The sequence below is a fragment of the Callorhinus ursinus genome, unplaced genomic scaffold (genome assembly GCF_003265705.2).
Source record: "Callorhinus ursinus isolate GAN/ISIS: 27379988/994484 unplaced genomic scaffold, GSC_fseal_2.0 scaffold16, whole genome shotgun sequence".
Taxonomy (NCBI): domain Eukaryota; kingdom Metazoa; phylum Chordata; class Mammalia; order Carnivora; family Otariidae; genus Callorhinus; species Callorhinus ursinus.
This window is the reverse complement of record NW_027397078.1, coordinates 15,156,271-15,228,359: the sequence shown is the minus strand read 5'-3', so window position 1 is coordinate 15,228,359 and position 72,089 is coordinate 15,156,271.

The window sequence follows — 72,089 nt, the reverse complement described above, 5'->3', positions numbered from 1 at the left end:
TAGGTCAAATGCCAAGTCAGACCAGTGCAAAGGACATAAACACTGGTGGGTCAGACAGGAATGTCTGTGTAAGCTTGAGTGTGTGTGTGTGTGTGTGTGTGCGCACATGTACCTTTTGCTAGTCAAAAAGCATTTGACTGACAATTATCATCACAATTAACTTAGCTAGGCACCTTTGGATATATAATTAAATTGAAAACTGTTTTCAGTGTCTCAAATTAATGTCTAAAGTCATGGAGTACTATTCCTACAGCTAAAGTTGGCACTGTCTAAGAAGGCTATTACAAGCCTCATCTCTTGGTCATAGAATGATCTGGTTTTTCAATTTAGAAAATAATCTCATTACGTTGGGAAACGAAAATGACATGGTTATTAAAGCACACACAAAGATGACAAGAATCTAGTTAGCAAGTGACATACAACATCACAAACTATTCATAAATTAAGTTTTCCATTATTTTAAAGAACAACTTGATCAAAGTTGAAAATTTCATCGTCTTAACTTTTACATTCATAGCATTTAGTTTATTTTTTAAAGATTTTATTTATTTATCTGACAGAGAGAGAGAGAGCACAAGCAGGGGAAGTGGCAGGCAGAGGGAGAGGGAGAAGCAGGCACGGAGCCTGATGTGGGGCTCGATCCCAGGACCCTGGGATCATGATCTGAGCTGAAGGCAGACACTTAACTGACTGAGCCATTCAGGTGCCCCCATTCATAGCATTTAGATCACCAAGTAACTTCGGTGGTCATCCCCAGTATCAGCCATATATCTTCTTGCATGAATTCATCCATTTTTTCAGAGGAACAGAGCAATTATTCTGTTATTTTCTAAAATTAATGGGAATAATTCAAGATTTAGTAACTTATGAAAATTTCTTGACACACTTTTCTTTTTCCCTAAAGTCTACTGAAATAAGAACAATGCTTTCTTCACACTGATGTTTAGAAATCTCAGTTCTTCAAGAACTATCTGATAATTCACACCTCATAGGGCTATGATGTATAAAACGATACAGTGGCTGGCATGCAATAAATAGCAAAAACTTGATGTTTATTCTTGTTCATTGTAGTTATTACTTAAAATCTCTTATTTTGCATATAAAAATAGAATATAGAGAAGTTCAATCACTTATTCATGGTAATGACATTAAATATGCAAAGTCAAAACCAGAAGCAAGATATTCTGGCTCTCCATCCAGTGCTCCTTCCAAAACCCAGTAATTCCTCTCTAAGATACCCTAAGGAATAAGAATATCTAACCCTAAAATACAAATCAAAACCACAGTGAGATACCACCTCATACCAGTCAGAAAGGCTAAAATTAACAACTCAGGAAACAACAGATGTTGGCGAGGATGTGGAGAAAGGGGAACCCTCTTACACTGCTGGTGGGAATGCAAGCTGGTGTAGCCACTCTAGAAAACAGTATGGAGATGCCTCAAAAAGTTGAAAATAGAGCTACCCTATGATCCAGCAATTGCACCACTAGGTATCTATCGAAAGGATACAAACATAGTGATTTGGAGGGACACATGCACCCCAATGTTTATAGCAGCAATGTCCACAATAGCCAAACTATGGAAAGAGCCCAGATGTCCATCGACACATGCATGGATAAAGAAGAGGTAGTATATATATACAATGGAATATTACTCAGACATCAAAAACAATGAAATCTTACCATTTGCAACAACACGGATGGAACTGGAGGATATTATGCCAAGGAAAATAAGTCAATCAGAGAAAGACAATTATCATATGATTACACTCATATGTGGGATTTAAGAAACAAAACAGAGGATCATAGGGGAAGGGAGGGAAAAATAAAATAAGATGAAATCAGAGAGGGAGACAAACCGTAAGAGACTCTTAAGTATAGGAGACAGATGGAGGGTCACTGGAGGGGAGGTATGTGGGGAGATGAGGTAATTAGGTGATGGGCATTAGAAGGGCACTTGATGTAATGAGCACTGGGTATCATATGCAAGTGATAAATCACTGAACTCTACCTCTGAAACTAATAATATACTATGTTAATTAATTGAATTTAAATAAAATTTAAAAATATAGATAATGGGCAAAAAAGAATATCTAACCCTAAATAAACAACAAAGACAGTTACTGAAGTTATGCCATTAAAGAACTAATTTATTTCAAATAATCTGAAGACATAAATTTAAGGCTCATCATTTTATCATAAACTATACATTAGGTGGTAACATCTATGAGTAATAATACATGTGACTTGTCATTAACAAACATCAGAATTTCAAAGTGACCTGCCCAAATGGATATAGAGAAAGCAGACAATCTGGTGGTTCCAGCAGGGGAGTGTACCTATCAGTGGTCTTCATTTTCCTCCAAAAGGAATGATGTTTTCCTCTCCTCAATTGGTTTAAGTCTGCTATCCACCCCCACCTGTGATCAGTGTCCAGTTCACATGGTTGTCTAATAATTAACTGACTGAAGGAAAAACATGGAAAAATAGGGAAGGAAGGAGAAATGGCCATGTCAGAATAATTAGGTCAGTGGTCCTAAACAGATCATAACAAGATCATCCCAACTACTAAAATAAAAATGCTTTACCTTTCGGGCGCCTGGGTGGCTCAGTTGGTTAAGCGACTGCCTTCGGCTCAGGTCATGATCCTGGAGTCCCGGGATTGAGTCCCACATCGGGCTCCCTGCTCAGTGGGGAGTCTGCTTCTCCCTCTGACCCTCTTCCCTCTCGTGCTATCTCCCATTCTCTCTCTCTCTCAAGTAAATAAATAAAATCTTTAAAAAAAAAATCTTTATAAAAAAAATGCTTTACCTTTCCTATTATCTCTGTCAGAAAGGGTTCTCTTATTTCCACAAAACTTTTAATAATCAATCAGCTAAGAGATATGAGAGATCTGTGCATTATATATAGACTAAGACAAAAGTTTGTGAAAATACAGAGGAAATCTGAGTAGATTATGTCCCCAAGAAGGTTTGGTGGTTCCCAAAGTATTCTTCCACAGTCTCCTCCAACCCTAATCCCCACAGTACCCAGATTATCTGGGAAGCAGATTAGTACTATCTGCACTAGACATCAGCTATATTGTGGCTACACAGCCTTTTGTGAGATGACCCAGGAACTTAACTCCCTTAAGTTTCAAACAACTGATTCAGACTTGGAAGCTCCATATGTTGGTTCAGGAAGGAATCCATTTTCATGGAAACATGGAAGAGATAACCATTACTGCCAGGCCTGCCGTGTCAACCAAACTGGCCTCAGCCATCGCTGGGGTGGCACAGGTTGCCTCTAGAATGTCTCCATAAATGTACTGTTTTCCTTCAAATAAGAGTATACCCAATTCAGGCACTGGGATCATGAGGCAGGGAGGAAAAGAAGAACCCATGAGTCATGTCTGCCGTAAGTTAGATTCACGTGCACTGAAATGTCACAAATAGAGGCAACACTATTACAAAGTCATGTAGCAACACAGCCAAATGGCACAAATTTATTTTAAGCACAGATCTTTTGGCAAGTACTCAAATATGGATACCATGTATGATACTGCCCTACACTAGGTGTAATGAAGTTCTTTAGCCAAGACAGTGAGAGCAATCAAGAATAAGCACACCCAAACATAAGGATTCTTCACAGAGATAAGCTCATATTTTAGCATCGATAGTTGGATCATTCATGACAGATCTTAAAATGGTTCCTGTCCAAAGATTCATGCATTTTGAGCCAATAATAATCGTTAAACTACCTCAGAAAAACATACAAGCTTTTATTATAACCCAAAATTTATAAGAAGTTATTATTTTTTAACATATTTATAACATTAGGTTAGGCCTCTGAATTTCAGGGTTTCTCTCACCATGTACAGAATAACAAGGCTGTAATGAGCTTTAGTTATAGACTGGGGAATCCTATTATTTTGTCCTGGGCAATTCCTGAAAAAAGTTGTGCCAAGATCGCAGTTGTTTTGGATGAAAACAATTACAATTGGAGAAAGATCAAAGTCAACACCTTAAATGGAGCCGAGAATCTGGTAACTGATCTGGATATAATTCACAGGTGTTACATGCTCCGTGCTTTTGGGCCTTCCATCTGTTCTACATCATCCTGATTTTGACTAGTTAGCCCTTCAGTCAGTTCTTGCTAATACAATATTCCAAACTGGACACTGGGATCATAGGACAAACTATCTGGCTTAAATAAACAAGACCAACGTATCTAGGAAATATGAGTAAGTGGTTATCAGTGTATAGCAATAAACAGAAAGTATCTTAGCCTTTTGTTGCTTTTCAGTGAAAAAGTTGGGTACTTGATATATGCAACATTGATTTTCAATCACAGTATACAGAACCTTGTACTGGGATATAATCTAGGTCTACCAAATGGTGATTTACACTGTGTTTGAACCCAGGCCTAATTCCAAAGCTTCAACAATATCATGTTTCAGGAAACAAAGGTAAAAAGAGATAATATAACTGTCCTTACATGTTTGGGGTCTAGTATAAGAATGTGGAAAAAGACAGCACATATATTCATACCTATCTGTACAAAATAAAGGTAACTGCTAACGTATACCATCAAAGAGAGATATGGTGGTTCAAAGGAAAGGAAAAGGCTTTAATATCAGCTCGGGCAAGGTGAGATGGAGATATATTTCATTTAAGAGGGTGTGTTTAACAGGATCTTAAATGAGAGATGATAATTTTAAGAGGAGATAATTTTTTTTTTAAAGAAAGAACTTTGAAAATGACAGTCTACTTACTCGGAGGGAAGAACACAAATACACCAACACTGAAGTATTAACCTATTATAGTGCATTGGAGGGGCATGGGTGTTGTTCATTCCAAGTAGAACAACAAGAGAGAATGTCAGAAGAGTTCAGAGGCATGAAGATGGAAGCTCATTAGGATGTCAAGGAACTAAACTCCAAAGCAAGAAAATCTTACTTAAATATTACAGGCAATGGGGAGTCATTGAAGGTTGCTGAGCAGAAGGTTGATACTATCAGACCTACTCTTTGGAAAGACAGCTTTAATTCCAGTGAATATAATTAATAGGAGTCAGAGATTATATAGGAAATTATCTATGTGACAATGTGCAAGGTTTTGAGGATGTAATACAGGTCGATGGCATTGATTATGACAAGAAGACAATATTGGGGCACCTGTCTGGCTCAGTCAAAAGAGCATGTGACTCTTGATCTTGGGGTTATGAGTTTGAGCCCCATGTGCAGAGATTACAAAAAAAAATAAATGAAATTTTAAGGAAAAAAAAGAAGACAATATTAAGGCAGATTCTATAGACTCTGGCAATTGAATTGGAGGCTGAAAGCAGAAATGCAGGGAAATTCGGACACAACAGGGCCCATGAGCCCCTATCTTGACTCCTGACACATCGATGAGTACTAAGAGTTACTTCTTCTGGCTACAGTAATGATTAATACTGTCATACATCTCCCAGGAATGCTGAACTATATGCAGTCCTTGTGAGAAACAAAGGAGGCCATCTCCTTCACAGTCCCCTGCCACCAAACACACCAAGTGCTGTCCAGGCTATTGGAGAGACACAGATACTGAGAAATTGCCAAGGAACAAAAAATGAAAAAATACGGATAGGATATAATTTTCAAGTAGTTATAATGTCTACAAAAGGAGAAGTCACAACCAAAAATGTCTGGAAATATAAAAAGAGATTATGTCATTTACATTTCCAGTAATATGATGTTGTGTCCATGTCAATATGAATAAAAATGTTGGGTGAAGATGGCTTAACTGAATTGTCACCATCATAAGTTATGCCAAAATGTTTAGTTGTTCTTTTTGATATTTATGAAAATTGCACATTAATGACGCTAGAGGAAATAAACATGTGTCAAAAGTTACATATCCTGCTCAAATATTCTTTAATGTGTCTTAACATTTACACCTACATGTGTCTCTGTATCTCCCTAATGCTATATTTATGGGTGAAAGAATAATTGTGCCCTTACCAGAAACACGGTCATGAGTATAAGCTTGTTTCAGTGAAAGATGAGAGAGTTTTGGCTAGAGTTTGATGAACTACTTGGGCATTCTAGGAGCAACAAACACTAGGAAATATGAGGCTTGAGTTGTGAAATGTCAAAGTCAGATATTTAAATTAATTTGTAGAGAAAAGTAGAGGTAATCGCTGTTGAAGATTGGAGAGTGAAGGAAAAAGAATTCACAGGCCAGAACATTGAGCTGAAATGATTGAACTCTCAACATTTGGTTGAGAGTAAAAGCTCTTGGAAATCAAAAGAAAATCATTTTTTGCCTTAATTCTGTAATTCTTGATCTTGATTCCGTAATGCTTGTTATCATATGTGCCTGGTTCTGCCTTATGAAATTTGGTTGCAAAAACAAAATTCCAAGGAGCTTCCAAAGGACATGCCACAATATGGTCCAGCTGTTTGGAAAACACTACTTGATATAAGCAGTGATTAACAGGAAATCATGCAAAAGAAACCATATTTTGACTGAAGAGCTACAGGAACCTAATTATTTTTTCCCACAAAAAGACCAAACCTCAGTCTGGCAATTAATGTTCTATGTATATCAGCAGTTCACAGCTAGCGGTCTAATGAGCAGAATATCAAGATGGAGTACTACAGTACTTCAAATGTGCAAGCCACAAAAAGACAGGGATACATAATTTAAGAATCAGAGGTCCTGAAATGAAAGCCAAAGATCCTCAACCGCGCATGTGTGGAGACTTGTTTTTTTAATCATCTAAAATTTAATATAACTAAGGGAATAGCATTGGAGATAAGGTACCCATCAGAAGACTGAGAGCACCTTTGCAAAAGCAAAGAATACCAGAGGACATGGTGGCAAAGGAAATAGGACAACTTGCAGACAAAAGAATTAATTTTCCTGATTACAAGGAAGGGGAGACAGTGAAAGGAACATTCCTCCACCCATTCATTTCTTTATCCATCTAATACATATTCATTCAGTATCTCTTAAGAGCCAGAGGCTGTGTTAGCACTCTGGTTACAAGAGAGAACAAAACAAATTTCATGCTCTCGGGAAGCTTCTACTTTGGGGCAGGAAGCCATATTACAAATAAAAATATAGGGGCCAATTAGAGAGTGCTATGTTAGATAGGGTGGTCAGGAAAGCCCCATATGGGGAGTGATCTAAGTGAAAGGAGAAAGGATGCCATATAAACATCTGTGGAGGGAAGAAGGGTGATAATCTTCTACAGAAGAAAACTCGATGCAAAAGCCCTCAGGTGGGAATATGTTTGGCATAGTTGGTCATGAAAAATCAAGGCCAGTGAACTTGGAGGACAGTGAGTCGGGGGGAAATGGTGGGACATGGGGCAGAACAAGGAGCCAAAGGCCAGACAAGGTAAGCTTCACAGGCATAGTTTAAGAACTTGAATTTTGTTGTAAGGCTGACAAGAAGCCATTAGGTAGACATAATCTGATACATGTTTCACAAGAATCTCTTTGGTTGCTGAGTTAACAGGCTGAAGAGGGATTCAAGTAGAAGCAGTAAAACAGGTTAAGAGGCTACTTCAGGTATCCAAGTGAGAGCAATGGAGGATCGAATTAGGATGAGACAATGGGTCAGACATCTTACAAGAATGGATCTCAAAGTGTGGTCTTGGCACCAACAGTAGCCAGAAACTGAAGTATTAACCTATTATAGTGCATTGGAGGGGCATGGGTGTTGTTCATTCCAGGTATCTGTAGATAGCAAAATCTGGAGTCCTGCTCCACCTACTGGCTCGGAGACCTGGGCATGGGACCCAGAAATCTGTGTGTTAACACCCAGCAGGTGAATCAAATGTATGCTCAGATTTGAGTATTACTGCCTCAGAAGTAGAGGTTCACCTAGTTCTGATAGGGGTTCTGAATAATTTTAGCATTTTGTGTCACTAAGTAAATTAAATTATACATATTTTTGAACTGTAAAAAATTCTACCTTAAGAAATGAGGGATTTGTTTATTCAATGAGAGTATTTAGAGCAACGTGAAATAGGAAAAATAATTCAAACATGGGGGTGTGTCAACCCAAGTACACATGGTCTTGGAACCTAAAGATTAAATTTCTGGCTCTAAATTCAGGCCATATTCTGATTTATTTCTAATACAGTATCAGGCCACTGAGTGCAAGCTCTAAATTGCCAACACTCTTTGATGCAAAAAAATAAAACTGAATTTAATGATCTCATTATCAGTGATAAACAATTACTTTGCAGATTTTCAGACAAGCCACGTCTCCAATTTTTAAAAGACACTTGTTTCACCAGTGATGGGCATCTATATTAACAAAAACTGAAAACCCCAAATCAACATTAGTTGTAGATAATGAATGGGTGCCATAGTCTACATTGTAAAATTGAGAAGTGCCTAAAAACCTGAATATTTTGAGTTGCTATTTTGGGCTGAAAGCATAATCAGTCACAACAGAGACTTGATAGGCAAGAAGATTCTAGAAAGCTAACTTCCAAAAATAAATCCACCAGGGAAAGCCTCTCAGATTTGATGGTCTGCATTTCTACTTGTGATTACACTTAAAACATATTTCAGAGAATCACTTTGCTGGAAGCAAAAAAAAACTTGAAGAGATAGAATTAAAAATGATTAATCTTAAAAAAATATTTTAAAACATATTCATTTGTGTGTGTATAAATTCATTTATACACATGAAAAATGACTACAGATATATGGGAGAAATGAACTCTCTTAACTTTCAAGCCTAATTCGCTAGGAATTTTTTTTTAATCCAGAAAAAGAAAACATCATTTGGTGACTAAAGACCTTTGTAAGATTCATCAGTCACGTGGAGGACTGAGTACAAGTATTTTAGATATTCACTGAAGATAGAATAAAAGGGACTGATGTCATGGGAGGCATGCATTGAAAACATGAGGAATCCAATATAACCAAATGGTGATTTCCAAAGAAACTGCAGTGAACATTCTAGGTAAGACTGTCCGAACATGTGGCATGTTCAGAGGTGAGGATACATGCCACAGGGCTTCAGCCATAGGGTGCTTTTGCTCCACAGTTACACCACACAAAACATAATGCTACAAGTTCTGGAGATCCCATGAACAGCAGAGTAAGTACAGTTAATAACACTGCATTGTATACTGGAAATTTGCTAAGATAGATCTTAAGTGCTCACGCTGTATACACAAACAACTGACTTTGTAAAGTGATAGATATGTGAATTAGCTTGTGTGTGGTCATCCTTTCACAATGTATCTCTATATCAAAACCATCAGTTTGAACACCTCTAATATACATAATTTTTATTGGTCAATTAAACCTCAATCAAGCTGGAAAAAATAAACATCTCTACCACCCCACCCCCAAATACAATTCTCCTCACTGGAGTTCAACACTGTGGGATTCAGTTACAACCCCAATGGCGAGGGGACATACTGCTGGGCACCCCACAATCTTTACACTGAAGGTATTGGGAACCCCTTGGGACAAGCAGCCCACAGGAACAGGAAGGATGGTTTGACATCAGAACCACCTGGCAGAACATAATGTTTAAAAGGTGGGATTGCCTCTCTTGTATGGTAATGCATATTGAGGTATACCTGGAAGACAAGGAAACACATTCAGTGGCATAGAAGTTTCTGTTCACAAATCTAATTTAATTTTCCCAAGGAAGAACTAAAAGCCAGACAAAACACAATTGTATATAAATTCCACAGCTCGATCTTCCCTTTTGGTCTTACTGTCTATTACTTCTTTTCACTGCTACCATCCACCACTTTCTTACTAGATTTTACGAGTCTTCTGTGTTATCAGATTGCAAACGCGGTACCAAGACAGGTTGCTAAAACACTAGCGGGTCCAGAGGAGGAGAGAAAGAGCTATCGCCAGAAGCTGTCTTTACCTTATCTGTGGCCAACAAGTGACCAACAAAATGGGGGATCACCCATGATGTATCCACTTCTGATATTGTTCCTCAGCAGAAAAAACACTGTTGGAGAACCTCAAGGGACCAAATGGTCTACCATTTTCAGCTTTTCAAAGACATTACCATGCTTTATCATGATTTTGTACTGTTTTTCTGAAAGACCTTTAAAATTTTTTCCATAATGTAACCAATTAAATACAAAGAGTCTCCTCTAGAATGTTACATTCTATATTTGTTTTAGCTTCTATGAAAATTTTAGACGTGAGAATATACTCATATTGATATCTTCATCTCTACTCAAACTTTGTTAATCACCACTCACTGAATACACTCAGAGCTCTGTACATCCTGTTTCTCCACTCAAGCTTCTCCTGCAATTAATAATTGACATTATGAATATATTTTGTGCAAAGCCTGTGTTCAATATTTAAAGGAATGTAAAGGGAAGGAAAGAACATTACCTGAATAACTGCTGTGTATCACATGGGAGCAGTATTATAAGAGCCCCATTCAAAAGGATTAAAATATTCATTTTAGAGATGACAAAACTGAGATTTAAACAGGTTGCCAATATGTCACCGGGTTACTTGTCAACATACAACTAAAAAGTATTAAAATCAAGTTGCGGTATGAGGTCTGAGACCGAAGCCTCGATATTCTTGCTCTTCTCCATACTACCTACTCTATTTATTTCAAACAGGAAATAGTCATAACAGCAAAGTCTCAAGAGCAGCCACCGTCCCTTGCTTCTGGTCTATGTATCTACCCAACACAATATATACTACATAATACAAACTCAAGTATTTAGTGTAATTTATTTATTTTTTAAGATTTTATTTATTTATTTGAGAGAGAGAATGAGAGAGAGAGAGCATGAGAGGGGGGAGGGTCAGAGGGAGAAGCAGACTCCCTGCTGAGCAGGGAGCCCGATGTGGGACTCGATCCCGGGACTCCAGGATCATGACCTGAGCCGAAGGCAGATGCTTAACCAACTGAGGCACCCAGGTGTCCCATGTATTTACTATAATTTAACTCAAGATGAAATCTGCTCAAGGAATTTAGTCTCTTGAACAGTACATTTAGTAGGTGAATAATAATATATAAAACAGCAGGTATTAAATACCAAGGGAAAGGCAATCTACATTAAAGGGACAGAGGAGAAGACTGAAATTTACTCTGATCTAGGGAGTAGGTCAGACAGGTAGGGCCCCTGATACTCCAGTTCGGATGGCCTTTTACCAGCTCTGGGCATCATTGCTGCTAATGTGTCCCTTCGATGACATTCTTAGGATTCTACTTGGGCCCTGGAGAAGGAGAGCTAAAAGCACCTGGGTGTTTTGCATCCTGCCCCTCCCTGAGAGGCCTCTAGCCAATGAGTGAATGACATGAGCAAGTCATGTCAAGGAACGTCCAGTTCCTTTACTTGCAGAAGACAAACTCCCAAGTGTAAGTGATTTTCATTCCCCAGGCTAAGCCTGGGACTTCAGCTGAGATTACACTCTTTCATGGTTTCTTCTCTTTTCTATACTGATTGCCTCGCTTCGTTACTGAAGGTTGACAGAACACTGAGTGAACTAAAATACAGATTATTTTCGGTAAGAAAGCCAAAGCCTAATGTACAGGTTGCCTAGGAGTAGTGGTAAATAAGGTCAGCAAGAAAGTTAAAGAGACGGTGCTTCAATCCTGATTGAGGCATTGAAGACCTCAGTGCCTGAACGAGGCACTGAGGTCTTCACTGAATAAACGGAAGCCACTGAAGGTCAACGCTAGCCCACAGATGAATCAAGTGAGCAGTTCTCTGCATTTCTGCCTCTCTACTTTTTGTCTAGCAATATTCTATTTGTTCTTCAAGATCATTTGTCATGTTTCTGAATACGACTTGATATTTGTCTTGATTCCACAAACTGAAAGGTCTTTTCCTTTCTCCACTCAGTAGAGAGAACTTCACCTTTTCTAATTCCTTATATCCCTATGGCCTTTCACATTGTAGATGTGAGCTTCTTCACTGAAGGGTCAAAATTCCATGACTATATCCCTGAAGCTTTTGGCACTGCCTTCCCTGTACAGTGCTCAGTATTTGAATTACAAAGAAAGCTGAACATTAAACCCTAGATCTTATCAGACGTTACCTCCCCCCACCCTCAGGACTTTGACTGGAAGAGAAGAGCAGGTGCTCAGAAATCAGTCTCTTTACATTCTCAAAATCATATAGGCATCTAGTTTGACATTCTATGGAATGGTAAGGTCATCCAATCAACGGTTATCTGAATATCTTCTAAAATCTACAGTCCTCTGGGGGTGGAGGACAGGGGGAAGCAGGGAGATGTGAAAGAGTATTTCACTGTTCTTTCCACTGTTGTAAAAATAATCTAATTTGGTGCCTCTAGTTAAAGCACTGATTAAAAAATAAGAATAAAATAAATTAAATATGACTACTTTTTAATTATTCTGTACTATAATAGAAGGGCTCTTATTATTTGCAAAGTCTACAAAAACTGGTCAGTAAATGGGATGATAAATTCTGGGACAAATCCCATCTAACTGCATTTAGATGACAAGTGGACTCAATGTTGAAGTTACTACTTAGGGGTGTAGGTAGCACATTTTCCTTAACTTATGCCACCAATAAACTATATTTCACTGTGTTTCCTTTGTACAGGAAAAAGTTCTTCAGAGTCACCTTGGTTGTGATTATTACAAGAAACGTGTCAGTTTAAAATTACACTTTAAATAAGTTTAATACTTTTTCCCTTTTCTTTTTTTGATTACTCTTCTGCCTTGCTATATTACTTTTATGCTAGGAAATTTAGATGTCATCTATAAAATTTTAAGAGGACACATTTCAGAAACAAGTATATCCATCTCTATCAGAAGGCACATAATATATCAATTTGAAATCATTAGGAGTTTTGCTCTGGTGAAAAAGTTCAATGAAATATATAACGTTGATGATTGACCCTAGGTCCTTAATATCTTCTTTTTATATGCCTTCACATTAAAATATAGCTGGGAAATTGTTTCAGTCTTAATACAAATATCTCTTTCATGAAGGCTTCTCTGGAAGAGATGATAGGTATGGTCAAATATTCCATGTGTTCCTGTACATTTCCCTGGACCTCCTTTATTCCTTTTCCTGTGACAATTTGGGACAAAGTTTAACAAACTGTGTAACTAGAAGGTGGAGGAGAGCCACCCACATGGCAATCAGACAAATCATACTTGATTATGTTTATTTTGGCAGTTAACATTATTTATCTTAAATGATACCCAATTCTTGACAACATTCTTTAGAATGAAGCTCCTCACTTAGCGAGTCACCCTATTCCCCTTTCCTGTGTGATTTTCTCTAGAGGATTTATTACCATCTAATCTACCATAAATATGTTATTTTATTTTAAATAACTCTCAACTAGATAAAAAATGCCATAAAACAGGAATGTACTTTTATTTCAGTTAAGCTTACTGACGTACCCCTAGTGATTTGCACTGCAACTGGAACAGTGGAGATACTCCACAGTTTCATAACTTGAAGAACTTACATAAGTTCTCAACCCTCAAATATACCGCTTACCCTACATTATGAAAACAAAATGAGAACACATGTAAAACTTCTAGTCTCACAGTTTGTATACATTCGGTAAGAGTTTATGAACTGCAATCTCTCTCAAAATTTCAAAGGCATTTTTTTTTACAGAAATGTAAAAAACAATCTTAAATTTCATATAGAACCACAAAAGACCTTGAGTAGCCAAAGCAATCTGCAGACAGAAAAACAAAGCCAGAGGCATCTCACTACCTAATTTCAAATTACACTACAAAGCTACTGTAATCAAAAGAGTATGGTACTCGCAGAAAAATAGATAATGAGACCAATGGAATACAACTGAGAGCCCCAAAATAAGCCTACTCATATGCGGTCCACTAATATTTGACAAGGGAACCAAAAATAGTCACTGGGAAAAGGACAGTCTCTTCAATAAATGGTGTTAAAAAAAACTGGATATTCACATGCAAAAGAATGAAACTGGACCCCTATCTTAAAATGCTCACCAAAGTGAACTCAAAATGGATTGAACATTTAAAGGTAAGGCCGGAAACCATGTAACTTCTAGAAGAAAACATAAGGGGTAAAGCTCCTTGGCACTGGTCTTGGCAATGGTTTTTGTTTGTTTGTTTGTTCTGTTTTTCCTATATAACATGAAGAGCACAAGCAACGAAAGCAAAAGTAAAGTGGGACTACATCAAACTAACACACTACTGCACAGCAAAAACACAACAGAATGAAAAGATGGCTGATATAATGGAAGAAAATTTTTACAAACCACAGATCTGATAAGCAGTTAATATATAAGAAACCTATACAACTCAATAGGAAAACAGATAAATAATACCATTAAAATGGGCAAATAACCTAGACATTTTTCCAAAAAAAGATACTGAAATGGCCAACAGGCACATGAAAAGATGCTCAATATCACTAATCATCAGGGAAATGAAAATCAAAATCACAATGAGATATCACTTCACATCTGTTAGAATGACTATTATCAAAAACACAGGGCTTATTAACAAGTGTTGGTTAAGGATGTAGAAGAAAAGGGAACCCTTCTTTACAGTTAGCCAAATGTAAATTGGTGCAGCCACTATGGAAAACAATAAGGAGATTCCTTAAAACTTTAAAGACCCAACTACCGTATGATCCAGCAATTCCACTATCTGCTCCTCCATTTTCACTGTGGCATTATTTACAACAGCCAAGACACGGAAACAACCAAGTGTCCGTCAACAGATGAATGGATATAGAAAATCAATCATCTCTCCCTCTCTCTCCCTCTCTCTCTCTTTCTCACACACACACACACACACACATACAAATGCATACACATTCTCCAATATATATTATATGTTATACTGGAATATTTAGCTATAAAAAAGAAGGACGCCCTGTCATTTGCAACAACATGAATGCACCCTGAAGGAATTATACTAAGTGAAATAAAGTCAGAGAAAGACAAATACTGTATGATTTCACTTATGTGTGGAATCTGAAAACACTTAAGTCATAGAAACAGATTAGACTGGTGGCGGCTACGGTTGGGGGTGAAGGAAGGGGGAAAAGGGAGATGGTTCTCTAAGTATAAGAATTTTCGGTTATAAGATGAATGAGTTCTAGGGAATTAATGTGCAGCATGGTGACTACGGTTAACAATACTGTACTGTTTATGTGAAAGGTGCTAATAGAGTAAATCTTAAAAGTTCTCACCACACACACAGAAATCTAAGTATGTAAGGTTTTGGGTATGTGAACTAACCTTACTGTGGTAATCATTTTGCAGCATACAGGCATATCAAATCATCACAGTGTAGTGTACACCTTAAACATTCAGAAGGCTACAGGTCAATTTTATCTCAATTAAATGGGGAAAAAGAATAAGAATCCCCCCTTTAAGGAAACCTCACCATCTAGCTATGAAATAAGTTCTATCATGAATTTTCTGAAGATTATCCTAAAAGGGGGGGCACCTGGGTGGCTCAGACAGTTAAGCATCTGCCTTCAGCTCAGGTCATGATCCCAGGGTCCTGGGATCGAGCCCCGTGTCAGGTTCCCTGCTCAGCGGGGAGTCTGCTCCTCCCTCCACCTCTGCCCCTCCCCCTACTTGTGCTCTCTGTCTCTCTTTCTAATAAATAAATAAAATCTTAAAAAAAGATTATCTTGGAAGAAATTTTAATCTATACACCATGACAACTTAAAATTTTCCAATAAATAGTGCTCATCCACTTTCTAATTATACCACTATCCTTTAGAATTTATCAAGATACACACACACACGCACATATAAACACATATGCGTGTGTATGCATGAATATATATCATATACATAAAATCTAAAAATTAAAACGTAAAATTTCTAGGTTTCACCTAAATGAGCCTGGAATTTCAATTCCCAAATATTATTAGAAGGACAAAGAAATGTAAATGCATGTTAAATAAACATTTGCCTTTCTCAGTTTAGGATAGATAAACTTCTCAGTGTGGAGTGGGAAATCGGTAGAGAAAAATTTGATATTATGACAGGTGCTGCTCAGAGTGCAATTCATATGCTCTAGAATTATCTCTGTTCATTTGGTGTATCAAATGCAAGCAACATTTTGCCACTTTTCTAGTAGATGTCACTGCCTATCAAAAGATTTTTCTTGAAGAATGACTCAACCTAAAAAGAAAATCAAAGTAATTCAACATTATTTGCAGTGACGCCTAAAATCCATTCCTTTATGCTAAAATGCTCCAAGAAATTTTTTCCAACCCAGAAACTTCCTTCCAGACTAAACACTAATATCAATAATACGTTTTAACAAAAATTAGTCCATGGTAAGGGGAAAATACTAACAAAAATGAAATCATTAAGCAGCATGGTTCTTTAGGAGGTTCTGAACTCCCAGCACAGAAATAAACTGTCTAAATTTACTCAAAGCAAAAACAAGTACAATTATAAATTTTTTTTTTATTTTTGCCTTTTTACATATTTTTATAAGGTTGAAGACAGAGCTCTACAGAGAACAAAAGTAAACATTTATGACCCATACATTTGATTTCATAAAATGCCTTAAACTTTGCATTGTTATTTACACTTTAGGAGATAAGAAATTAAAGCATCTTTACTTTCATTTAAGTGTGGATGAAGGAGGTGGGAAAACAAAACAATGGGAATAAATAAAAGGTATGTAAGTGGAGAGACTGTTTGGTGGACTTTCAGTAAGGAAATAGAGGTGGAAAGGAACCTATCTTAACCAGTTCCAATCACTTGCTTAGAAGATGAGCACAGATGGGGCGCCTGGGGGGCTCAGTCGGTTAAGCGTCTGCCTTCGGCTTAGGTCATGATCCCAGGGTCCTGGGACTGAGCCCCGCATTGGTCCCCCTTGTCAGTAGGGAGCCTGCCTCTCCCTCTCCCTCTGCTTGCCACTCACCCTGCTTGTACTCTCTCTCTTTCTCTCTCTGTCAAATAAATAAAATCTTTAAAAAAAAAGATGAGCACAGATCTGTACCTCCGAAACAAATAATGCAATATTTGTTAAGAAAAAAAAAAAAAAGACGACGACGATAGCAGGAGGGGAAGAATGAAGGGGGGTAAATCGGAGGGGGAGACGAACCATGAGAAACTATGGACTCTGAAAAACAAACTGAGGGTTCAAGAGGGGAGGGGGGTGGGGGGATGGGTTAGCCTGGTGATGGGTATTAAAGAGGGCACGTTCTGCGTGGAGCACTGGGTGTTATGCACAAACAATGAATCATGGAACACTACATCAAAAACTAATGATGTAATGTATGGTGATTAACATAACAATAAAAAAATCTTATAAAGGAAAAAAGATGAGCACAGATGAAAGAAGTTGATGATCATATCAGAGACCCATATAAGTAGTATTTTCCCTGATTAATTACATCTACAGTGGCCTCACTGTTAGCCACAATAAAGATCTAAGAGATTCTACTATTCTTTTACTGATAGAATTCCAAATACCTTTTCCTAAGCCTTTCCTACCATAAAGAGGAGGGAAACTGAGAACCAAAAAGCTTCATATGACTGATATTTTTTGAGATATAATTGACATATGACCCTGTACTATTTTCAGTGGTACAACATAACAATTCGATATCTATATAACATAGGACTGATTTTTATAAGGTTCTTGCTTTATTTTGATTTTACCTTCCAAGTGTTTTCAAAGACAATGTAACACCAGAAATTGAGCACCCAGCCAGCCGGAAGCATTCATGTGCCCTAGATTTCCTGGAAAGGAACTGTAGTGACTGATTCATCTCCCTATTCACACATATTGAGTGGACCCACCCACTCCAGTTTTAGCAATTCTTGCCAGTTTATATTCATTAAAGTAATTATATCAATAAACGATAGGGGATGTTCGTGCTGGGGCATAGGACTAAGGTTTGCCATTTGCAATGACGTGGATGGACCTGGAGGTTATTATGCTGAGCGAAATAAGTCAAAGAAAGACATGTATCATATGACCTCACTGATATGAGGAATTTTTAATCTCAGGAAACAAACTGAGGGTTGCCGGAGTGGTGGGGGGTGGGAGGGATGGGGTGGCTGGGTGATAGACATTGGGGAGGGTATGTGCTATGGTGAGCGCTGTGAATTGTGTAAGACTGTTGAATCACAGACCTGTACCTCTGAAACAAATAATACATTATATGTTAAAAAAAAAAAAAAGAAGATAGCAGGAAGGAAAGAATGAAGGTGGAGGAAATCGGAGGGGCAGACGAACCATGAGAGACTATGGACTCTGAGAAACAAACTGAGGGTTCTAGAGGGGAGGAGGGGTCGGGGGATGGGTTAGCCTGGTGATGTGTATTAAGGAGGGCACATTCTGCATGGAGCACTGGGTGTTATATGCAAACAATGAATCATGGAACACTACATCAAAAACTAATGATGTAATGTATGGTGATTAACATAACATAATAAAATAAAAAAAATAAATGTCATTGGATTCAACTAATGAATCGTTGAACTCTACATCAAAAACTAATGATGTGCTATATATTGGCTAACGGAACATAATAAATAAAAAAATAAATAAATAAATAAATAAATGTCATTGTGTTTCATCTTTGCAGTAACTGCAAGTAACTCATTATTGATATATTATAGATGAAGCTTCTGAGATACAGAGAGCTTTAGCAGCATATTGAAGGTCAGAATTACTAAGCAGCAACTGAGTTAGGTCTGACTTTAAACTCAGTGCTTTGTTTTCAGCCAGTCTATCATCGTTGACGGAATACACAGTTGTATATACAGTGATTCTGTATCGTCTTTGGTATTGTGTTAGAGCTTCCTGGCATTCTCTATCCATATCATTATTTGTAATATAAAATGCATATTGTTGTGTTGAAAATGGAATACAGCAGTGCTGTTAAAACACGAGTCCCAGATTGACTCATTTGTGATTTAATAGGTATTTCCACAGGAAGAACAAAGCAGGCCACGCCATGCTTAAAAAAATTCTGAGGGCACCTGGGTGGCTCAGTTGTTAAACGTCTGGCTTTGGCTCAGGTTATGATCTCAGGGTCCTGGGATCAAGCCCCACATCGGGCTCTCTGCTTAGTGGGGAGCCTGCTTCTCCCTCTCCCACTCCCCCTGCTTGTGTTCCCTCTCTCTCTGTGTCTCTGTCAAATAAATAAAATCTTTACAAAAATTAAAAAATAAAAAAAATTCTGTTATTGTTGTGTGTGCTTCAAAGAGCCTACATACATTTTGTTCTTCTACATTATCACTTCAGCAAAAACTACTCAAACAGATTCAAAGAAATGATGTTATGTGGTATCTTCATTCAATAGTACATGAATTAAAACATAGACAAAATTGGGGCGCCTGGGTGGCTCAGTCAGCTGAGCATCCTCTTCATTTTGGCTCAGGTCATGATCTCAGGGTTATGAGATTGAGCCCCACATCAGCCTCCGTGCTCAGCGTGGAGTCTGCTTGTGATTCTCTCTCCTTCTGCCCCTCCCCCTTAAATAAATAAATAAAATCTAAAAAAAAGCATAGACAAAATTAATGTTCATTTTGCTCGAAGTTACTGTAAATGGTTTCACTGAAACCAAACATGTTTGATGAGGACACAGTAGTGACTCTCCTATGACCGCCAGCTTTCCTCTTCCCAGGACCACAACAGATAGATATAATCTTCCCACTCAGGTAAAGTTAGGTAAGACAGCATGATTTGCTTTGACCAACAAAATAGGTTGAATTTATTTACTTCATTCTTGATCTTACCCTTCCTGTACCATGGCACTCATGGAAGTACATTTGATTCTGAGGTACATCCTTGAGCCTCTGTTTGGATGGTAGTTGCCCTTTACTGCTGCCAAGAGCCACATGGAGTTGATGTAAGGGAGAAGAAAATGTTGTCTTAAGGCACTAAAATGTGTTTGTTTGCAATTTTTATATAACAGATACACGTGACCTAGCAGGACCTCATACCAGCACTGAGAAACTTCAGTATCACGTATCAAATGAGAATTTTCAAGAGAACATTTAATAATGACAAAAGCAGGCATGTATAATCCAGTTTCCATATAGATATTCAGTGATTACAGTTTTTTCTCAAGCCATATTCTAAATTATGTAAACATATTGGGAATATATTAAATATTACATCTAACAATATTGTAATTATATTAATCAGGGGCTTTCCTAGTTCTCCCCACATCCTTAAAGTGTTTAATATTTTATTTTTGCAATTTTAAATTTGTTACTACAAATTCTCTCAGCTGTGTCATAAAGATTTAAGTGTGTGTGTGTGTATATGTATGTGTGTGTTAATTATTTACCAAAGAAAAACTCTGATAATGAGTTTCTTAATACATTTATTACAGTAAAAAAATAACAAATACCAAACAAATATTTGGCCAAGATAAACTGTTAACCACCAGTTTTATCTGCAGAAACTTCATTACCTTAATTGACAAAGACTCAAGAAAAAAGACTAAGTAAAACAAAGCACAGTACATTTTGTATTCTGAAATACTCACTATCTTGAATATTTAAAAGTCATTCTACGGTAAGCAAATTACTTACTGATGCTTTCATTTATAAGGATCACTTATCAATATACTGAACTCTTTAAAAATCTTTTTAGATCAACACTCCAAACTACAAATAGCTTCAAATTCTAACTCATCTACATGTAGAGAAGGAAGAAAAAATATTCATGGTAAAATAAAGCTAGTACCTGCTAGGTAACCCTGTAATGGGTTCCTGATGATTATTTTCCTCACACTAATGATGCCATGACCTCTCCTTATACATTCTACAAAAAGCCATTTGCTATAGAAAGGAATCATTGACTTGCTTCAACTGCCACCTCATAAGAATAACCACAATCATGACGGTCCTATCATGTACACCGAAGGAAACAACCCATTTCTTGCCATGCAGTTGATTTCACTGCTTGAGAAAACTTCAATCAAATAATTATCTCAGCCTTCATAATTCCTTTATGACTGCATTACCAAATTAAAGTATTTCATTTCAAATGTCAAAATACATTCTAACAGGAGACATTTAAATTTTTTCTACATTAATAACTTGTCACCAATTTAGAAGTTAATTAAGAATGAATGTAATCTCTTATTAAAAATACCATTGAACAAAGTTAAGAGATTTTTCCTTGCCTTTCTTAAATGCTACAATGATACTGGGTTGATGTTTATATATGGTGGCAAAGAATAATGGTTTTTGTTCAATTCTTATGTTCATTCCTTTGTTGAGCGCAGTTTATCAAATACATGAGACCAAGTATATCATAAAGTATTATGAAACCTTAAGACAAGCTCATTTATTTTTGCCATATTACGGATTCTTAAATAACTTGACCCAAGAATAGCTACTAGGAATTACTGTGAGGCTGGAAAATTATTTCTCTATTTTTCCCTTTCCACTCCCTAGCAAATAAACTCTTTCTTAACATGGCCAAGGATTCCTTGGGCAGCTACCCTTTCTTCCTCCCCCACTCCACCCCCCCTTATTTTGTCTATTTTCTAAATGAGAAGCACTTAGTTACCATGGCAACAAGCTTTACATAAGGAGGTCTACAGAGCACCTAGCTTATTCTAGCATTTGCTAATAAACATTGAATGAATGACAAAAGCAATACTCGGTCAGTCATATCTAAGAAAGGAAAATATATATTCCAAAACATATTCTACAAAGTCACACAAGTGCAGGATGTAATTCAGGAGCAAATCAACGTGAAGTATTCGACTGAACATTAATTCTAAGTAAATCAGAGCCTTGTTATTTTTTTCTGTCATTATTTTTAGGTCTCCATAAATAAAAAGAACGAGACTATACATCCTTGGAGGACACACAGGGGATAGATTTAAAATCACAGATGTCAATATTTGTTTATATGACTAAATCAATGAAGATAATAAAAGAAAATAAAGCAGTACTTTAGAGGTAGAGCTGTTTTATTATAAACTGAGGAAAATTTTATTGCTTAATTGCGAAATCAAGAACAATAGTTTCCAAAATATCTTTGAAAGCAACCAAAGCAGAACTACTTCAACTCAGCCTATATTTTGGTGTGTCAAGTTTTCAGAGTATCACTTATGTGATGAATGCAACGAGTCAACCACTGAGATCCTTCTTCGAGGAAGGACATTTTGCCCCAGCTTTCATTTATCATCCACTTCATGGAGTATTTCTACTGTGCAGAGACACATTTTTCAAGGTTACACCCTTCCTAGGTAAGCCCAAACCCGGAGACTAACGGAGGCAGGAGGTAGAAGGCAGAAGTGTAAGGTACTGGCCTTTTAGGTCCAATGTGCCTTGATCCTGCTTCTCCAGAGCTCCCCCATGGAGAACGCTGAGGCCCCATGTTACAAACAACTGGATTTTTCCTGTTTCCTCCTGTTCCCTTCCACAGGGTTTGATCACCAGGCCATCCCTTAATAACTATTCTGCAAACTAACCTCTGCGTTGAAGTTAGCTTCTGGAAGAACTAAGGGAATTAGGAGAAGCATAAGAAGGCAGTTGCAAGAACAATGCCATTATTGTCTATGATTATTTAAAAAGGCAGCAGAGAATATCTGAATCCTTTAGTAGCTAACGTTGCCAAATATTAGGATATGGTCATAAAGGAAAACCTTACCCACTCAGCCACACTGGCTTAGAAGGCTTATCTAAATTTGAAAGCTTAAAAATGGTAACAAAACCACCACAGCAGAGAGCTGATGTGATGACAGTCACAGGACAGGTAAAGGTGTCTGGGCCACCAGGGTCACCCTTCCGGGTCTGTAGGACCCAAGCCACTGGGGCTAATGAGGCAGGGTGCATCTCAATTCTGCTGGCTTATTTCTTTGCCTGCCAAGTCCTAACCCCTTGACTACTGGTCTTTTTTTTTTTTTTTTTTTTTGCCTATTCTCTAACTTCCAAAGGTAGGCAGATACACCAGAGATGTTGGCAGATGGTTGAGGTATAGGTGGAACACACCTGGGCCCCTGCCCCACCCCACAGGCCCGCGGCATCCCTGACTGGTATCTGGAGGAGGCGACGGCTCCTGCCGCTGCTTACAGGACTGATGCCCGGGACATCTTCAGTGCTTAGGGTGAGCAATGGCTACCGAGCAGCTCACACAATGGACACCTTCTCAAGCTGCCTTCCTGAGGCACTATCATATAAATGCGGTGATGAAAACGTGACCTGGAATCCACCATCTCACGTACAAGAAGAGCAGCTGTTGTGGTAAAGAGAATGCTTCTGATGCCAGTACAGTGATTTCTTTTGAAAGAGGATGTCCACTGACCCTCAATTTCCTAAGGAAGGTAGTACCTTACAGCATCTGTTAGGTTTTGTTTGTAAACTGTCAGACACAAACAATTTCTCCCAGCGCAAGTGCAAAAGGAATCAAGACAGTGGAATTCATACCTGACAACAAGGCAGACACAGATGAAGAACTACAGACAAGTCAGAGGCAACCAGACACAGACATGCATAATGTAACGATATAAACTCCCTGAAGTAACTATCCAAGAATACCTTTCAAAGAACTTCAAAGAAGAAACACTGTAGGCAAGAAGAGATTTTCCCAAATAAAAAAAAAAAAAAAAAAAAAAAAAAGAAGAGATTTTCCCAACACCACCAAGGCCAAAGCCTACTCGTTCCCCAGCAAGTCCACCTGGTTTTTAAGTATAGAATATGTGGCACAAATGGAGCAGGGGTGAGAACTGGTCATCGCCTCTGAGAAACTCTGTAAGGATAACTGTCACATGTGCATTCAAAATCAATCCAAATGAGACCATTGATAATTCTCACTGACAGATGCAGGAACTCTGAAGTGAAAACGTCACTCTTCTTACCTTTAGTTTTGGAATGGATGCAAGTTCTAGTCTGTTTTCCCTCTAAGGAATCCAGGTAAATACAACTTGATGTGACACCAGAGATGCCACTTCTAAAACTTCCAATGACCCACGGAGAGCCTTGCTTTCTTTTTTTTTTTAAGTTTTTTTTTTAATTGTTATTTATTTGACAGAGACAGAGACAGCGAGAGAGGGGAACACAAGCAGGGGTAGTGGGAGAGGGAGAACCAGGCTTCCCGCAGAGCAGGGAGCCCGATGAAGGGACTTCATCCCAGGACCCTGGGATCATGACCTGAGCCGAAGGCAGACGCTTAACGACTGAGCCACCCAGGCGCCCTAATGAGAGCCTTTCAAGCCACCAGTGGAAATTCTCCTAAGTATAATCCTGAGGAAGATGTTCAAATTCCAGATGCCTCTTCCATCAACATATTTCAAGTTTGGATGAAGCCAACTTCTTAAGTTTGAATGTGGCAAGTTGGGTCTGTGGAACAATGACAATCAGATGAAAATAACATGCTGAGTTCCACTGCCATTGAGGTCACCCTTTCAGGAACTGTCCTCATTGTCTTAGCTGCTTTGTCACCGGCAAGAACAGAAGTTATGCTGGGCATCAGACAATTTAGCATTTGAAAGTACTCTCCACAAAAAACAGCAGCTGCAAGAGGTTATGTTCATTCTCCCCGAGTCTGAGCTAGAATTGAAATGGAAGCGTTCATTCTTGTAAACTTCTTTTCATGCCTGCTTTATCATATGTGAAGTTCATCTTTTAGCATTTACTCTACACAAAAAGGTAACTATTCAAAGAGTGGTGTTAGTGTTACTAATGGGTTCAATATTACTATTTACCAAAGGAGAACTCTAAGGTAAGGCTGGGAGGGCTTCTCTAAATTGGCACTGACTCCTCTAGGATTTTATTTTTAAAGATTCCGGTATTAGGTTTCTTCATTCTTTTTCATAGTTAAGCTATCTCTTTTTTATTAAAGATTTTATTTATTTATTTGAGAGAGTGAGCAAGAGAGAGAGCACGAGAGCGGGAAGGGTCAGAGGGAGAAGCAAACTCCCTGCTCAGCAGGGAGCCCGATGTGGGACTCGATCCCAGGACCCCGGGATCGTGACCTGAGCTGAAGGCAGACGTTTAACTAATTGAGCCACCCAGGCATCCCATCATTAAGCCTTCTAAATGGAAGGTTTTCGATTCTAACACATAACTGATGAAAGACAGCTAAGGGTTACACTGACATGTTTAAGACATTCAAAGTAAGAGGGAAGAAAAATCTGAAACAAAAGTACACCAAAAGATGAAAATTGGAAATGCTTAAATGAAGCTTTAAAAATCAGGACAGGCAGGGCGCCTGGGTGGCTCAGTTGGTTAAGCGACTGCCTTCGGCTCAGGTCATGATCCTGGAGTCCCGGGGATTGAGTCCCACATCGGGCTCCCTGCTCAGCAGGGAGTCTGCTTCTCCCTCTGACCCTCTTCCCTCTCGTGCTCTCTCTCATTCTCTCTCTCTCAAATAAATAAATAAAATCTTTAAAAAAAAATAAAATAAAAATAAAAAAATAAAAATCAGGACAGGCATGGTCAAGGGCAAAGTTCAAGCACTGCAGAGTCAATTGGACTTATGCTTTCACATTTTTATGTTCTACCACTTAAAATCGGGCACTTCAAAAAATTATTGAAAATGAGTGCTATTGTTAGTTAACTCTTTTATAAGGTTGATTTTCAGTCTTCTGTTTGACGTCCAGGGTGATCATGCTTCTGTACTTTTGTCCGAGATAAATTTCTTTGTGCTGATTTATCTACTTAAAGCTAGGTTGCGAATGTACACTTAGAGGCTCAGTTCATACGCACTGCACTGTTGGTAAAAATGCTGACAAAAGTTTCTTGTTTGTCTAGAAGCCACAACAATACATGTCAATTATCACTGATCTACAGACCAGAAACTATGCAATGAGCTTTACATCTATTATCTTGGGTTATTTCCTGGTACTCTAAATACGTTTTTTTGTCATTTTACAGATAAGGAAAAACGTAGCATACATAGTTAGATGGCCAAGGAGTAGGTTAACCTGAGTTTGAATCCTTATCATACTGCCCTTCAATGTTCGATACCTAGGTTTTTACCACCTTGCAAACTGCCTCTTTTGACATCAGAAAAGAATTTTAAATAAATATTTTTATATTGTTTCAAAATATACACCTAACGGTTCTGAGGTTAATATAGTTCCTATTCTCTTTGACTGCAGTGAGACTGTTTTCTCAGAGTATACAAAGCCCCCGCTTAGAGAAAGCCCATGATAGACCCCTCTTTCTGCTCCTTTATCTTCCAGTGAAGTGTTTCTACCTACCTACAGAATTGCTCCTGTTTGCCATATGCCTCAGGCCCAATAGATCAGGTTCTACTTGGGTAGCATTTTCCTAGGCATTCCAAGTTTCTTATGTCTTACTGTCCTCCTGACTGAACTCTGGCTCGCTTCCTATTTTTCACCTCCATATCCTCCCCCAAGTACGATTTGTAGTGGAAGTAGGGATGAAACGAGTGCACAGAGCCACCAACAACATGCATGATCCCCAAAGCTACAGCATCTTCTGTGTGACAGTCTACAAGTAAGACCAAGAAATGTTACCTTTTGTTAAAAAGAGGCATTTTAAAAATTAAAAAATGAGGTCAATTTTGTTTTTGCTCATTTATTTATACATTTTTTTATTCATCTAGGTCCATTTTTTTGGACTGTGCAGGCTGAAGAACTATGTGGTTTAAGATTATTTACTAATGTATCGTGAAGGCAATGCTAATCAATAATACAAGTGCCTATTCTCAGCCAGTCTGCCTGCATACCTATCAATCTATTTATCATCTCTTTCATTTCTTCGGTTAATACTTCAGTGCTATGAGTAATGGTGGCAAACAGAGTTGAGAAGTCAGAATAGCATTTGTAGCAATAGCTGGTTGTGTCACTGAAGGATGGCTTATTCCACGTCTAAAATTTACAACTATACAAATGAGTTCTTCATTTCTAAAGGTGAGTCAAAAGTTTCTAAGACACAAAGAAAAAGAAATCGCTTGCATGAAGGGATGAATTTTTTTTCATCTCACAGTGCTTTAAAAAATAGAACTTAGAAACATACATGAAGATAAGCCTAAGTCTTTTCAACTAACCATGTTGGGAAAATGATATCCACATGCAAAAGAGTGAAGTTGGACCCTTACTATATATAATACACAAAAATTAACTCAAAATGGATCAAACACATAAATGTGACAGCTTAAACACTAAAACTCTTGGAAAACATACTGGAGAAGTTTCATGACATTGAATTTGGCAATGAGTTTTGGGAAATGATATCTAAAGCACAAGTAACAACCACACAAAAAAGATAGAACGGACTACATCAAAATTAAATATCTTATGCATCAAAGGACACTATCAACAGAATGAAAATGTAATCCACATTTTGGGGTAAGATATTTTCAAGTCATGTATTAAATAAGGGGGTTAATTTGCAGAATACATAAAGAACTCCAATGACTCAACAACAACCCATCAACACAATTTGAAAATATGCAAAGGACTTCAAAAGATATTTGTTCAAAAAAGATATACAAATAGCCAATATGCACACAGAAAGTTTTCAACACCACTAATTACTTAGGAAAGTGAAAATGAAAACCACTGTGAACTGCTACTTGACACCCTTTAGAATGGTTATTACCATCAATGTGAATGTTTTTAATGTTACGGACTGTATACTCAAAATGATTAAAATGATAAATTTTATATTATGTATTTTTACCACAATAAAAAGAAGCCTGAGATTTACATTTGAATATTCGAAAATTATATTTTAGAAATATATATTATATACTTGACCCACAGGTGAAGAAGTACAGTGTTGGAATATACAATACTTTCAGTGACTTTACTTTATATATATATATATATATATATATATAATTTTTTTTTTGAGAGAGAGAGAGAGAACACATGTGAGCCAGGGGAGGGAGGCATGGGAGGAAAGGGGTAGAGGGAGAGGGAGAGAGAGACTCTTAAGTAGGCTCCATGCCCAGTGTGGAGCCTGATGTGGGGCTCGATCTCATGACCCTGAGATCACAACCTAAACTGAAATCAAAAACTAATGATGTACTGTATGGTGACTAACACAACAGAATAAAAAAAAAGAAGAAGAAGAAAAGAAAAAAAAAAGAGTCAGATGCTTAATCGCCTAAGCCACCAAAGTGCTCCACTTTGGGTGACTTTATTTTTTTTTTTTTTAAGATTTTATTTATTTGACAGAGAGAGAGACAGCAAGAGAGAGAGAGCACAAGCAAGGGAAATGGGAGAGGGAGAAATAGGCTCCCCCCTGAGCAGAGAGCCTGATACGGGGCCCAATCCCAGGACTCTGGGACCATGACCCGAGCCAAAGGCAGCTGCTTAACTGACTGAGCCACCCAGGCACCCCATTTGGGTGCCTTTAAAAACAAGATTAGTGGGGCATCTGGGTGGCTCCATCGGTTAAACGTCTGCCTTCAGCTCAGGTCCTGATCTCAGGGTCCTGGGATAGAGCCCCGCATCCAGCTCCCTGCTGAGCAGGGAGTCTGCTTCCTCCTCTCCCTCTGCCTGTCTCCCCAGCTTGTGCTCTCTCCCCCCTCTCTGAAATAAATAAAAATCTTAAAAAAAATAAGAATAGCATAAGTCTGACACAGAAAATAAGGTATAATTGAACTACATACAGAACTGTGTCAAGATATAATCATACATACATGCATGTACATATAATGTATGTATATATATCATTAATAACTAATAGCAAATGTAATCTTTCATGAATGAGTCAGGAGCATTCCTTGGAGTGGTAATAAGATCTGTGATGAGGTCACTGTCCCCTTCCTGCTCAGATTCACATATGGAAAATTAAAAAACTTAGTTTCTGAAATAGGCAAAATCAGCAAATGATAACAGAAGTAGGGAATCAGCACAAAATACAAGAAAAGAAAGGAGAAGAGTTGGAAATAATTCAGGAAACACAAGGGAGAGAGAGAGGAAGGGAAGTCAGAGAGAGAGGGGAAAGGACTAGGGCAGCACAGTTTCAAGTTACTGTCACTGTCACACACATTTTTACCCTGCAACTTCAGTCCTTTGATTCTTTACTGGAGAGCACAATTATTTTCTCTCCTGCTGTAGCTTCATCAGTCTAAAACTGCAATGGTGCTCACCAATCAATTCTGATGATACCATTGTTTTGTGACACTTTAATTTAATCGGATCGCTGTAATTAAATTTTCCAAGTCATTAAATCACCTTTTACAAGGCATATTACTTTTATTTCAATTATAAATTCAATTTAATGAACATTTCAAGCTCTCTTTCCTGTATGTTTCCCTAAGCTATCATATATGCTCCCTTACACCCTACCAGTTCTTTTTAATTTCCAAAGAGCAATAGATTCAGGACATAAATGCAGTAAACAAATAAGTGGAGTTCAGCCTATCTTGGAACTTGTCCATGATGAATGGTCATAGTAACAGAATAGATCTTAAAAAAATATTTAACAAACTAGAATGTGAGTGGATATGTAATGGTAAAGATAAAGAACCTAAGTGTTATTTCTGGTGCCAAGCATTTTAACTGACAATGAAACTAATAATTTCATATTGTAAATTTCAAATGTCAAAAGACGAAGAATAAGACAGAAGAGGCAGAAACAGGAGCAATTGCCACCGCCACTCCCATAACATTTACTAGAAGAAATAACAGGAGATTTTCAAAAGCTAATCACAGAATGAGAAAAATACTTTTAAAGGTAACACCCAATGCAGAAACCATAAAGAAAGACCAATGTATTCAGATATATAAACAAGCTACTATTTTGCAGGATACAATCCACAATAAGCAAAAGCAAAAAAGACAAACTACACGAATCGTATTTTTAACTCCCTTGTGGCAAATTGACAGTTTTCACCCAGAGCCAGATGCCCTTTTCTAGTGCCTCAGTTTCTCCATACACAAGGCTGCCAACCGAAGGCTGTATTTCTCAGACTCCTGGGCAGTTAGTTATGGCCTTAATCAAAGCTCTGACCAACAGAGTTTGACCTTCGATTCTTGCCCTTAAGAAAACTGTGGGTCAACTTCTTTGGACCTCTCCATTCTTCTTGATCTCTGGGAATATTAAGAATTAGTGTGGCCACCTTGGGCCAGTAAGTGGAAGCCGTATGTTCATCCACAGACTGTGTCTCTAATAGAATCATTAGAGAAAAAAAAATACTTTTAGTTCATTTAAACCACTTTATTGGGTGCCTGGGTAGCTCAGTCAGTTAAGCATCTGCCTTGGGCTCAGGTCATGATCCTAGAGTCCTGGGATGGAGCCCCGCATTGGGCTCCCTGCTCAGCGGGGAGCCTGCTTCTCCCTCTCCCTCTGCTGCTCCCCCTGCTTGTACTCTCTCTCACCCTCTGTCTCTGTCAAATAAATATTAAAAAAAAATAAACCACTTTATTTGGGGGGTATTTTTGATATAGCAATGAAAGCTGTCCCCTAATAACACATTATTTTACAAAGCGATCATTTCCCTATTATATAAAAATCTCCTAAAATTAGAAAAACCCACAAGATTAACTATGCAACAGAAAAGTTAGCAAAGCAAACAGTTCCTGGGAAAGAAAATTAACAATAAATCTTAAACAGATAAAGAGTTCCTAGATATCTCATAAAAGTAAGGAATGAAGAGTGAGATTCTACTGAAAAGGGCGTTTTCAACTACCAGACTGGCAAAGATCTAAAAACTTGGTGACATGCTATGTGCATGGATATATGGGGGAAAAGGTACTCTAACGTATTAGTGACTGAAGTATAAAACGCATACACACACACACACTCTGTGACCCAGCAAACCCACTTCTAGGAATTCATCATATATATACACATGCACACATGTAAAATGGCATAACTGAAAGGCATTTTTTTCCAGCATTGTATTAGTAAGACATTAAAAGTGATTGAAATATCCATTGGTAAGAGACTGGCTAAATAAATTATGGCATGTCCAGATAATGAAATACTATCCTGTCCTAAGAAAGGTTGAAGGAGTCCCTTATGTACTGAGGTGGAATAACATCCAAGATATATTTAAGTGGGAAAAAAAGTGAATAGTGTATATAATATAGTATAGCATTCATGTAAAATTAGGAAAAATATTAATTCAGATTGGATTATATTGTCAGAATACTTCTATTTTAAAAAAGGATAGGAAAGCAACTGGTAACCTTATTTACCTCTGGAAAAGGGGACTAGGTGATTGGTTGATAGGAGGAGTTGAAGGGGCCATACCACCTACTTCTAACTTTTACGATTTTAAATCATGTGACTATATTATTCAAAACCAAAAAGAAGAATCATAGAAGTAATATAATCACATTTAAATATTTTTTTTTTGTATTTTTAACAAGATCAAAACTGTTCATCATGGAGCATATACTATCCATATTCCAAATACTGAAGATAAAATACACCAAAACACATCAGTCTGAATGTTGATGGTTTTCCTTTGTAAAGTAAGCTAATTAATGGTGCTAAATGCAACAAAAGGTAAAGCAGCAAGAATGAACGATATTCTTAATATATTGTTTTAAACACATTAATATGAGAAAGAGATCCTTTATACGTTTCAAGAAACAAATGACTTTTCCAAGTGGGAGAAAACGGAGAGTAAATATATGAGAGTTCATGTCACCTATTTGTCCTCTGAATTTTCTCATCCTTATGTTACAATGTTGGCACATAGTCTTGTCTTCGGGATTTAGAATTAAAAAGTGTCTACTTATACAAATATCCATTGCAGTAATTATTATGTGTTAAAGATTAGATTTGTTCTATCATATTTATAAAGAATCAGCAAAACCCCATGAAGAATATTTAGAATTTTAAATATCCATATAACAAGTCACATAACTTTGTATTTAGGTAACCTAGAAATGTCTCCAAATTATACATATGGATTTTTAAAGTGTGATGCTTGGAAAATATACAACAGAACTATTCTATATCTCAATGGGGGGTAGGATGGGGTAAGTACATATAATAAGGCAAAATTGTTACATTTTATGATCTTTCTCCATTTAAATGTCTTCAGTGGCAAAGGTCAATAAAGGAAACTCCCACAAACAATGCAAATTCTCAGGCCCCACTCCTGACCCACTGAATCAGAAACTCTAGGAGTGCTGAGAAATCTGTGTTTTTGGCATTTTTGTTTTGCTTTTTCAGAAATCTATGTTTTTTAAAATGCCCTCCTGGTGACTGTGGATTGAGAACTACTGTTCTAACTTAATAGTAGGAATAGGAATCAATATGAAATATCACCCTCTCAATATTACTTGTTGGTTTCAGACCAATTTTACTTGAAAAAGTACTGCCACAGTTTTAAATATGAGGCATGAATTTAGATTATATATCTATTAAATAAATTAATCATATATGACTTAAAATATCTTTGTGTTTTATATATTTTTATGTGAAATTCTTTTATCAAATCACAGTAACAGGAAGTATTAGTGAAGACACATTGACCTCTCATGAAAAATATCCAACAAGCATGCAAGCAATTATACTGACTTTCCAAAACTACCTCAGTGTTTGAATCCCACAGTGATAGCCCACATCTATCTTTTCAATAATAGTAATTTCAATACAACATCTCTTCTGTTCAAAAGACACAGTTGACTTCTTTTTTTACTTTTAACATGCTTTTCATAAAAAAAAGTACTAAAGTTTTTTTAAGTTTAAATGATGGAGAATAAACACCAAGAAATTATAGTGTGCTATTTAAAATGGGCATAGACATTTCAAAAATAGATATTTATCCGATTCCCATTTTTGAAACTAAAGTACGACTACAGTGTTCTCTCATTTCTATGCCTGTAATTTCCATTCTTCTTTTTTTGGGGGGGAGGGCGGATTTTCCGTTTGATTTATCCATTCCTTTCTTTTATTCTCTTTTGGTCTTCTTTCTTTTTACACAGAATGTTGCTCTTCTTCCTATGTGAAATTCCTGATCCCTGGGCCAACCCACTCCTAGATTATGCTAAATCATTTTAAATGACTTCCTTAGTCACAGGTGTGGTCTTACTACTCTTGGGTTTTTAATTAGTTCCCAGTTATTTACTGAGTAAAGGTAATAATCATACATTTAAATCTGGAAGGGAATTTAAAGATTTTTTTCAGATAAATCTGCCTCATTTTACCTAAAACTGAACACCTAGCTCATTTACAAAATTCCTGAAGGCAGCTCAACAAGCTAGCATTGAGAGCCAGTATCCCAGGGCTTAGTCCACTACTCTCACCATGTAATACCATCTTAAATTTGAATTCAAGAAATTCTTTAATTTCTTCAACAAAGGTGCCAGAGATATACAATGGGGAAAGAAAGATATTTTCCTTCAAAAATGCTACTGGAAAAACTAGATAGCCAAATGCAGAATAAAGAAACTGGATCCTTATATCATATACATAAATCAACTCAAAACGAAATAAAGACATAAATGTACAACCTCGACCTATAGAACTCCTTGAAGAAACGGGAAAATCTTCATGACATCGACCATGGCAATGATTTCTCGGATACAAGTGGGACTGTATCAAATTAAAAAGAATCCGCAAAGCAAAGTAAATCAAGGGAGTGAAAAGGCAACGTATGGAATAGGAGAAAATCTTTACAAACCATGTATCTGGAAAGGGATTAATTTCCATAACACAGAAATTACTCCTACAACAAAATGGCAAAAAAAAAAAAAAGTAATAATCTAATTTAGAAAATGGGTGCAGGACTTCCCCCTAAACATGCCAGTCCTCAGGGCACCTGGGTGGCTCAGTCCACTGAGCGGCCAACACTTGATTTCACCTCAGGTAATATCGGGGTCCTGGGACTGAGCCCTGTGTGGGGTCCCATGCTCAGTGTGGAGTCGGCTTCAGATTTTCTCCCTCTGCCTCTGCCCCTCCCCCTGCTCTCTCCCTAAAATAAAGAAATAAGCCATAAAAAGCAGGAAATCCTGTTACATGCGACAACATGAACCTTGAAGACATTATGCTAAATGAAATAAACCAGTCACAGAGGACAAATATCACATGATGCCACTTATTATAAGGTATCTAGTCAAACTCCACAACACAGAAAGGAGAATGGTGGTTGCTGAGGCTGGGAAAAGGGGAAAGTGGGAATTGTTATTCAATGGATATAAAGTTTCAGCCAAAGAAGATGAAGTTGTAGTTATCCGCTATAAATCACTGTGCTTACAGTGAAGAATGCTATACTGTATAGAATTCTTGAGTATAGATCTCATGTTATGTGTTTGGTTCCTATAATAAATAAATCTGAAAGAAGTTTACAGGAACTAGAACCCAGTAATAGCCTTACTACTAAAGATAATGTGTGGATGCCACATCTTCTACCTCAACATTTTGTTTAGTACAGTTTCAGCCTCTACAGTAATAGCTCTTTTACAGAAAAGGATTTAAGCCATTTCCCCACAAATCCCAAACATGTATTCTCTGTAGTTCACTGACACTTCAGTGAAGATGGCAAATAGCACTTCAAGAAATCAGGCAGCCAGGGGGGTGGTGACACAATTTAAAGTGATACTCATTGGCCACCATCATAAATACCATTAAAGAGCAAAATTTCCCCTTAAAACCAACTGGTGTAACTGCAGACGTAGAAGAGGTTTAATATAAGTGTTGATCCTTTTTTCTCTTGATGGACTCTTCAACTTATGACAGTATCACTGGCTACCTTCTTTTTTTCCTATCGAAAAAGCCTGGCAGGACCAGATGCTCAATCCAGAAGAGTACTCATTTTCAAATAAAAACTGAAACTCAAATATCACAATTCCCTTAAAGAGAATTCTATGTATATGAATAGTTTTGGTAGTAAAACTAGTATGAAATCAGTAAATATAGGGGGACCATAAAGTACTAATTTTTTACTTCAACCTTCCTATTCTTCCCTCTTGCTGTGGTAATGTATTTGGCATAAAAGAGGTGGTAACATTGCCAAAACAAAACTTACAGAAATTCTATTTTGAAAGTAAAAGAACAAAATGGAGAAAAAGCAGGGGAGACAGTACCATACAGGAGAAGGAAATTAAAAGTAATATTTAAGGTGTGTGTCTTTTCAGTATTTTTCTCAGAATGTGCTTAAACTCACTTGGGGAGACAACGTGGTGCAGGAAAGGAATGCACACTGCAGAATCTTGTCACTTGCTTCGAGGCCTTCGAGAATTCAAACAAATCTTTATACCTTCAGTTTCAGGAGCCACACAATTGGGACATTAGCAGGTAACTTACCAACTTGTTGTAAGGATTAGGGATTTTATGTTTTGGCACATCTGGTGATATGCACTTGTCTGAAACGTACTCAATTGGGAATGTATAATTTTCCATTCAATCACAGCGAATAGTATGCTAATTATGATTTATTATTTGTATGAAGAGACCTTTGCCCATGAACATTCTTTTTTGTCTTCACTCTCCACCATGCTCCCTAACCCCTACAAAAGATGCTTCTTTTTTGAGAAGCTGAATCCTACTCACATTTAAAGACAAGTAGCTTGTTCTGTTGACTCTTATGACCTAAACTTTTCAAGTCTTGGTGTGGAGCCATACATGCTACATTTAAGTGATCCTGCTTGATTCTAATGTTATCCACCATGTCTTCCCTTCTCAACTCTCAAGGACTGAATAAAGTTTTGTGGGACCTGAAGTTTATACAGTTTCAGTGGTCTCATTTAAAAAGGGTATATAAAATTCTGCATACAAAAATCATTACAAAGAGAATGTTGACTTATAATGTGAAAGGAAATCACAACAAACTTGAAAAAGCTGATACGCATCTCAAAAAACAAAACCCAGAAAAAATACTTCCACTAATTTACTACTTGAAACATCTCGACAGTACTTTTTCCTACAAGTCTGTCTGTAAATTGTGATCCTCTTTTAATAGGACAATGACTTTGTATCTTTTTCTACAGACAGCAACATGAGCATGGAGTCCTCCAGGATGGTGAACAATTTTTCTGTATCGTATAAACTGTATTTTGTTAGCTTTAAGACTCCTACTGGTAATATTATTTTAAGTTTAGAATTTTTGTCATAATCGAGAAACCACTCTTAAATGAACTGTACAATTTCAGTGTGTTTCAAATTTTCTTGTTCCGTAAGTGATCCTAAATACTTTAATTGGATGATACTCATTAACAAACCTGCTAGCAATACTCACTGTGGTGGCATAAGTCCTATGTAACCTTTGTTGATATTAGCATTTTCACTCTAATCGGCAAGAAATTTAATTATATTTCAATATAATTCATATAACCCACTCCCTTTTCATTAATTGGCTCATCAGACAAATATGAGAACATGCTCATCACTTCTAATAGAAATTGATCTCTTCCTGTTATTTTTATTACTTTTTGTTATAATGTGTTATTTTTTAATAACAAAAGTATTTCTATTGAGCTCATGGATCATTATTATTTTTGTTTAATCTTCCACTTGACATTTACTTGAATTCTATTTCTTTAATAAAAATATTAAGATGCAAAGGAAGAGACACTTCATGTACTCCAAATCAGGAACCTGTTGTTTTACCCTTGCTTTATCAAGAAACTCCAAAATATGTCTTTTCAGATTACAAATAAAATGACATAGTCCCAGCTCTCCTAGGTTTTAGCCACATCACCAACATATGCATTATTCTTCAACATGTATGGAAGTATGTGTACAGGAGGATTCATAATGAAAAGAAACAGTCATGTTGGGGCGCCTGGGTGGCTCAGTTGGTTAAGTGGCTGCCTTCGGCTCAGGTCATAATGCCAGGGTCCTGGGATTGAGCCCCGCGTCGGACTTGCTCCGCCCTCTCCTTCTGCCTGCCTCTCTGCCTACTTGTTCTATCTCTCTGCCAAATAAATAAATAAAATCTTAAAAAAAAGAAACAGTCATGTTAATAAGGTATTTTAATATCTTACATTTGCATTGTTTACAATCACATATGAGCAAAGAAACATTTTGCTAAGGCCTTCTTCCAGCTCTCAATGCTCAAGCTTGATTAGTTAGCTTCAGATTAAATTTGTGTCATTTCTCTCCATCTTTACAACTTTAAACTTAGCCATATAACTTTTTTTTTTTGGTCTCAAACAATTATACTATTCCCAGAGGTTAAAATTGTTCATTTTAAGTTTTTCATTTTTTAAATTCAAGTATAATGAACAGTTATATTAGTTTCAAGTGTGTAATATAGTGATTCAACAATTATATACATTACTCAGTGCTCATCACCGTAACTGTATTATTCTTAAGCCTCTTCACCTATTTCACACATCCTCCCACCTACCTCCCCCCGGCAACCACCAGTTTGTTCTCTATATTTAAGAGTCTTGTTTTTTTGCCTGCTTTTTCATTGTTCATTTGTTTTGCTTCTTAAATTCCATATGTGAGTGAAATTACGTATTTGTTGTACTTTGACAGCATTAGATGCTATAGCCACGTTGTTGCCTATGGCAAGGTTTCATTCTTTTTTATGGTTGAGTAATAGTCCATCATATGTAAGTAGACCACATCATTTTAATACATTGATCTATTGATGGACATTCCGGTTACTTCCATAGCTTGGTTATTTTAAAAAATGCTGCAATAAACATAGGAGTACATTTGTTTTTTGAATTAGTGTTTTCATTTTCTTTGGGTAAAAACTCAGTAGTGAAATTACTGGATCACGTGGTAATTGTACTTCTAGTTTTTTGAGGAACATCCCTACTGCTTTCCACAGTGGCTGCACCAGTTTGCATTCCCACCAACAGTGCATGAGTGTTCCTTTTCTTCCACATCCTTGCCAACACTTGTTACTTCTTGTGATTTTGATTTTAGCCATTCTGACAAGCATGAAGTGATACCGCATTATGGTTATGATTTGCATTTCCCTGATGATGGATGATGTTGAGCATCTTTTCATGCTTCTGCTGGCCATCTGTATGTCTTCTTTGGAGAAATGTCTGTTTATGTCTTCAGCCCATTTCTAATCGATTATTTGTTTTTTTGGTGTTGAGCTGTATAAGTTCTTGATATATTTTGAATACGAATCCTTTACTGGATATATCATTTCCAAATATCTTCTGCCATTCAGTAGGTTGTCTTTTTGTTTTGTTGATCGTTTCCTTCATTGTGCAAAAGCTTTTTATTTTGGTGATGTCCAAATAGTTTAATTTTGCTTTTGTTTCCCTTGCCTCAGGAGACATACCTAGAAAAACACTGCTACCTAAACTTAGGCATATATCTTACATTCCAGGATAAAATGCCCTTTCTGTTTCACAAATCTAAGTCTTCTCTCAGTCTTTTCCAGCACCCTACTGGACCAATAGTCCCCTCAGTCAATTACAATCTGCATTCCGATCCCGATGCTATAAACTAAATATCGTTTTAACAAAGATTTCCTACTTAGAAAATACAGAGTATTATTTTTCCCCTCTCAAACAATGTGACAACACTGTAGCATTTTACTCTTTAATTGGTTATTCTGTTCTTAAAACTCTATCTTCCTTTTTCTTTATTTACCCCCTGCTGCCTAATTCATTGCTCTTATGGTTATTTTTCCTTGGTTCTCTTTACTGACATTTCTTCCTCTACTTTTCTTTAGATAAAAATCTCTCTAATCATTCTTTGTCTTTGATTTTCTTCTTTCCTCACTCAAAACTTTCTCCCTAGATTTCATCCACTCATTTTAACCACCACCTAATTTTTTTGAGAAATCCTCAAATTATACTTCTAGCCAAAACTACTTGCTCTAGCCCATATGGCCTCAGGTTATTAAAAACTCAGAATACCCCCCAATGAATTAATCTCTTCTAAATTGCTTCTTCCTTTGTATATTTTGTATCTCAGTGAACATCACTGAAATAGTTGTGTTCCAATATGGAAATCATTTTGTCTTATCCTTTTACTCCAGCCATCTTTATTTTTGGGGATTCCCAAACATAGGGTTCTCTATTCAGAAGCATAAAGATCCTTTTCTCTTGCTCAGCTGCAAAGGGAGTATGTTTAAGAATTTATAGTGGGACCCATTTCTTTCTTCTTACTTATGTGGATTAACTCTCACTTTTATGTGTTGGGTGAAATAAAAAGTTTCAACCAAAATTAGAGTAATATCTTTAGGCAAGAGATATGATTTGTTGCTAAAACAACAATAGCTTCTTTTTGGGTAGATTCAGTTCTGCGCTGTTAGTCATAGGCTTCTCCCAAATGCTTTCTGATCCATTACTGCTGCAATCATCTTAGCCCTTGCATGAGATTTCGGAGGAGAGCCAGGAAAGGAATCAAAGGCCAGCACCCTACTGGTAGCACTCAGAGATCAAGTCAAGCTTGATTGTTGATTTACCCAATTTCATTCTGGCTGTCAAAGATCTTGGGATGGGGGCTCACACAGGGAAGCAGCTACCCTTAACACTGTAACTGAGGACAATGTGTCTCTACTAAACTACTACTAGCTGGAGTTTAGGCAATGTGAAAGTTTGGGCTGGTTGCAGATATAACTATCTTAATGCTTGAAAAAACAAGGTGATGGGAATATAAGCCTTACTGAGAAATGTGTGCTTCAGGAAATAATAAATTACTGTCCCTTAATATTTCTAAGATAACTTCCTGATATTATTCATGTTTCAAACCAGGGTCATACATACTAAAGCAAAGGGCAGGATAGATTTGCCATCCTGATAATTCAAAATGAAAAATGTCAGAACTGTGTGTGTGTGTGTGTGTGTATAAGAGTGTACATGTGTCTGTTCAAGTGTATGTGTGTATGAGAGCAGAAGTAGGAGGGGGATAAATGTGGGAGAGAGAGAAAAAGTAAAAGAAACTGTAATAAAGAGAAGAAAAATGAGAAAAAATATTTCAGACTGCTTTTCTGGTACCACCATGTCATTAAAAACTGTAACCATTTGCAACTCTTCCAAATCTCTCTCTAAGCATCTTTTTGACACCATCTGCCACTGCCTTGAGGCTTCCACCATTATTTTGTCTTGACTGTTAGAAAAATCTACTACCAAACATCCTTACTTTGAGTTTTCTCTCTCCTCTAAATCAATCTATAACTTTGCCATAAGATTGACTTTTCAAAACACAAATGTGTTTATATATTCCTCCCCTTTTAAAATTCTTCAAGCTATTCCTACCTACTTAAAAATAAAAAAATCCTAAAACTTTGATGTCCTAGCACTTACATGGGCTTCAATTAATGAAGAACATATGAGGTGGGTGGATAAAGATACCGTAAGGATTTGTGAGTGTGATAAAGTACTTGTATTACTTAGGGACACATACACAAGTGGTAAATTAATTAAATTAATTAAAACTGTTAGGAAGACATAAAAATATGTTTGGGTAGTTTCTTAATATTTCAGACAAGAATCAGAATAATAAAAGTAAGTTATTTAAGCTTCCACTGGTAGAAGATATTTTATCTGTACTCTTTAAGGCAGGAAATGAGCAAAATGAAATAAGAAAAAAATAAGCAAAAATGAAACAAGAAAAAATGAGCAAAAATGAAATACAGTATATAAAAAAATAAGGGGCAGAAATAAATCATATTTGACAAAAGGAAAATTGACAACTCATTTCATAGTTAGTATACAACTGTGGTTCCATAACATTTTAAAGATACTTAAAAAATTATAGCCTTATTTTACCCATAAACATAGAAATCACATCTTAGTTAACCAAACCCAATAATATTTAAGACACATGATTTTAAGTGGAGTTTTTCTCAGGAATGCATTGTAAAATCTATAGTTTCAACAATAGGAAATTTATAAATATAATTCCATATTAGATTTTAAAGGAGAAATACAACTATCTCAATAGAATTATCATAATCATTTGAGTCAAGGAGAACTTACTGAATTTGACAGTTGTCCACCTATACTGGGCAAACTTGAGTTACATTCTCTTTATAGTCAGGAACAAGTCAGGGATGATACTTGCCATATTTTTTTTATACAGTACTTATGCCCCCGACCATTGACATAAGACAAGAAGAAAAAAACAAACCTGAGGATTGGAATCTAAGAATCTGAGTTTTGTACATGTTACACTAATCTACATGGAAAATCACATGCACAGACAAACCACTTTATATGCTTCCTGGCCCAAGATCATGCCATATAGCAAGAGTTGTAGGTGGGAAACTGGAGGTCACCTCCTAACTGCCAGCCACATGATAAAAAACTTTCTACAGCACAGAGAAACAAAATGACATTTGCTAATGTTTGCTAGCTACCATAATCACTCCAAATAGCTCTTTCATCCCAGGATGCTAAGGGAGATTAGAACTGCCACTTGGCCACTGAACTTACTGGAACAGCAATTCTGCAAGGCAGTACTGTGGAGATATGATTGCAGTCACTAACTCACATGCCAGGGCCTCCTATTTTTTTACTCTGATTCCATGGATTTTGTTTAATAAAATCTCAATTTGTTATTATGTTTTTTGATGAATTTCCTGAAATTTTATGTGATTGACTTTGCTGTTACCAGCTTAAAAGATGTCTGTCCAGGGGAGAATTGTCCACAGTTCCAAAAGTTCTACCAAGCCACTATTAAGTGTGACTGCTTAAGTTCTCCCAAGTAGAGCCACCTAGGTAAGCCTAGTCAATCCATGGAACAATTAGAGATAATAATATACTGCTGTTTTCAGCAATTAATTTTGGGATAGTTTATTTTTTATTTTATTTTTTTTTTAAGATTTTATTTACTTATTTGACAGAGAGAGATAGACACAGCAAGAGCAGGAACACAAGCAAGGGGAGTGGGAGAGGGAGAAGCAGACTTCGCGCAGAGCAAGGAGCCCGATGCAGGGCTCGGTCCCAGGACGCCGGGACCATGACCTGAGCCGAAGGCAGACGCTTAACGACTAAGCCACCCAGGCGCCCCTGGGGTAGTTTATTTTTTAAAGATATAATGGACATATAGCATTATATTAGTTTCAGGTGTACAATATAATGATTTGTTAATTGCATATGCTTTGAAATAATCATAATACCGTCCACCACCATGCAGTTACACACTTTTTTTCTTTTGATCAGAAGATTTAAGATTACTCTCTTGACAAGTTTTAAATATGCACTACAGTATTGTTGACCGTAGTCTCCATGCCATATATTACAACACCATGACTTATTTTACAAATGGAAGTTTATACCTTTTTATTTTTTTTAACATGGGGCTTGAACTCACAACCCTGAGCCAAAATCAAGAGTCGGATGCTTAACTAAGCCACCACGGTACCCCAGAAGTTTATACCTCTTGACACCTTTCACTTATTTCTCCCATCTCCCAACCACCTCTCCTCTGGCAACCACCATTCTGTTCTCTGTATCCATGAGTTTTCTCAGTTCATTTGTTTTGTTTTTTAGATACCACATATAAGTGAAATCACAGTATTGGTTTTTGTATTCTCTAACTTATTTCACTTAGCATAATTACCCTCAAGGTCCATCTATGTTGTCACAAATGGCTAGGTTCCGTTCTTTCTTTATGGGCTTCATAGTATTCCACTTATTTACACACACACACACACACACACACACACCACACAACACCACAGCGTCTTAATCCATTCATCCACTGATGGATGCTTACCATGTTTCCATATCTTGGCCATTATAAAAAAAAAAAAAAAAAAAAAAAAAAAAAAAACTATGCAAAGAACATGGGAGTGTATATATCATTTCTAATTAGTGTTTTCATTTTCTCTGGATGAATACCTAGTAGTGAAATTGCTGGATCATGTGGTAGTTCTATTTTTAAATTTTGAGGCATATCCATACTATTTTCCATAGTGGCTGTACTAATTTGCCTTCCTACCAACAGAGCACAAGTGTTCTGTTTTCTCCACATCCTCACGAACACTTCTTATCTCGTCTTTTTGATACTAGCAGTTCTGAGAGGTGTGGTTTTCCTTTGCATTTCTCTGAAGATTACTCTTGTTCAGCATCTTTTCATGTGCTCGTTGGCCAACTACAGGTCTTTTTGGAAGAACACCTATTCAGTTCCTCTGCCCATTTTTAAATTGGATCATTTGGGGTTTTTTGCTATTGAGTTGTAGGGGTTAATTATATATTCTGGGTATTAACCCCTTATTGGAGGTATGATTTGCAAATATTTTCTCCCATTCAGTAGGTTGTTTTTCCATTTTGTTGATGGTTTCCTTTGCTGTGCAGAAGTTTTTAGTTTAATGTAATCTTTCAGTGTTTCTTTTGTTCCTTTGCTTTTGGAGTACAAAATAGCATCAAGACTAATGTCAAGAAGCTTCTCTCACTGCTATGTTTTCTTCTATGAGTTGTATGGTTTCCAGGTTGAATATTCAAGTCTTTAAGTCACTCTGAGTTAATTTTTCTATATGGTATAAAACAGTAGTCTAGTTTCATTCTTTTGCATATTGCTGTCCAGTTTTCCCAGAAATATTTTACTGAAGAGAGTGTCCTACTCTCACTGTATATTCTTGCCTCCTTTGTTGTAAGTTAACTGATGATATTTGTGTGGGTTTATTAATGGGCTCTCTGTTCCATTAATCTGTGTCTGTTTTTATGCCAATACCATATTATTTTGATTATTATACTTTGTAACATAGCTTGCAGTCAGGGAATGTGATCCCTTGAACTTTGGTCTTTCTCAAGATTCTTTTGGCTATTTGGGTTTTGTGTGTGTGTGTGTGTGTGTGTGTGTGTGTGTGTGTGTGTGTGTGTGTGTGGTTCCATACAAATTTTAGGATTGTTTGTTCCTATTCTATGAAATATGCCATTAAAATTTTGATAGAGACTGCATTCAATCTGCAGAATGCTTCGGATATTATACACATTTCAACAATGTTAATTCTTCTAATTCGTGAACACAGACTAAATTTCTTTACCAGCATCTTATTTTTTTCATCAATGTCTTATAGTTTGCAGAATATAGGTCTTTCACTTCCTTGGTTAAATTTATTTCTAGGTATTTTATTCTTTTAGATACAATTGTAAATGAGATGGTTTTCTTCATTTCTTACTCTGATAGTTCATTATCAGTGTCAATAAATGCAACAGATTTTTGTAAATTTTGTACCCTGCATCTTTACTCAATTTGTTTAATTATAACAGATCTTTGAGGGAATCTTTAAGGTTTTCTATATAAAATCATGTCACCTGCAAATAGTGAAAATTTTACTTCTTCCTTTCCAATTTGGATGTCTTTTATTTCCTTTTCTTGCCTAATTGCTCTAAGACTTCCCATACTAGGTTTAATAAAAGTGATGAGAGTGGGAATCCTCGTCTTGTTCCTGATCTTAGAGGTAAAGCCTTCCGCTTGTCATCACTGAGTATGGTATTAGCTGTGGGCTTGTCATATATAGCTTTTATTATGTTGAGGTAGACTCCTCTACATTTGTTGACAGTTTTTATCATAAACAGACACTGAATTTTTTCAAATGCTTTTCCTAAATCTACTAGGATAATCACATAATTTTTATCCTTCATTTGGTTAATGGGGCATATCATGTTGATTGATTTGTGGATGTTGAACTATCCTTGCATCCCTGGAACAAATCCCACATGATCATGGTATATAATCCTTTTAAGGAATTATTAAAATTGGTTTACTAGTATTTTGTTGAGGAATTTTTTAAAGATTTTACTCATGTATTTTAGAGAGAGAATGAGCGGGGAAAAGCAGAGGGAGAGGGAGAAACAGACTCCATGGTGAGAGAGAACCCAATGTGGGGCTCTATCCCAGGACCCTGAGATCATGACCTGAGCTGAAATCGAGAGCCAGATGTGCAACCAACTGAGCCACCTAGGAGCCCTTTGTTGAGGACTTTTGTATCTATGTTCATCAGTGATAATGGCCAATAATTTTCTTTTTTGTGTGTGATATCATTGTCTGCTTTTGGTATCAGGGTGCTGCTGGCCTCATAAAGTGAGTTTGAAAGCATCCCTCCTCTTCAATTTTTTGGAGGAATGTGAGAAGGATAGGTATTAAATTATTTTTTAATGCTTGGTAGAATTCACCAGTTAAGTCTTCTGGTTCTGGATTTTTGTTTGTTGGGAGATTTTTGATTACTGTTCAATGTCCTAGGTGATTGTCTGTTTAGATTTTCTATTTCCACATGATTCAGTCTTGGAAGATTGTATGTTCCTAGGAATTTATCCATTTCTTCTGGGTTTTCCAATTTATTGGAATATAGTTGTTCATAGTAGTCTCTTACGATCCTTTGTATTTCTGTGGTATCATTTGTAACTTTTCTTTCATTTCTGATTCTATTTATTTGAGCACTCTTAGTGACTGTAGCTAAAGGTTTGTCCATTTTGCTTACCCTTCAAAGAACCAGCTCTTACTTTTAATGATCTTAAATTTTTTAGTGTCTATTTCATTTATTTATTCAATTTGATCTTTGTTACTTCCTTCCTTCTACTAACTTTAGGCTTTGCTGGTTCTGCTTTCACTAGTTACTTTAGGTGTAAAGTAGATTATTTGAGATTTTTCTTGTTTCTTTTTTTTTTTTCAATAGGTAAAAAAAAAATTTTTATTAACTTGGTAGCTGCATTTATGACGGGATGGTTGTAAGAACACAGGAAAACCCCCCCAAAAGTATGGCCCTACTTACACTGATGGCGCCTGCAAGCTGGGGGCAGACAGGAGTGAGGAGAGGGGCTGGCTGCCACTTCCTCCTTCACCCACTGCCCAACCGCTTGCATTTTTGGAGTATTTATTAACAGAAATAAGTATTTTTAAAGTATTAACTTTTATCAGTCATAAAGCTTAAAATCCTTAGTAGAACAGAAACAAAAGGCTGCCGTATCCCACACCAACGGCCAGCACCACACTTAAACAGACCTAGCAGGGACCCCAGAAACGCGGGACGCCTGAGAGCACTGGGCACCGTGGCCAGTGAGGAAAACGGGCGGTGTAGGGAAATGTTGGAAAGGAGGGGGCAAACTGTTTGCCAAAACCAAACTTAAGCAGTTTAAAACCATCTGAATGAGAAAGGGCTCAGCAGCCCTTCTGCATGAGACAGTTTTCTACGCACCAGCATCAGCCACCAAGATGCCCCAGAACAACAAAGTATAAAATAAACTCCAAGTGTGTAAGCGGATAGGGAACGTTCAGGTCGTGGGGTAAGTGCCTTTATTTTCCTGAATGGAACCCTGTAGTGGCTTCACTTCTATGCACAATGAACACAACCTTCACCACAACCTGCAACAGGTTCATTTGAGAACTTGCCGACCTGACTCAGAAGTCCGTGTGGCAGAATAAAGGCAGGAGAGTGGGGACGGCCCTGAAGCAAGAGCCTCTGGAGTGTCTGCCCCTCGGCTGTGGAAACAGTTGGAAGGAACAGCAGGTCACCTTGGGGCGCAGACGAGGCGCACATGTAAGGGAGGGTGGTCCGTGACAGAGCACTGGAAATCACCGGGAGGAATGGATTCTTCTGGAAGTGGCGCACTGGTTGGCGGTCCACATTTGGGCCTACCCAGGTTTAGTCTAAGCCCTGGCCTGGCCTTTGTGCCACCCTGTCCCCACAGGCAGCCTCGCTGCTCCCAGAAGACAACTGGAGGTAGGGGTGGGGTGAAGCAGGCCTGTGTCCTTGGCCCTGCTGCTCCGAGCTGGGAACGTTCTCTCAGGGCGACTCAATGGGTCCTCAGCCACGTGATCTTCCGGCGCTCACTGGGGGCTAACACGTACTGCGCCCAGTGACAGTGCAGGGAACCTGGGTCCTGGCAAGCTGCAACTTTGCAAGGAGCCGAGCACCTGAGCCTGCAGGACGCCGGGAGAGCAGCGGCAGGAGTGCAGGGCTGGCGGGGTTGGAGGGCGCTCACGGAGCAGGTGGCAGTGGGTGTGAACGGGGTGCAGGAATGTGGTGAGCGGAGGAGGTGGAGAAGCGGCTGCCAGGCGGCGGGGACAAGCTCTTGCTGCCAGAGCAGACACGGCCACAGGCCTCCAAAGCCCAGCGGCCTGGGTGTGGCCACCGCGGTGGTGGGGGCTCCCCGCACAGAGAAGAGATGCGACGAGGCTTCCGTGCCAAGAGCCTTGAGGATGTCCTTCTTATTGAAGAAGGTGCAGTCCTAATGTTTCTTCTCTGAGCACCAACAAAGCTGCCGTGAACCTGCTCATCAACTGACGGTTTGCTTTTTCTGCTGTTGACTTATTTGCCTGGAGCTCATTGCAGAAAGGTAGCTCATGGGGGATGAATATGGCAGGAACCTTAAAAGCTTCTCAGGGTTCTGAGGAGCCTGCTGGTGTTTTGTAGTCACATTCCCAAATTCTTGTGTTGCTTTGGATCCTGGTAGTTGTCCAGCTGCTCCTCCGTGAAGATGGTCTGCTTGTTGCCCATGGCGGCCGCCGCGCCATCGCCCGGGCGCCGGAGCCCGAGCTCGCGGCCACCCGGACCCGCCCCGCAGCCGAGATTTTTCTTGTTTCTTAACGTATGCCTGTATTGCTATGATTTCCCTCATAGAACTGCTTTTACTGTATCCCATGAATTTTGGTATGCTGTATTTCCATTTTCATTTGCCTCAAGTTATTTTTTGTATTCTCCTTTGATTGCTTAATTGACCCATTGGTTGTTGAGTAACAGGTTGTTTAATCTCTATTTATTTGTGATTTTTCCAGTTTTCTTCTTGTAATCGATTTCTAGTTACACATCATTGTAGTTTGAAAAGATGCTTGCCATGCTGCCCATCTTCTTAAATTTACTGATACCTGTTTTGTGGCCTAACATCTGATCTATACTGGAGAATGTTCCATGGGCATTTGGGAAGGTGTCTTCTTCTGTTTTTGGATGGAATGTTATGTGTATATCTATTAAGTCCATCCAGTCTAATGTGTTGTTTAAAGCCAAAGTTTCATTATTGATTTTCTGTCTGAATGATCTCTCCACTGATGTGTGTTATTAAAATACCCCACTATTATTGTACTACTGTCAATTTCTCCCTTTAGGTCTGTTAATATTTGCTTTATACAGGTGCTGTTATGTTGGGTGCATAAGTATTTACAAATGTTATATTCTCCTGTTGGATTGACCCCTTCAGCATTATATAACGCTCTTCTTTGTCCTTTATTACAGTCTTTGTTTTAAAGTCTATTTTGTCTGATATGTTTAGCTACCCCAGCTATACCTTTGTTTGTATATCTTTAGAATAGCTATATTTTCATATTCTTGAAAATTACATATAACTAGATTTTTTATCCAACCTTTTAGAATAAAGTCAAGCAAAAATATATTTATAATTTTGTTTGAAACAAAAAATGCTGGATTGCCTATGAAATCAATCATATGAAGTTTCAGGATTCTTCAGAATAGTAATCATTCTTTATTGTCTATCTATCTTGTTTCATCCATTACAACAAAGGGAATGGTGACAGTCCTTCCTCAAAAAAAAAAAAAAAAGGAAGTCCTTCTTGGCAGTAATCTCATGTATTATTCCTTCTCCCTTCGTCTGTAGTTTCCAAGGCTTGTAAACAGAATTTTGTATATGTACCTGCCCACCACTTTAAAGGGGGAACACATCGATTTTTAACTGCCTATTAAATGTGAATGAACTTCACCCTGGCAGAAAATAACTACTGTATTCAACTTTAATAACATCCTTTCCCAACACTCACATTGCTGCAGATCTCAATTTAAATCGGGGAGTATACAATCAAAATACTCTTTGTTAATTCTTAAACCAACAATACTTGTTGAAAGTAGTATGTTAAAATTCTGTGCATATATTTTCTACAAGGAATTTCTGACGTGTAGAGTTTATTTTTTCCCTGACATTACATTTCTCCTTTGAAGTAAATCAAGAGCTGGCAGCTGTACTGTTAGCGGGTTTGTTAGCAAGTCAGAGAGTGAGATATCTACTGTTTGTAAGAGTGGAGACTGTAGATCATTATTTAGAGTACAGTTTCCAGTTTACTATATCTTGTTTCTTTAACTACGTACTTTCACTAATGAGAAAAAAAAAGTGCTTTGGGATACCTGTGGCAAGTTAGTTGTATCTGCATGTGGGTAAATAGTGCAATTAACTGTAAGTATGGATAAAATATAATCAAATTATGTGACTCAAGGGATGCCAAAATGTCATTATGAATTACCTCACAATACAACAATTTTTGAAATTCTCTCAGAATACCACTATGAAGGATCTATTCAAAATGAGAAAGAAAAGCATAATTCAATGTCTATCAACATAAGAAACCCTGGGCAGTGAAATAAAATATGTATGTACTAATAATAATCTATTTCCCCCTTATTTTTCAGTTCTCTACTTTTTCATACTCAGTTGCCATACTTTAAGGATGCCTATACACATAAAAATGAACGTTAAACTTAAAAGGAAAACTGGAATGTTACAAAAGATGCCCCTCCTAGGATGACTTCTTATACCATGAGAGACTATGGACTCTGAGAAACAAACTGAGGGTTCTAGAGAGGAGGGAGTGGGGGGATGGGTTAGCCTGGTGATGGGTATTAAAGGGGGCACGTTCTGCATGGAGCACTGGGTGTTAAATACAAACACTACATCAAAAACCAATGATGTATGGTGACTAACATAATAAAATTTAAAAAAAAACGTCAACCTTGATTGAAGTAAATGTATCACTGGGTTAGGGAAAAATTCTCAACTTTTCTGCACAACACCTGTCAGGTTGTTGTTTTTAAACTCACACTTCAGGTATAAAAACAAATCAGAAATCCTACCAAATCTGTGAGGTGGGCCTACAACACAAACCATCCCAGAAACCCACTAAAAGTAGGACAAGAGCCTGAGGATATTTTCTTAAAATATTCAACCAAATATAAATTTTGCTAATAGTTTTGTAACTCCAGAGTATCAGTTATTCTTTCAAAGTAGATATAAAGTTTAAAGAAAACACTTATTTTTGAACTAAAAGATATTAAAAACAGACCACAATGCTGACATATAAAATCATGTGATACTTTCTTAAAAGTCACAACGAAAAATCCCTAAGAACTAAGTAACTTATTAGAACATATGCACTCTCCTCCTTCCCAGATTGAATTTGTCATTTTGGAAGTTTATATCCTAAAATACAGACTATGCTCAGCAAGAAATACATAGCTACCTGCAAGGAAACATGTGAATTCACAAGAAACTATTTTTCACCATATCAGGGATCCTCAAAGGGAACAATTTCTAAATACACATATTCAGAAAATGATACTAATACCTCAGTTTAATATCTGAGGTATTAAAAACTAGATATGTAAAAAGTTGACCAAGTCTTCTTGCCTAGTAGTTATACGGAGTAAACAAGAAAACAGAATGCCAGTCTATAGACTGTTACTAAAAAACAAAAAATAGCAAAGTAATAGTTGATAGGGTAAATCATTGTTACACATGTCCACATATGTACCACATTGATGTATAATAAATTGAAAAAATGATTTTTAAAAATAAAAAACCCAACAGAGGGGAGGTAAGTGAAGGGACGGGTGGAACAGGTGATGGGGATTAAAGACAGCGCTCGTTGTGATAAGCCCTGGGTTGTACGGAAGTGCTGAATCGCTATATTGTACACCTGAAATTAGTATTACACTGTATGTTAACGAACTGGAATTTAAATAAAAACTTTTAAAAAACCACACACCTTCAGCAGAATTTCATTTGTGCTTTGTGCCTACATTGTGATAGGTTTTTGAAGTGCTAAAGGGAGCATGCTTGGGCCAGGGGGAACAACTACAAAAAAAGACACAGCATTGAAAAATGTCAACTCTTTTCATCTAAAATATTTTTAACAATAATTTCTCTTTGATATTTGCTTTCTGAATACTAATGGCACCAAACTTGCACCCATTAAAGCTAGATTTGAATTGGAAAAGACAAAAATCAATCAAAGATTACTGAAGAACATGAATGATTAATTCATGAATGATACAGTCAGTGTAATTTATAGCTAAGTGCTTGTTTCTCCTATGTGGATCAAAATTATACCAAAAATAGTTTCAGTAATGGAATTCCAGAAATAGAGAATAATTGTCACAGAAGTGAAAGAAAGGCTTCACATTTTAAGACAAATATGTTGAAAAAAACTGTTTCCAACACTTAAGCTGGATTTGCTTAGTAAATGGTCAATGATTTATTATTGCTTTAATTTCATATGTATAATAGGAACAATGAAAATTAGCATAATTGCTGTTATTATCATTGAAAATGCAAAGCTTATTTGTGTACTTGGTAAAAGTACCAGCAATCTAGGGGTTTTTGAGAAAGCTTATGGTTTACCCAGGTCAGTACAACTGAACCTGTTGCTATATTCCCATCTGTTTCTAAATGTTACTCCAGTCAGCTACAGGGACCATGTCTTCTTAGTAGTTCACTGTATTCCACTCTGGATACAGTTCTTTTTCCCTCACTCTGATATGCTAACAAATGTCAAATATATTACACAATTCCATGTTCATTTTAATATGTCAGGGTAATTTGCTCAGAAAATAAAACATCAGATACTATAAAGTCATTTGTGCTTAAATAATTCCAAACCTAGTGTCTCTAGGTAGGTACATAAACTACATGAAATTCTTGAGGATATTCTCAGCACATCTACTGCCTCTCTGTTTCTAGTTTTCTTTGATCTCACTCTCTCTAGCTTACTGTGAATACTTAAAAACCTTCTAACTTTTATCAAAGTGTTTAGCTATCTCTTTCTCTTACTTTTACAAATTTAAGCTTTACCCCAAACACAGATATAGATGTGGGGTCAGCCTTTGTACATGGAAAAGCCCATTCCAGCTCAACAAGATTTCATCCTAACCAAAAGAACATCACCCCTAAGATTTATTGTACCAACCCCACCAAAATATTAGTTTGGGATCATTTTCTCCTTTTTATCTTGTTCTGTTACAAATATATGAATTAACTAATGCATTTCTTTATTCATATTGCCTTCCTTGGTTTAAACAATTTGATAGAGGCAGACAACATAAAAAATCCCTGAATTTTATTTCATACATTCTTGTCAGAGAAAAAAAAATTACAATAAAACAGATCCAATAATGCAACTGGATGAGTGCTATTAGGGAAATATAAAGTGCTTAGCCTGTCCTAGAATATAGAGCATAATTTTCTAGGAATCTAAGACTTCCACTCTTGGAAGACAGAGTAAGAGGAAGTAAATTGATTCTCTGCTCTGAAACTAAAAATGAACAAAATATACAAAATTATGATTTAAAGGCATTATACATCAGGCAACAAAAATCGGTGACCCCTATGAACAGGGAAATTGCAAAGTGAGCCCTAGGATATGCCTCAGCTTAGTACCTGGGGAGTTTCCAGGCTGTGGTACAAGGTTGCAGACTTCAAGTGGAAACACGAAATCTTGCAAACACGAGAAAACGGAGCTATGATTCTGGAGAGGCCAACCTGACTAGAACTGGCAGGGCAGAGCACCAGAAAAGAAAGAGTCCACACAGAGAGAAAGCTCTGGTTATGTGCAGAGCTCTATTAGAATGCTCAGCTGAGTATTGATCAGAATATACAATTAAGAAAAATAATAAAGGCATGGGAAAGAACAACCCAAAAGGATCTGAGGAAATAATAACCAAAACTAACACAGGGCTGTAATAGTTCATGTTCCTGCTGGACCAAATAAGAAACCTCATAAATCATGGAGGATCAAGCAGAGGACTCTGTAGGATTTTGCATTAGCAGTGAAGCAAAATTTGCCTTTGACAAAAGGCTGGTCTGCTGTTACAAAACAAAGATCAGAAGTAACTTAACTGTATTCTAGAATAAAGTTCAAAAATATTAATAAGAATATATGAATTTATGTGAATATTCACATGAATATATCTATCACCCAACAAAGTAGAAATTCCTATATTTTGAAATTAATAAAAAATTATCAGGCACCCAGGGGCGCCTGGGTGGCTCAGTCATTAAGCGTCTGCCTTCAGCTCAGGTCATGATCCCAGGGTCCTGGGATCAAGCCCCACATCGGGCTCCCTGCTCCACGGGAAGCCTGCTTCTCCCTCTCCCACTCCCCCTGCTTGTGTTCCTGCTCTTGCTGTGTCTATCTCTGTCAAATAAATAAAAATCTTTAAAAAAAATTATCAGGCAGTCAAAGAAGGAATACATAATGAGAAAAGCTAATCAAAATTGAACCAGAAATGACACAGGTGACAAAATTAGTAGCCAATGTGTTCAAGAAGCTAAATATAGATAATACTAATTAGACATAAAAGTATTTTTTAGGAAACCTAAACAAAATTGTACTGATGAAAATGAATGAGATGTAAAGTATCCTGGGGTTAAAGGCAGCATAGAGCAGAAGGAAGGATTAATGAACTTAAAGACCTACAAAGAGAGACTATCTAAAGTGAAACATAGCTAGGGGCGCCTGGGTGGCTCAGTTGGTTAAGCATCTGGCTCTTGATTTTGGCTCAGGTCATGATCCCTGGGTCCTGGGATAGAGCCCCGTGTGGGCTCCCTGCTCAGTGGGGAGTCTACTTGTCCTCTCCTTCTCTCTCTGCCCCTCCACAACCCCCCCCAAATAAAAGTAAGTCTTTAAAATGAAACACAGCTAAAAAAACTGAAAATAAAATGAAATACAGAAAGATAAAAGACTAAAACAACCTTAAAAGAGTGTACCAGTAAGCTTTAATGTAACTTAACACACATTCATACATATGTATTTGAAATTCCCAAAGAAGAGAAAGGGTGAAGGAAACAAGATATTTGAAAAAATAACCAATTTTTATAATGATGAGTACAAACCCAACAATTTCAATAAAAGTCAACACAAGAAAGTTGGAAACAGCTAAAGCAAGGAATATCACAATTATGACAAACAAAAATTTTAAAACAGCCAGAAAATAAAAGACATGTTACAAGTAAGGGAACTAAGAATGACAGTAAAAATTTTTGCCATAAGCAATGCTAACGGGAAGGCAATAGAGCAGCATCTTAAAAGTTGAAAGAAAATACTGTTATCCTGTAATTCTATAACCAGTGAAAATAGTTTTCAAAAAAAAAGGTGAAATAAAGATACTCAAGACATACACAAACTTTTGACAGCCAGTAGATCTGCACTACAAGAAATCTTAAAGGAAGTACTTCGGGCAAAAGGAAAGTATTACCAGGTGAAAATCATGATATATACCAAAAAAATGAAGAACATTAGAAATTGTCACTGTGTGAATAAACCTATAATAAGTATTTCTCATTATTTAATTATCTTTAAAACATAACTGATCTGTTAAAGCAAAAATAATCATCTGTGGTGTGGGGTTTGTAATATCTGTAAAATGTATAACAATGACAGCACAAAGACTGGTAGGAGAAAAATGGAAGGATAGCATTCTAAGTTTCTTTTCTTCCCCCTAAGTTTCTTAGAGTACACATTAAGTGCTATAATATCCCCTGAAAGTAACTATTATAATTTAAAGGTGTGCACTATAACCCATAAAGAGGTCTGCTATAAACCATATATCACAAACCATAAACCATAAAATGACACAAGAAACAATTATAGTTAATAGAAAACAAAGTGAATTAAATGATAAAAATGATCAAATAATCAATACTAAAGTAGAAAATGTGGAAAAGAAAAAAATCAAATGAAGTAGGAAGTAAGTCCCACATGATAAATTTAACCCAATCCTATCAATCATTAAATATAAATGGTATAAATGACCCAATGAAAAGAGACTGTCAAATTGGATAAAATACAAAACCTAATTATATTCTGCAAAAAGAAATCAATTTCAAATCTTAAAACACAAACAGGTTAAAAGTAACCTGCTAACGTTTAATATGCTAATATGCTAACACTAATCATAAGAAAGCTGGAGCACCTATATTAATGCCAAAGAGAATACATTTCATAGTAAAAAATGTTACTAAGGATAGGGGCACCTGGGTGGTTCAGTGGGTTGAGTGACCGACTCTTGGTTTTGGTTCAGGTCATGATGTCAAGAGTCCTGAGATCAAGCCCTGAGTGGGGCTCTGTGCTCAGCACTGAAGCTGCTTGGGATTCTTTCCCCCTTTTGCCCCTCTCCCCACTCACACTCTCTTTCTCTAAAATACATAAGTAACATTTAAAAAAATGTTACTAAGGATAAAAGGGGCCATTTCTCAATGATATATGGGCCAATTCAACAAGACCTAACAATCCTTATATTTATGCAACTTACAATGAAAAAATCCACAATTATCAACAGAAATTTCAATGCTCCTTTCTGTATATGTTATAGGACAAATAGAAAATCATAAATGTTATGAAGCCTTGATGGTTTTTTATTTTTGGTGCAACTGAACATGGTGGTTTTTTTAAATTTCTCTTTCTGTGACTTCATTGTTAGTGTATAAAAATACTGCAAATTTCTGGGTATTAATTTTGTATCCTGCCACTTCAGGGAATTTGTTTATTTATTCTACCACTTTTTTGGTGGAATCTTTAGGATTTTCTATGTATAATTATCATGCTGTCTGCAAATAGAGACAATTTAACTTCTTTTTTACCAATGCGGATGCCTCTTCTTTCTTTTCCTCATCTAAAAACTGCAATGAGATATCACCTCACACCTCTTAGAATGGCCAAAGTAGAAAACACAAGGAACAACAAGTGTTGGTGAGGATGTGGAGAAAATGGAACCCTCATGTACTGTTGGTGGGAATGTAAATTGGCACAACCACTGTGAAAAACAGTATAGTGGTTCTTCAAAAAATTAAAAATAGAAATACCATTTGATCCAATAATTCTACTATTGGGTATTTAACCAGGAAAAACAAAAACATTAATTCAGAAAGATATATGCACCCTGATGTTTATTGCAGCATTATTTACAATAGCCAACACATGGAAGGAACCTGTCCAACAACAGATGAATGAATTAAGAAAAATGTGGTATATTTTTACATGATGAAATATTACACAGCCATAAAAAGGATGAGATCCTGCCTTCTGTGATAACACGGATGGACCTAAAGGGTATTAATGCTAAGTGAAATAAGTCAGATTGAGAAAGACAAATACCCTATGATTCCACTCATAAATGGAATCTAAAAAAAAAAATGAACAATTGAAAAAAGCAGAATTAGAATTATAAACACAGAAAACAATCTGATGGTTGCCAGTGGGGAAGGAAGGAAGTGCGGGTTGGGCAAAATGAGTGAAGGGGAGAGGGAGATACAGGCTTCCAGTTATGGAGTAAGTCACAGGAATAAAAAGCAGAGGACAAGGAATAGAGTCAATGATATCATAAGAATGTAACGGAACAAATTGTAGCTATAGTTGTGGTGAGCATAGCATAATGTATACAAGTATTAAATCACTAAGTTGTACACCTGAAACTAACATTGTGGGCCAACTACACTCAAAAAGTCTTTTTTAAAAAAGATTTTATTTATTTGGGAGTGAGAGGGAGTGTGCAAGCATGAGTTGGGGGGTAAGGGAAGAGGGAGAGGGAGAAGCAGACTCTCTGCTCAGCAGGGAGCCCAATGTGGGACTTCATCCCAGGACCCTGAGATCATGACCTGAGCTGAAGGCGGATGCTTAACCAACTGAGTCACCCAGGTGTCCTCCAAAAATAAAGTCTTGATGAACACAATAACCACATTAATCTAAGTGATGTGTTAGAACTTTTTTTTTAAGATTTTATTTAGGTTCAAGTTAGTTAACATATATTGTATTACTAGTTTCATGGATAGAATTTAGTGATTCATCACTTGCATATAACACCCAGGGCTCATTACAAGGGCCCTCCTTAATGCCCATCATCCAGTTACTGCATCCCCCACCCTCCTCTCCTCCAGCAACTCTTAGTTTGTTCTCTATAGTTAAGTCTCCTATGGTTTGCCTCCCTCTCTGTTTTTATCTTATTTTTCATGACTAAATGATATAAATTGTTTTCAAGTGAACACAGAAGGCACACTGAACTAGAACCTATTTTGAGCCATAAAAGCTATTATCAAATTTACAAGGATTAAAATCATACCAAGTATGTTTTCTGACCACAATTAAATTCAATTAGAAGTCAATTATAGAAAACTATCTTGAAAATCCCCAAATATTATGTTTAAATAACCTATGCATCAAATAAGAAATCAGAAAGATTAAATTTATTTTTTTTTTCTGGCTACAAATTTATTCAACACAAAACATCTCCAACTTTACTGAGGTGGCTGACCACGTCCACGACCAAATCTGCCTCTAAACTGGAACTCAGTTGCTGACCCAGCCCTGGCCTCAGCTTTCTTGTCGGCACCAGGGGGCAGAGCGCTTCGTCTGTAGGTGTCTCTGTCAGCTTCCCCTCATGTGAGTCTTGCAGGTCCCTCTCCCTCCAGACCTTTGGGCCATGATCGGCCAGTCTCAGGGCGGCTGCGGCGCAGAGTAGCAGGCACAATCTCGGGGGGCAGGTGGAGGTAATCACGGAGATACTGAATGCCCTCATTGGTAAGGTACCAGTAGAAATGTCTCCAGGCAAACATGCAGTCTCTCAAATCACGAGGCTACATAAAGGAACAGTTTGCCTAAATTTATTTTTAACTGTATGAAAATCAAAACTAAACATCAAGATATGTGGGATACAACAAAGGAAATGAATAGAGGGCATTTTTTGAGAGAGAAAGAGAGCGAGCAAGTGACAATGAGCAGAAGAGAGGCAGACAGAGAGAGAGAGAGAGAGAATCTTAAGCAGGCTCCACACCCAGCCTGGAGCCAGATGCTGGTCTCCATCACGACCCTGAGATCATGACCTGAGTCGAAACCAAGAATTGAATGCCCAACCCACTGAGCCACCCAGATGTAGAGGGCATTTTTATTTAGCATAAAATGCCTATGTTACCAAGGAAGCCATGTGCCAAACAACATTCTCAGTTTTTATCTTAAGAAACAAACAAAAGAGCAAATTAAATTCAAAGTCTGCAAAAGAATGGAAATAATAAGGTTAAAATAGAGTGCAAATCAATTTCATATATAATAGGTAAATAAAGAAAAACCTATGTAAAAATTTCATCTCTGAAAACACATATGGATGGCAAATTAGCACATGCAAATATGGTCTACATTGCAAATTAAAAATATAATGAAATGCCATGATATACCTTTAGAATAGCTAAAACAGAAACAAAAAAAACTGCCTATATTAAGTATTGTCAAGAATGTGGAATCACTGGAACCCTTATATACTGCTAGTGTGAATTCAGAATGGTACAATCACTTTCAGAAGTTCCAAGCACATACACCTACCATATGACCATCGATTCTGCTCCTAGTTACCCACCTAAGAGTAGTAAACTCCTATGTATAGACACACTTGAATACAAATGTTGATGGCAGCTTTATCTTTAAGAGCAAACACATTAAACAATAAAAACCAACAACAACCCAAAATCTTAACGTGGCCATCAACAGGAGAATGGATAAGATAATTTAGCTGTATCTGTATTATGAAGTTGCCATAAAAAGCAATGAATTGTTTATACAGGCAACAACATTGGTGGATCTCAATATAATTATAGTAAAATAACCCAGATAATTAAAAGGGCCCATACTGTATGATTCTATTCATAAAAATTCTAGAAAATGCAGATGCAAAGTAACAGAGAACAGATCTAGTGGCTGCTTGGGGATGGGGATGAAATGAAGAAGTAGATGGAAGGATTAAAAACTTAAAAAAATGTTAAGAGATTTTATAATCTTGATTGTGATGGTGGTTTCACAGATATATATGCATACACACACACACTTGTTAAACTTACCAAAGTGCAGTATTTAAATATGTACAATTCACTTTATACCAGTTATACCACAATAAATCTGTTAAAATTTTAAAAGCATCAGTCACACAACTTAATCTTTATATGTATAAAATCTATAAATGCCACAAAATGTAACAGAGTGGGGCATGATGGTATGTGTGTTGTGGGCACAGGGAGAAAGGGAAGAACTGATTGTTTTTTAAATTGTATAATCCCCACCATGTCTAGATAGTGTAATATAATTGAATATACAATATCAAAGAATTCAAAACACCTGAATTATAGTAACTTGCTCCCAACTAAGTAGCCAAGTAAATTTAGGTAGTTCGTTTCTTTTCTCCATAGATTTGTAAAATACAGGGCTTTCCTCAAGGAACTTTGAAGTTCCTCTGGACTCTAAAATTTCATCTCTAAATCCAGGTAAGGAAATGAATTTCTGGTTGAGCTAACCCTCAGCTGATTCGTGACCATGTCTATAACTTCCTATAAATTAAATATAATGATACCCTTCATAAGTGTTAAATTTTCCAAGGCCTCAAATTATTCAGTGTGAGATTAATAAAATAAACAAGGAAATATAACACAATAGCCTATTTCCTGTAAAGCAATTCTCTAGGCATCTGCACATTTCTCTGTCCTTTCTCAAATAATTTCTTTTTATCTGAGGGTATGTGCTTCTCTGGATTTCCCCAAATAACTTTCCATTTTAAATGTTATTGGGATTAGATTTCAACTTATATAAATTTGCAACGAACAGAGGTGAAATCACAAACTGTTATTATGGAGTTTAACCATCTGAATATCTCATGACCAAAAGTTCATAGTTACAGGTATTCAAAAATTAACTGACCATTATGACTTTTTAAAATTTGAAAATTGTACAAAACCCTTTGATACAGATATTATTTAATAAACTGTCCAGATGAAGAAACTGAAATAATCACAATGTTTTATTTCCTATATGATACCCTAACCAGCACTCACTTTTTCTTTAGATTGAAATCAATTCTATCCCTGCACACAGTTTTTCTCTTATGCTCATATATCATAAACTATAATAAGATAAAAGCTTATAGATTTTGATTCCTAGCCGTCACCTTCCTATCACCATTATGTACAAAAGAAAAATTGATTCCGACCTTGAAGTCAGAGTGTTAAAAATAAATCTCTGCTGTACCGATGTTCCTTTTCTGTTTCTGAAATAACTGCTTAAACTCACTCAGGGGATTACTTTAATGATCCACTAGCTTTTTATAAGTACTAAAAATAAGTAAAAGAGATGTTTGTGCAGGAAAGTGTTTATCAGTTCCTAACACATTTGAAGGAAAAATATAAGTGTGTTTAAAAGATGCTGAGCCTCCCAACACAGATATTCATGTGGCCTCTATTACTCAAGATTCTATTATTGAAAGAACTTACCATAAGATGTATGTTAAGTCAGAGTGCTATATTTATTTAAAACACTTACCTAAAATCAAACATGATTTTCAATTGATAGGATACAGAAAAGACATGACAGATTAAGCCTAAAGGAAAAAAATTCCATACTTTACATTTTTCTGATTATAACCCTTATTTAATACTTGACGTAAATTTAAACAGTCACACAATATCTGCATAATTTATTTTTGCAATACGTATTCAACATGACATATGTAAGTTTTAAATTAAGTTCTGTAAACATTTTTTTATTATAGAAAATAGTGAAGTTGCAAAAAATCACTATAAGGAGAAAATACAAAACACATTCTTATAATTTATTAATGATAGGATAATCCTACATAAGAAATCAATTGAAATTACAAGAAATTGTAATTGAAACTGTCACAAAAATCCTTGTAGAAATATAATCCTTGAAACTACTATAACTTTCAAAAACCAGTGTATTGAAACTTGAGGATCTCATTAGTAATGACACTTTAAGACCTTACCAGAATAGCTCCTTTGCAGAAAACAAATAAAAAACTGGACCTTATACTCAAAGTACACACATACAGGCAGTGGGAAATGAACAGAAGCTGTCAGAATTAAGTGGTGAGTACAAGCTCAACGGAGAGGGGCGTATGAGGTGAAAGTTCACTTTTATGAATTTTAGCCTCAAGTCTGGTACAGCTATTCAGGAGATGAAATAACAAGGTATTAGAAAAACTGCAGCATTTCTGGAGAGCCAAAGAACTGAAGATAGGGAAACAGTCGTTGAAGAATATGATGAGGGACTCTCAAAAGGGAAAGTCCTAATTCTCTCTACCCACATTTCTGCCTGACCTTTGACACACACATGCACAAAAAAGAGCAAAAGCAGCTCACCTAAATGAAGAAGATCTGAAGTAAGGCCAAAGCTGCCACTCCAAAAGCAGTTTGCAATTTAAATCCAACTAAGATAATTGCTTGTTAAAAGTGAAGAACCATCACATTTGACAAAAGTGTAAGAATCCAAAACTCTTAACACTTAGTATCTGTGTGTCCAAGATACAATTCAAAGTTAAGCAAAAGTAGGAAACCAGGGAAATGGAACAAAGAGAAGTCAAATTAAACAAGCTATGCAATGACCCAGATTTTGAAAATAGCAAAAAAGGATTTTAAAGTGGCTATTTTAACAATCCCCAATTAAAGAAAGCATAGTATGTTCCCGATGAATGAAAAGATGTCAAATGCCATCAGAAAAATAGAAATAGAGTAAAACAGACACACAGAACATAAAAAAAGCAAATAAAAAATAAATCACTCAATGGATTTGCCAGCCAAATGGTAATGACAAAGGAAAGATAAAATGAACTTGAAAAAAAAATCAATAAAAATTATCCATTTATGCAGAAAAAAAGATATAAGATAGGAAATAAATGAGCAGAGCCTCAAAAACCTGTTAGGTAATATGAAACAATCTGCCCTACATGTAAATGGAACAAATTCAGTAAAGTCACAGGATATAAAATCAACATACAGAAATCCATTGTGTTTCTCTACACTAATAATGTAGCAGCAGAAAAAGAAATTAAGGAATCAATTCCATTTACAATTGCACCAAAAATGGTAAGATTCCTAGGAAAAACCTAACCAAAGACATAACAGACCTTATTCTGAAAACTATAAAATACTGATGAAAGAAATAGAAGGCACAAAGAAATGGAAAAACATTCCTTGCTCATGGATTGGAAAAAAACTGCTAAAATGTCCATACTACCCAAAGCAGTCTACACATTTAATGCAATCCCTATCAAAATACCACCAGCATTTTTCACAGAGCTGGAATAAACAATCCTAAAAATGTTTATGGACCCACAAAAGACCCCAAATAGCCAAAGCATCATTGAAGAAGAAAGACAAAGCTGCAGGGATCACAATTCTGCACTTCAAGTTATATTACAAAGGTGTAGTAATCAAAACAGTATGGTACTGGCACAAAAACAGACATAAAATCAATGGAACAGAATAGAAAACCCAGAAAGGCACCCACAACTATATGGTCAGTTAATCTTCAACAAAGCAGGAAAGAATGGGAAAAAGAACATCCCTTCAACAAATGGTGCTGGGAAAACTGGACAGATAAATGCAAAAAATGAAACTGGACCACTTTCTTATGCCAAACAAACACACACACACACACACACACACACACACAAAATAAATAAATTCAAAATGGATGAAAGACCTAAATGTGAGACAGAAAATCATAAAAATCCTAGAGGAGAACACAGACAGTAACCTCTTTGACATTGGCCATTAGCAACTTCTTTCTAGATATGTTTCCTGAGGCAAGGGAGACAAAAACAAAAATGAACTATTGGGACTATGCCAAAATAAAAAGCTTCTGCACAGGGTAGGAAACAATCAACAAAACTAAAAGGCAACCTACTGCAAATGACATATCTGATAAAGGATTAATACCCAAAATCTATAAACTTATACATCTCAACATCCCAAAAAATAATAATCCAATTAAAAATGGGCAGAACACATGAATAGACGTTTTTCCAAAGAAGACATCTATATGGCCAACAGACACATGAAAAGATGCTCAACATGACTCATCATCAGGGAGGGAAATACAAATCAAAACTACAATGAGATACCATCTCATACCTGTCAGAATGGCTAAAATCAACAACACAAGAAACAACAGGTGTTGGCGAGGATGTGGAGAAAGGGGAACCCTCTTGCACTGTTGGTGGGAATGCAGTCGAGCAGGCACTCTGGAAAACAGAATGAAGGTTGCTCAAAAAGTTAAAAATAAAACTACCCTATGATCCAACAGTTGCACTGCTAGTTAGCTACACAAAGAATACAGAAATACTAATTTGAAGGGATACATGCACCCCGATGCTTACAGCAGCATTATCTACAATAGGCAAATTATGGATGTAGTCCAGTGTCCATTGACTGATGAATGGATAAAGAAGGTGTGGTATACATATACAATGGAATTTTATTCAGCCATCAAAAAGGATGAAATCGTGCCATTTGCAACAACACAGATGGAACTAGAGAGTATAATGCTAAGCAAAATAATTTCACTCATGTGGAATTTAGGAAACAAATAAACAAAGGGGAAGAAAGAGAGAGGGAGGCAAACCAAGAAACAGACTGAACTATAGAGAACAAACTGATGATTACCAGAGGGGAGGTGGACAGGAGACGGGTTAATTAGGTGATGGGGATTAAGGAGGGCACTTGTTGTGATGAGCACTGGGTGTTGTATGGAAGTGCTGAATCACTCTGTTGTGCACCTAAAACTAATATTACACTGTATGTTAACTGGAATTTAAATAAAAAATTGAAAAAGAAAAAAAACAGAATCCCAGCAGAGGAATGAAAAAATAAGGCATAAAAATCTAAAGAAATAATGTCCAGGGACACCTGGGTGGCTCAGTCAGTTAAGTGCCTTCGGCTTGGGTCATGATCCCAGGGTCCTGGGATCGAGTCCCACATCAGGCTCCTTGCTCAGCGGGGAGCCTGCTTCTCCCTCTGCCCTGTCACTCCTCCTGCTTGTGCTCTCTCTCTCTGACAAACAATCTTTAAAAAAAAAAGAAAGAAAAAAGAATTTCCAAAAATTTCCCACATTTGCTTAAAGGTAAAAAAAAAAAATTATAAACAGAACATGTAAAAGTACACAAATCAAACTGTTGACAGCTAGAGAAAAGAACAAAACTTGAATGCAAGAGGAGAAAACCAATTACCTACAGGGCAACAATTCAACTAACAACTTACTCTTTCACCAGACATTACAGAGAGTAGAAGAGAGGGGAATAACACTACTCAAGTGCTAAAACAAGTAAAATTGTCCACTCAAAATTCTATATAAAGAATGTTCTATAAAATAATCTCTACCAGTCACAGCAAAATAAAGACACTGTCAGATTAACCAAATAAGTAAGGAAAGGAATAAATATGAAAATTTGTTGCCAACAGTCATATAAGGAATGCTAAATAAAGTTCCACAGGATGAAATGGAGTAATACCAGATGGAAACTCAGATGCTCTGAAAGCAGTAAAGAATACATTTGAAATCATAAATATCCGGGGTTATGCAAATGAATATTTACATTATTTTTCCTCTTGATTTAAATATTATACATATAACTGATTAAAGCAAACATTATGTCATCATTTTATGGGGTTTCTGTTGCAGAAATATCACACACGTAATAACCATAAAGGGTCTGATAGTAAATACATTAGGTTTTATAGGCCATAAAAGCTCTTTTGCAACTAGTCAACTCTGCCATTGTAGCACAAAAGCAGCCACAGATAATATTTAAGTGGAGAGTTATGGTTCTGTTCTAATAAAACTTTATTTACAAAACAAACAGTTGAAGTATTGATCATTGTCAACTCTGGCATAAAATTTGAGGGATATATGGACCTATTGAGTTTCAAAAACTCTACAATTTATGTGAGGTGCTAAACTATTTACTGTTATTGGAAAGTAAAAAGTAACATTTATTTTAGTTCTCAGAATAACTATTAGAAAATGCAAAGACAAATGGTTAAAAATCCAGTAGGAAAATTAAAATTCTAAAAATATTTCAAATAGGGGTGTCAGGGTGGCTCAGTCGGTTAAGTGACTGACTCTTGGTTTCCACTCAGGTCATGTTGGGGTCATGAGATCAAGCCCTCATTGGGCTCTGAGCTCAGTGGGGAGTCGGCCTGGGATTCTCTCTCCCTCTCCCTCTGTCCCTTCCCCACTTCTCTTGCTCTCTCTCTCAAATAAATAAATCTTTAAAAAATAAAAATTAAATTAAAATATTTCAAATAATCTTAAAAAATGAGGGAGGATGAAAGGAATAATGGAAAGCAAGCAAACAAAAGGTATTATAGAAGAAAAAAACAATAAAATGGTAGATGCCAAACTATATATTTGTATTTAATGTTAACAGGCTACAACAAAATGGTGGAGATTTTAAGAAAGGATAAAAAAAAAAAAAGAGAGAGACCTAACTTGTGTCCACAACATACACACTTCAAATAGGTAGACAGTAAATGAATGGAAATGATGTACCATAAAAACAGTAAGGACAAAAAGTCTCAAGTAGTCAATAACAGATAAAATAGGTATCAAGATACAAAACACTACCAGAGATAATGAGGAATACTTCATAATGATAGGGTCAATTATAAAGAAAACATAATCATGCATCCATGAAGCAAAACTGGTATCATTAAAGGAATGGATCAATAATTCCAAAATCAGAATTGGAGACTTTAACATCCCTCCCTCAGCAGCTGATACAACTATGTCAAGTGAAATAAATCAGACACATTAAGACAAATATTGTACGATTTCACTTACATGTGGGCTCTAAAAAATACATCTATCAAACTCATAGTAACAGTAGAATAGTGGTTACTGGAGACTAGACAATCAGGGAAAAGGGGAGATATTGATGGAAGGATAAAAACTTCAGTTATAAGATGAACATTCTGGAACCTCAATGTACAGCATAGTGATTATAAATATTAATAATATACTGCATACTTAAATTGTGCTTTGAGAGTAGATCTCAAGTGTCTTACCACAAAAATATGAACAGGTAACTTTGGGAAGATGATGGCTATGTTCATTAGTTTGGGGTAATCATTTTAAAATGTATACATATAGCAAAACATAATGTGGCACACCTTAAATACAAACATTTTTGTCAGAAATAAATTTAAAATTTTTTAAAAGAACTGTGCAAATATTCGACACAGAAAACTAAAAAAAATTACCCACTTGATTTGATTTGTATTTACTGAAGTCAAACACAACATTAGAATACAAATTTTTTACATACCCACATAGTACATTACTGTGACAGACAATATGGTGAGCCATAAATCAATTTCCAATATATTGTTATATTTTAAAGAATGAGATCATCCAGAGTGTGTTCTCTAACCACAAGATAATTAAAGATCAGTATTAATAAGGTAACTAGAAAATCCCCCATATTTGGAAATCAAATCATATATTTTGTTTTTTTTCTTTTAGAGAGAGAGAAAAAAAGAGAGAGAGAGAGCACATGCCAGGGTGGGGAAGGAGCAGAGGAAGAGAGAATCCCAAGCAGGCTCCACACCCAGTGCAGAGCTAGACACAGGGCTCGATCTCATGATCCTGAGATGATGACCGGAGCTACAATCAAGAGTTGGATGCGTAACCGACTGAGCCACACGGGTGCCCCAAAACATGTATTTCTAAATAATAGACTGGTCAGGAAAAAATCAAAAAGGAAATTCGAAAATATGTCGAACTGATAATAAAACATAAAATTTAGGAGATAACAGCTGAAGCAGTGCTTAGAGGGAAATTTATACCTTTAAATACCATGTTAAAAAAGAAGGGAAATCAAAATCAATTACCTGAGTTTCCAACAAAACAAATCAGGAAAAGCACAGAAATTAAACTCAAAGTAAGTGGATGGAACGTTTTAATAAAGCTAAGAGCAGAAATCAATACATTCAAAAAAGAAAAACAGAAAAAATAAAAAATCCGTAAAGCTGGTTCTTTAAAAAAGATATATATAAACTTATACCTAGAAAGAACAAAGAAAGATAAAACAGAAAAAAAATCAGGAATTAAAGACAGTACATCACTGCAGATCTTACATAAATTAAACAGGTAATAAGAGAACATAATGAGGGGCACCTGGGTGGCTCACCTGGCTAAGCATTGGTCTTTTGGCTCAGGTCATGATCCCAGGGTCCTGGGATCTGCCCCAATGAGCTCCCTGCTCAGCAGGAAGTCTGCTTCTCCCACTCCCTCTGCCCCCCCATATAAATATAATCTTTAAAACAGAGAACATAATGAATAACATTGTGACTGCAATTTCATAACCTGAATGAAATGAACAATTCTTTGAAATATATAATGACCAAATGATCCCCCAAAGAACAAAGAAAATTTAATTATCCTTATGTAGAATATTAACACTGCAATTTAAAATGCTCCATAAAATCCAACCAAACACCACCAAAAAAAAAAAAACTTTTGGAAGAAGTGACAGGTGATTTCCATCAGACATTTAAGGAGAAAAAAATACCCCTGCTGAACTCCTTATGGTAATATAGGAGAAAGAAAAATGTCCCAACTAATTTTACCAAGCCAACATTTCCTGGCAACAAAAATAAAGATATCCCATGAAAAAACATAAATAGATAGCCCTAATGAACCAAGATGCAAAGCAGCTCTTAAAAATCTAGCAAATTAAATCCAACAATATGTAAAGATAATACATCATGTCCAAACACAGTTTATCCAAGTAATGCAATGCTGCCATACAAATCAATAAGATGACAGACAATGCAATTTTTGAAATGGACAAATGTTTTAAACACTTAGCCAAAAATGTATGCAGATGGACAATCAGCACATGGAAAGACACTCATACTCTCTGGTCACCATGCAAGTAAAAATTGTCATTGATATGTTAACACCACACATTTTCAATAGTACAGCTAAAGGTAGAACTATAGATAACAAGTGCTATGAGATTTCCACTTGCTCCACATCCTCCATAGCATAGTTAAGTGATCAACCACTTTCAAAAGCAGTAAGACAGTGGTGTTATCAAGTAACTGAAACACCAGAGACCCAGAAATTCTACTCCTAATTTTTTTACTAAGAGAAATAAAAATGTATGTCCATATAGTATCCATCCATTATTCAAAAAGCCCCAAACTGGGAACAACCCAAATCTCTACCATCTGGTGAATAGGACTGTGGTACATGTACACGATGGAATACTACATGGTGACGGAAAGGCATAACATAGTAACACAGACAAGTACTGGATGATTTAGTGAGGGAAATGAAACACAAAACATTACATATTATATGATGGCATTCAAAGGAATTTCTAGAAAATCTACACTGACAAGAAAAGGATAAATGGTTGCCTGGGGCCAGCAGTTGCTGGATGTAATCAAAGAACAGAAGGAAAAATTTTAGTGTGAAGAAAATATTCTATATTTGAATTGTGGTAGTGGTTGTAGTCTACATACAATTACTAAAATTCATCAACTGAACACTTAAAACGGATGAACTCTTAAGTTAGTCAGAGAAAGACAAATACCGTAAGATTGGACTCATATGTGGAATTTAAGAAAACAAACAAGCAAAGGGAAAAAATAAAAGAGACAAACCAAGAAACAGGCTCTGAACTCTAGAGAACTGATGGTTATCAGAGGGGAAGTGGGTAGGGGGATGACTGAAAGGTATTGGGAATTAAGGAGTACACTTGTCATGACAAGCACCAGGCAATGTATGGAGGCACTGAATCACTGTACTGTAACCTGAAACTCATGTACCACTGTATGTTAACTGGAATTAAAATAGAAACTTAAAAGGTAAAAAATAAAATGGGTGAATTCTCTTGTATATAAACCATATATATTTTTTGCTAAAGCAAAACCAGAATGTGTTTTCCAGCCTTAAAGTGCTTCTCTTTTGCTCCCTAGATTCTCTATATTGTACTCTGAGTATTGTGGATACTTTTGTCTTTTCAATCCCAAGCCTCTCCCCTTCCCCATCTTGGTAACATCATCAATTCTAGGGTTTCAGCTATTGAAGCTGTCATGTCTAGGCCACAGGACTCACATAAAGACCTTAGCTTCTATATATCTCGTGGGCCTTTCAAACTCAGCATTTAAAAAATTTATCTCCCCATGTGATGCCAGTATGGTCTTTCCAAAGAGCTCCTCTCATCATTTAATTCCACTTGTTATAAGCATCAGTGGCTCCCTGAAGCTTTCAGGATACAATATCAATTTCTCCAATCATAAAGAGTAGACCCCTTATTATTTTGACCTTGGCTTTGCTCTTTATCATCTACTTCGACTATTCCCTGTAGGATCCCTTTCATCACGGGTCAACAACTAAAATGCTTCAGGGTGCCTGTAGAGGAGGCAACATGAAAGAAAAACAATAGCCCAAGCGTGTTTTATCTGAGTCCCCAGTGTCAGAAGGCCACAGGTGTGCTGGTGAAATGGAGAGCGAAGACCCCATCTAAGGACGTTATGCAGCTATCCTATTGCTCCTACCAACTGCTGCCATCTGGGTATAGGTTTAATAGTTCTGACTTATCAAGATCTGATTTTTATGTGAAATACGATAAATATTTGAAGATAATATTTAGAAACTTAAAACACTGAGCAAATCCAATGAAACTTTTTAGCAGCCTGGATTCTTGTTCACTAGTCCAGCAGAACATTAGTGTTTCTTCACCTAGAAAGTTCCTAAACAGTCTTTACCATTTAAATGTACTTATCTCTAAGGGAGTCTCCCCTAGTTCCCTCAGTACTGAAAAAAAAAAAAAAAAGATTCAGATGACCTATGTTTATACTTCCAGGGTAAATACCTAATAATAATTTTTTAAAAAGATTTATTTATTTTAGAGAATGTGTGAGTGGGGGGAGGGGCGGGGGGGAGGGAGAGAGAGAACATCCAACAGACTCCCCCCTGAGCAAACAGCCCAACACAGGGCTTGATCCCTAGACTCTGAGATCATGACCTGAGCTAAAACCAAGAGTCAAATGCTTAACCGACTGAGCCACCAAGGCAACCCCCAATAACTATTTATTCTCTGCCAAACACCATTATAAGATATTAATCCACTTAATTTCTTCAAAACAGTGAGGAAGGTGCTTTAATTGTTTCTATTTTACAGATGGTGTCAATGGGTCACATAGAGGTTTAAATAACATTCCAGACATACAGCTAGTAAATAAAGTCGGGAATCAAATCTATATAATGTTCCAACACAGCCCACATTATTAAACACTATAGTGTAATGATTCTCGGATTTTATGACAAGGTACTCAATTATCGTTATGTCTGTATGTTTGCTGTCTGGACTGGTAAATACTTGAAAAATAGCGATTATGTTTTATTTTTCCTTTCATTCAACAAAGAGCTTATTAAATACCCAATAGGTATTAGGTGAATGAAGGAACAAATGAATGAGGTGATGAGTTAATGAACATTTTCAATATTGTTACTATGATTTTTAATTTCAGAAGGTTATACACACTCACTGTAAAATTTCAAACAGGATAAAAACTGTTAACAGTTTCATGGTTTTCTACTCTTTAAGGATTTTTGTAATAATCCCTACAATTTGAAAAAGGAACTATGGAATCAACATAACTAAAAAGTAGGCTTGATTTTAAGAAAAACAGTGAAACATACAACTCTCAGAAGGGACTAGAATAAAACCTCAATAGCTGTTAAGATCAATTTTCTCCAAAACTTGTAAGAAATCATATTGTAGCTTATCTGCAATATTACACATAGGAAAACTAAACTCTAATATTTTAATATTATCAAGGCTATCAAATTTAAACTGAATTTGAACTAATTAAAGGGAAATGAGTTAGTCTCAACAGTGATCTAAACCACTCTGAAAATCATACCTCACGGGTGCGCTGCAATATGGAAGGGAAAACAAGAGGGATCTGGCCTCAGAACAGTTGTTTGACAAATTCCAACTACAAGTTAAATGGTGGGAAGGAGACTTACGGACTTTTGTATACAAACCCTTACGGCAGGTGACCAGTAGAATATATAGATGATCAAATTCCACATGCTTTGATGAGAAAAGTGAACTGATAAATACAGAGGGACAAAGCCGGTACATGCCCTTATGCTACAGAATGAATGGGTCCACCCACAATTCAAAGACTGAAACCTAATCCTCAATGTTATGGTGTTTAGAGGTGGGGCCTTTGGGAGATAATGAGATCATGATGGTGGAACCCTAGTGAATGGGATTAATAATGCCTTTGTAAAAGAGAACCCAAAGAGCTCCGCTGCCCCTTCCTCCATATGAGGACACAATGAGATGGCAGCCCCTCTTTGAACCAGGAATCAGGTCCTCCCCAGACAATGAATTTGATGGCACTTTGATCTTAACACTTCCCAGCCTACAGAACTATGAGAAATAAATTTGTTGTTTTTAAGTCACCTAGTGCATGGTGACTTAGGTTCTACAGGTACAGGTACTACAACACCTTACATAAAAGTCAGATGGAGAAAAACTTCTTACTCGGTGATTCCTAAAGTAGTGACACTGAGCAGAAGGCATTCTTACTGCTAAATTAAACCCCCAACAGCAAACGTACCCTACACTTCCTCAGAATGCTGAAGTCTGAAAGTACCTGGACCATATTCAGCTGTGCCTAGGGCCTAACTGACTTTTTTTGGTGATTCATCAATCAGGTAATTACTTTCCCCAAGGATCTCCCACAGCTCGCCTCTACAGGGAAACAGGTCTATGTCTGAGCAAAACTATGTGACAGATACCTTACATCGCAAACAGAATGCCTGTTCTGCCACACGCATGACTAGGGCCTAAAGCACGTTGCTCTCTTTTTAGTCAACAACACAAATAATCAGCACTTTGGGCTTCAACCATAAACTGATAGAATCTGGGGCTTGCCAAGATCTTGTTGGCAGCATCTGTTACTTGTGGGAGACATTTAACTATTTATTAAGTGCCAATTAGGTACCCAGCCTCATGTTGTGAGAAAGCATTACATAGTTTCAGGGATATGAAAACTCTGGGAAGAATAAAAGTTCAAGTTCACACTGCTTTGAGGAAGGGCTAAGAGCATGAGAAAGGTGTGGCTTAGGAGGAAAATGCCCCCTATAATCCCACTAATAATTTGTAATTGTTAAGAAAATCATTCAAGATGATAACTTGTTATTATATCATTTTACTAGCAAAATTAAAACAGATTTCCATAGGTCTGCAACACTTTCTATAGCGATTTAAATTCATGTGTAAGTTTCCTGTGGGTATGACCGATTCATCATACTATTTCCCTCTTTGCTTAACATATTGGGTGAAGCACTTTTAAAAATGAAACAAATATTTCCTTAAGAGTAGACCTCAATTATAACATCCTGGAAATATTCATTTCATTCAACAAATGTTTATTGATTAAGCCTTATGTTCTAAGCAATCTGCTATACAGTGGGTGTGATGACATTTAAGCATAATCCTGTTTTCATGCAACAAATTAGTAATGGAGATATAATGCACTATGGCAGTACAAGAAATG